Genomic DNA, 72,089 nt, shown 5'->3' on the forward strand with positions numbered 1-72,089 from the left:
CCCAATCAAATGCTGCTCACCATGTCCTTCATGCTACGTCCAGTGTGAGCAGAAGGCGCTTTTTTTGTTTTCTCTTTACAAACAAAATTATTTTTAAAGTGGAATTTTACATGGTCATTCAATATAAAGGTCCAAAATTAGTCTAATGCGATATTCGTGTCATAGATATGTATTATGAGGGATAGTAAAACACGAAGAAGAACGAGTACTCTAGCAGCGACTGAGCAGCGCTGCTACTGCATCGCAGTAGCAGTCAGCGCGGGTCAGGCAGTGCCATCGCTGCTGGAATACTCGTTAGACTAATTTGGGATCGCTCTATTGAATGGGCTCGTAATATCCCGCTTCAAAATTAATTTTGCTTTTAACGAGAAACAAAGCGACGCTTTGCGTCAACGTTGGGAGCCAAACGAAAGTCGTGATGAGAAGTATTTGTTAGGGGTAACTCCAGACACACACAGAAAAAAAGAAACTGCAAAGCGCCTGAGGACTTTTAGAAGGACACCATGTGTATACTGGGTGGTTATAATTAAACTTTCCCTATTTAACACGTCATAACACGGAAACTAATTATCATAAGAGAACCAAACTTGGCAGCATTAATGTCAAGGACGCGGATAAGAGAAATATTGCGGAATCAGTTCAACTGAAATACTTTTTATGTGCTGCTACGGTATATATCATACTGGTACCATTGCTGCTATAAAAGGGACTCAATATGGCGCCCATCAGTGTCCAGAAGTGTCTGAAAGCGCAGGACTGCATTCTGTGCAGTAAAGCGAAGCATGTCCGTAGGTATGCTCTCTACTTCTCTTGATGTCCTGCGCTTCAGGTCAACACATGTGTGAATGTTCCTCTGGTAAACCCTGTCTTTCAGGTAGCACCACAACTAGAAATCATAGGGAATGAGATCAGGTGATCGTGCCAGCCAAGCATTTGGAAACGATAGGCTGATAATCCGATCGTTTCCAAATGTGTTTCTCAGAAGCAGGTGAACTTCACGAGTGATGTGTGGTAGGGACCCTTCTTGCATGAAAACTGTTGAGGTCAATGCGTCTCTCTGCCGTAGGGCGGGTATGACATGGTGGTGAAACACATCGCAGTAAGTCTGGCCAGTCACACTGCACGTCTTTGGTCCTCGAGCGCCAGCCTGTTCAAAAAAGAATGGGTTAATAATGAACGTAGCCGTGAAGCCACACCACACGGCGCACATTCGCCATACAGAGGAACTTCATGCGCAGTGACTGGAGGTGGGGAATCCCACAAACGGCACCTCACCCGTCAGAGAACAATGAGCTTCGTTTGTCGATAAGATGGTCCAGGGACAGTTCTTGTCAACTTCAATCCTTGCGAGAAAGTGCAGAGGGAAGTCAACGCGACGTTGTGCGTCCTGTGATGCAGACTGCTGTATGATATCGATCTTATACGAATACCATTTGAGAAAGGTTCGAAGCACCTTCCGTACAGCGGTCCACGGGACGTTCAGCTGTCGTGATATAGCACGAGCACTGCCCGACGGCCGGGAATAGCGAGCAGCGTCGTCTGCCATAGAAACAGCTATTTCATCAACCACGTGTGGTACAACAGGTCGTCGACCTCTTCCCGGAGGGCTCGTCATTCTACAGTTGATTTGAACTTCTTCATCATACTCCCCACAGCAAGTGTAGAAAGAGGACCCTTCCGCAATCCTTGCATCCGGCGATATTGTCGAAGTGCAGCTGCAGCATTACTGTTGTTTTGATAATAGAGCTTCACCAATAATGCTCTGCTACTTTTGTCCAAGCTCATGTTGACACGTCAACAAGTGCACAGCGACTGGTCAGGTGTGAGAGGCTATGAATCACGATGACTGATCACGACACCTGGTGGCCATAGTTGGAACTGGACGGTGGCGCTATGACGCGTTGAAATCATGCATCCCATACTCTGGACATCAATGCTACCAACTTTGGTACTCGTGTGGTAATTGGTTTTCGTGTTATAACGTGTTAAATAGGGAAAGTTTGATTATAATTACTCGGTATATGCCTGAGGACGACGAGAATTCTTACTGAATATTCACTAAACGGTATTCGCTCTGTTCTTCTTCGATATTTTACTTACAGCCAGGTGAAAAGAATACAGACGAGCGCACGAACCTCACTCGAGACGTAAACACACAGCGGCCGTTGCGCCCCACGCGAGTTCCCTGACGCACATCCGCTCGCTGGTACGGCTGCGACGAGACTGAAAACACACTGACAGCGCGCTGCCGCGTTGGTATAGCGCTCAATATTTTTCTTTCAAACGATTCCTTGTAGTCGTCATCCACTGGATGATTTAGTAACGAAGCTCGGAAGGAAGGAATGTGTACGTCTACATCCGCATGCTCACTACGCAAACCTGCATACGGAACGTGCTAGAGGGATCTTGTGCGACTGCTAGTCATTCTGTTCCTGTTACACTCGCAAAAGGAGAGAGGCGCAAACGACAGTCTATATGCTTCCGCACATGTCCAGATTTCTCTTATCTTTTCTTCGCCATTCTTACACGAGATGTATGCTAGTGGCAGTAGGATCGTTGTGCTGTCTGCCGCAAATGTCGTTTCTCTAAACTATCTCAATAGTGCTTCACATTCTCCCCTCCAGGTATTCCAGTTTGAGTTCATAGAGCATTTCCGTAATGCTCGCATGTTGATCGAAGCTACTGGTAACAAATCTAGCAGCACGCTTCAGAATTTCTTCGTCGTGTTCCTTTAATTCGACGTGGTAGGAAATCCAAATACTCGAACAGTACTGACAAACGGGATGCGCAAGTGATTTGCATGCAGTCTTGTTGACAGATGAGCTGAACTTTCCTATAAGTCTCTCAATAAACCGAAGTTGGCCATTGATTCGTCTTCCTTACATCGCCATTCAGTCTATATCGCTTTTCATCGTTACACCTAGATATACAATGGACGTGACAGTGTGGAGTAAGAAAGTGAGATAGATATTAAAGTTTCGTCGATAGATAGATCACTAGAAAAATTACAAGTGCAGTTTGTAACCGGCCTCTTTTTCGTTAAAGCTCTGAGTGTGTATTGAATAAATATAGAAAATTTCCCTGATTAAAATACTCCTTTTTGTTATGAGTATTGACTTATGAAAGAACTGTTGTAACGAGATCTGACTTAATTCCAATAACAAGCTAATAGAGCTACCAGTCATTTCGCGATTAATTTGGAATTACAGTATGTGTAAATTCACTGCACTGATCGAGTGTCTACTAATGGGAGTATTATTTGACTTACAGAATACTTCATATTCTCACCTTATTGGCAAAAGATGTGCGGTAAACATGCTTTACTCTAATTTTAATTCAAACCCCTATGTAGAAAGAGACTGAAAATAGTGATTAACAGAAAAATTATATGTTGTTGTTGTTGTTGTGGTCTTCAGTCCTGAGACTGGTTTGATGCAGCTCTCCATGCTACTCTATCCTGTGCAAGCTTTTTCATCTCCCAGTACCTACTGCAACCTACATCCTTCTGAATCTGCTTAGTGTATTCATCTCTTGGTCTCCCTCTACGATTTTTACCCTCCACGCTGCCCTCCAATACTAAATTGGTGATCCCTTGATGCCTCAGAACATGTCCTACCAACCGATCCCTTCTTCTAGTCAAGTTGTGTCACAAACTTCTCTTCTCCCCAATCCTATTCAATACTTCCTCATTAGTTATGTGATCTACCCATCTAATCTTCAGCATTCTTCTGTAGCACCACATTTCGAAAGCTTCTATTCTCTTCTTGTCCAAACTATTTATTGTCCATGTTTCACTTCCATACATGGCTACACTCCATACGAATACTTTCAGAAATGACTTCCTGACACTTAAATCAATACTGGATGTTAACAAATTTCGCTTCTTCAGAAACGCTTTCCTTGCCATTGCCAGCCTACATTTTATATCCTCCCTACTTCGACCATCATCAGTTATTTTGCTCCCCAAATAGCAAAACTACTTTACTACTTTAAGTGCCTCATTTCCTAATCTAATTCCCTCAGCATCACCCGACTTAATTAGACTACATTCCATTATCCTTGTTTTGCTTTTGTTGATGTTCATCTTATATTCTCCTTTCAAGACACTGTCCATTCCATTCAACTGCTCTTCCAAGTCCTTTGCTGTCTCTGACAGAATTACAATGTCATCGGCGAACCTCAAAGTTTTTATTTCTTCTCCATGAATTTTAATACCTACTCCGAATTTTTCTTTTGTTTCCTTTACTGCTTGCTCAATATACAGATTGAACAACATCGGGGAGAGGCTACAACCCTGTCTTACTCCCTTCCCAACCACTGCTTCCCTTTCATCTCCCTCGACTCTTATAACTGCCATCTGGTTTCTGTACAAATGGTAAATAGCCTTTCGCTCCCTGTATTTTACCCCTGCCACCTTTAGAATTTGAAAGAGAGTATTCCAGTCAACATTGTCAAAAGCTTTCTCTAAGTCTACAAATGCTAGAAACGTAGGTTTGCCTTTCCTTAATCTTTCTTCTAAGATAAGTCGTAAGGTCAGTATTGCCTCACGTGTTCCAGTGTTTCTACGGAATCCAAACTGATCTTCCCCGAGGTTGGCTTCTACTAGTTTTTCCATTCGTCTGTAAAGAATTCGTGTTAGTATTTTGCAGCTGTGACTTATTAAGCTGATAGTTCGGTAATTTTCACATCTGTCAACACCTGCTTTCTTTGGGATTGGAATTATTATATTCTTCTTGAAGTCTGAGGGTATTTCGCCTGTTTCATACATCTTGCTCACCAGATGGTAGAGTTTTGTCAGGACTGGGTCTCCCACGGCCGTCAGTAGTTCCAATGGAATATTGTCTACTCCGGGGGCCTTGTTTCGACTCAGGTCTTTCAGTGCTCTGTCAAACTCTTCACGCAGTATCATATCTCCCATTTCATCTTCATCTACATCCTCTTTCATTTCAATAATATTGTCCTCAAGTACATCGCCCTTGTATAGACCCTCTATATACTCCTTCCACCTTTCTGCTTTCCCTTCTTTGCTTAGAACTGGGTTTCCATCTGAGCTCTTGATATTCATACAAGTCGTTCTCTTATCTCCAAAGGTCTCTCTAATTTTCCTGCAGGCGGTATCTATCTTACCCCTAGTGAGATAGGCCTCTACATCCTTACATTTGTCCTCTAGCCATCCCTGCTTAGCCATTTTGCACTTCCTGTCGATCTCATTTTTGAGACTTTTGTATTCCTTTTTGCCTGTTTCACTTACTGCATTTTTATATTTTCTGCTTTCATCAATTAAATTCAATATTTCTTCTGTTACCCAAGGATTTCTACTAGCCCTCGTCTTTTTACCTACTTGATCCTCTGCTGCCTTCACTACTTCATCCCTCAAAGCTACCCATTCTTCTTCTACTGTATTTATTTCCCCCATTCCTGTCAATTGCTCCCTTATGCTCTCCCTGAATCTCTGTACAACCTCTGGTTCTTTTAGTTTATCCAGGTCCCATCACCTTAAATTCCCACCTTTTTGCAGTTTCTTCAGTTTTAATCTACAGGTCATAACCAATAGATTGTGGTCAGAGTCCACATCTGCCCCTGGAAATGTCTTACAATTTAAAACCTGGTTCCTAAATCTCTGTCTTACCATTATATAATCTATCTGATACCTTTTAGTATCTCCAGGGTTCTTCCATGTATACAACCTTCTTTCATGATTCTTAAACCAAGTGTTAGTTATGATTATGTTGTGCTCTGTGCAAAATTCTACCAGGCGGCTTCCTCTTTCATTTCTGTCCCCCAATCCATAATCACCTACTATGTTTCCTTCTCTCCCTTTTCCTACACTCGAATTCCAGTCACCCATGACTATTAAATTTTCGTCTCCCTTCACAATCTGAATAATTTCTTTTATTTCATCATACATTTCTTCAATTTCTTCGTCATCTGCAGAGCTAGTTGGCATATAAACTTGTACTACTGTAGTAGGTGTGGGCTTCGTATCTATCTTGGCCACAATAATGCGTTCACTATGCTGTTTGTAGTAGCTTACCCGCATTCCTATTTTCCTATTCATTATTAAACCTACTCCTGCATTACCCCTATTTGATTTTGTGTTTATAACCCTGTAGTCACCTGACCAGAAGTCTTGTTCCTCCTGCCACCGAACTTCACTAATTCCCACTATATCTAACTTCAACCTATCCATTTCCCTTTTTAAATTTTCTAACCTACCTGCCCGATTAAGGGATCTGACATTCCACGCTCCGATCCGTAGAACGCCAGTTTTCTTTCTCCTGATAACGACATCCTCTTGAGTAGTCCCCGCCCGGAGATCCGAATGGGGGACTATTTTACCTCCGGAATATTTTACCCAAGAGGACGCCATCATCATGTAATCATACAGTAAAGCTGCATGCCCTTGGGAAAAATTACGGCTGTAGTTTCCCCTTGCTTTCAGCCGGAAAAATTATATATGGAACTTCATACAACATTTGTGCTCTGAAGACCTCGACAAACACTTACCTTCTGCAGCTTGGAAGAATCGTACAAAAATGCTGTTGGCACTTTTACGCTGACTATATGCGTCCAGCACATGGAAATTAATTTCTCTTACTGAAGGGAAATGATTACAGAAGGATTCCCATTACTTAATAATGTATAAGTCCATGGCCACATGACTTCTTGAAAATGCGTGTTACACACTCTAAGTTTAATGATGAGTGGTTGCGTGAATCAATATGGAATGATTTTGTATCATTGGTTTATTGTTAGACCCCAAGACATTAATGACATACCACTACAAGACAAAAACCGACGCAAATACTAGGAATTATTGGAAGGATGAAGAAGGAATTTACATAACTTGCCTATGAATCAAATGCATAGCACAAAGAAAACGAATTTTGGTACACATTAATCGAAACCAAATGTCCCACAGTATTACTTTTAGCGCCGGCCGAGGTGGCCGAGCGGTTCTAGGCGCTACAGTCTGGAACCGCGCGACAGCTACTGTCACAGGTTCGAATCCTGCCTCGGGCATAAGTGTGTATGATGTCCTTAGGTTAGTTAGGTTTAAGTAGTTCTACGTTCTAGGGGACTGATGACCTCAGAAGTTATGTCCCATAGTGCTCAGAGCATTTCAGCCATTAATTTTAGCGGCTCAGTATAAAGATGAGTTCTAAATGTATCTGGCGGTTATGTGGCATGCTAAGAAGTGCACTGCAGCATATACTACCTTCTTCCTTGTTGCCTGTCACTAGAGAATGCCGATGAAAATTCTCATTACACACTTTTGATTTCCCATAAAGAACGAAGTTGTAACCACCAACCAGTTCTCTCGATATAACGCATGGCAGCTACCCTATCACCTTGTATCGAACACATTTGAAACTGAGCAGAACAGAACCTTTTGTTTCCCATTCAAATATTGACCATGTGCTCCCGCATTAGCCGCGTTGAATTCCTATTAGCCGAGCCTACTAACCACCAAAGACCGTCGTTAAGACAAACTACCACAACTGAACTACAGCTGACTACAGCACAGATATCGACAAGTAAATACAGATTATCACAGTAAAACTGTTCGATATTTATCAGAAGCGTAAAACATGAGAAAAAGAAAGTTGGAAAATATAATAGGCAACTTTGAAGATGAACAGAGATTGAAAAGGAAACTGTGCGCCATCTATTTGAAGGATTCACCCAGCTGTTCCAAAAAGGTTTAGCGAAATCACACAAAACCTAAACAATTATTGCCGTAGGGGAATTTTAAACACATCTCTCCAGAGCGGCAGATTCGCATCTTAACGGCTCCGATCCTTTGGTTGTTTGGGTGGTGAAGGGTATCGACTGCGACAGATCGCTTCCGGCGGTGTCAAACGGTCGCTCTCCGGCGAATACCCAGTCAGTGTGAATCTGTTTGACTACTCGACAGCGAAAAATTACTTAACAGCTCATTACGAAACAGCGACAGCCGACCGGACTCCAAACAAAGCCTGACAAACGCTCGTTCGCAGAAGTTGCCGGCTCGGTAGACAGCGACGCGATGGCAGTTCTGCCCGAGCAGCCGAGGCGTGCAAAACGCACAGTGTGCCTACGGGCAAGGCTCAACGGCAGCTACTGTTGATATACGCTGCAGGGCAACGTCACATTCCTCTGAACAGCGATGAACAACCACCTCGTTCGGCTAGCATTGTGCCACAAGCTACGTAAATGCATCCGATTTGCTGCTGCCCGGCGGAGTAAAACTGTGACTCTTTTATAAACCGTCTATAACATCAGAGCACACATTCTACTCGTTTGTCTCTTCTACGAACCTCACTCACATTCAAAAACACACACAGTACGTGCTTCCACTCCGTCTACATGACCAAAAGTGCTAGTCACTGGTTCAGCGCAGGTAAGACTTCGGAGCACATGTCAAACACATAGTTGGCTGTAGTTACACAAGGAATGAAAACTGTGCAATGCACCGAGTTCATGAATTAAGTCCGAGTCCGTTGTAATAGTACGAAAAACACAGCCGAAGACGCACATCAAATACAGTCCACAAGTTCGCAGCAGCAAGCGTATGCTCTAATCTATGCAGACTGGCATGGTTTCACTGTGTGGGTAGCCTTAACCCGCTCCAGAGACCATGGGATCACTCCATGTGACTTGGCTAAGGATGGCGTGTATCTGGCCAATTCCCACTGCTGTGACCTCGCTATCTACTGCGAGTAATACATTATTCCTCATGACAATCAAAAATTTGTGTAATCCTTGTTTGGCAATTGTCATATTGTTTCATTAGCTGTTGTGAACCACGCAAAGCCTCAGGCTGGATGGTTGTAAATGGATTTAGAACACGACCCGCGGGAATGCGTGCCCGTGTATAACCAGTGCAACATCACCCTCTAAAGAACAAGAAAGAACTGTTGAATTATTGATCATATCTTCTAGCTGTTATGCAATAAATCACATGGCAATAACGACAAAGGTAATACAAAGAAGTTATCGAACAACGTAACGTCATGTAATGGATGAAGGCAGTTTCAATAACGATCTTCTATAGACACTATGCATCCTAAATGTACACTCATAGTTAGTTTAGTGTCGGCATCCAGGCTGATATTCAAGATTTTTGTCATGATGTTACTTATTACTCAAATTTCACTGTTCTCCGATTGCTCGGGCGAGAGGAACACAGATCTTCTTTTTAACAGAAGTACTATCCTCATGGCTGGACTTCCTAGGTGTAAAGGGTGGAGAGGTGATTTTCTCTTTATTTTCGTGCGAGAAGAGTATTGAGCACTAGGTCCTCTGACCAACCTGAGGTGTAGCTTACTTAGTTATATTTCATTTAATGTAGCATAGTGTTCCAGTTGTCATAACATTTCTGTCACTTTTTTTTTGTTTGTGTAAATGCATTACTTTGTTATCTCATGGGGGTGCCTCGATGATGGCACCGGGAACTGTGGCGCGATGCCACGTCTCAGGGGCGAATGACCCCATATAAACAAGATGTCTCGTAGCGGGGCTTAGCGAGATGTTTTCGTGTGAATGACACGATTATTTCCTAGATGGTCTCTACGTGCAATTCCTGAGGGACACAGGTTTGTCGACGACCACTAGTCGCTGCTTGTTGCTGCGCCTGTGTGCCAGACAACACGCCAGGCAGCTATGCCTGTTCGGCAGCCACGTAACACATACATTGGTGGGCTAATCTCTGGGAGAGCCAATGGCTTCCATCGCTAAATCTATTTCTGAACACTGTCGATGTATGTAGTATGGAAAATGATCTTTCGATTCAGAATTGTCAACTTCTATTATTTGTGGTGCCACAACTTCGAACTCAGGTGAGCTTTCCTTAACTCTTTCCGATTGATGAGACACTCATATGCTGCTGAAGTAGTACGCGGTTTTAAGCGACAGGTTGTCTATGCCCCACGCGTGACTACGATTGTCATCTGGAGCGTGTAATGGTACTTGAATTACGTAACCATTACGGCACCTCACCTGAATCTCTCGATACCAGTAATATTCTACTGTGTTTCTGCCAAGTAGTTGACATATTTCTGAGACAACATTCAGATTTGATTTCACTTTTGATACATCGATGTATTTATATTGCAATGATATTATTCTTATGTGTATTCTTTCTTTTGTCACTATGATCTTTGACGTTCTTGTAACTCTTATTTTTGGGCACGTAAGCGATAGTTAGTTAGTTGTTGAGTTGTTAGAGGGTCGGACCTTGAGAAAGTCAAGTCTTGGACGTCATGTTGGAAAGACGCGTATTGTAGTCCGCTTATAAAATGTGAACTTTAACAGTGACTGTGAAGTGATGTTTTGTGTTTACGTGATATTAAAAGTGTAACGTAAATTCGGAGTGCTGATTGTTTTTTTTTTTACATCACCATTGTCCTGCAAAAGTGTAATCTTCAAGAATTATTTGTGAAGCGCATCTACAAAACTTTTTAATATAGGAAGATAAAACCTAGGCCTCTTTGCATCCGAGCTTGGAATCATAATCACATAGATTTTCAACGATTGAGCCATGATAATACGAGACCAGCGTGGGAAATACAAAAAGGTGAGTGCCTAGTTTTTTGATTATTACATGAAATGCCTTTATTAACTGCCCTCTAATGACACCTGCCACATAATATGACTGTTGTTGCCCGAAAATGCAGTATTTAGCAGCGTGAGCAACACCACAATCATTATTAAATGCTGACCATTGTTGTGGTAGGGTTGTTAGAAGCGGAAGTTTAGGAATGTGGAGAAAAATGCTACGGACCATGGGTTGGAAAGTCGAAAGCTGTGAGCAATCAAATTTCACGAAAACCATATCACATACCTCACTTCACAGAATATCTAAATTGTGTTTCCTTATATATCATCGTCATTAATTTGAAATATTATAAAAGCGGTGACAGTGACAAAGAGATTAGAAGGGTGTTCAAGAAAAGAAAAGATACAGCAAACAGAGAAGAAGCGAAGGGGACAACAGACTCGGTTTTATTTGTTACTTGGAGCCATTCTCAGTCACAACTGCGAGGCAGCGTGGAAAATGGAATCAAAGCCGTCTTCTAACCACTACGTAAGACGAAAGGATCCACGACACACCGACACATCCAGGACTGTGAGGCACAGATTGAGCGCAGCCTTCCTCTCTCCCGCCACCTCCATCACTGCACCTCCTCGCCCGCCGTCCCCTGCCAGTTGGACGAGTTTGCTACTAGCAATAATACTGGGATATCACCAATGTCTGTACATTTCGCCCAGATGATGGTGTGTGTGACACTCATCGAATCTAAACACTACCACCCGGCTGGAAACCCGAGAGCTTTTCATCCTTATTACATATTCCTCTGTAATTCTGCTACTTTGTACATAATTTGTGGTTACTGACACGTAGGTGCCTCAGTATATTTCAGATACTGTTAAAAAATTGACATCTCTATGTGACAGGTCAAAGCAATCCCAAAATTTCATGTTGAATATCTGTATGCAATGTTCCATGTTTTTCAGTCATGAGAAAAACATGTTTCGATACTACATATTTATGTACGTGACTACTCTATAATTCACATTTAAATGTCTGGAAGAGGGTCCATTGTACCACTTTCAAGCTATTTCTCTATTGTTCCAATCTGTAACATCGCTTGGGAAAATTAACACTTAAATATTCCCGTTCGAGCTTTCACTTCTCTTATTTTACTATAATGACCAATTCTCCCTATGTAGATGGGCACCAAAAAATATTTTCTCTCTCTTGGGAGAAATCTGGTGATGGAAATTCCACGAGAAAATCATACTGCTACGATAAATGTTGGTTTGAATCATTGCCTATCCAAGTCACATATCATTTCCGTATCTCTCTCTCTCTCTCTCTCTCTCCCTCTCGCTTATTTCGCAATAATAAGAAAAGAGCTAACGTTGTTTGAACTTTTTCGATATCCTCCGCAAATCCTATCCGAAATAGGTCCCATATCTCATAACAGTACTCCAGAAGAGGGTGGACAGGGGTAGTGTAAGCCGTCTCTTTAGTAGACGTTTACATTTTTTAACTGTTCTGCCAATAAATCGTAGTCTTTGGTTTGCTTTCTCCACAACATTATCTGTGTGATCGTCCCAATTTAAGTTATTCGTAATTGTAATCAATAAGTATTTAGTTCAATTTATAACCTTTAGGTATGAATGATTTATCGTGTAACAGAAATTTAGCGGATCCTTTTATACTCATGTGTATGCCTTCACATTTTTTAATATTTATAGTCAAATGCCTCTTTTCGCACCATACGGATATCGTGTGTAAATCATTTCTCAATTGTCGTTGATCATCTGTTGACTTTACACGACGGTACACGACATAATCATCTGCAACCAATCTAAGAGGGTTGCTCAGATTGTCTCCTAAATATTTTATGTGGATCAGGAACAGCAGAACAGCAGGGCAACTATTACGAACTGTGACCCTTCTGACAGTAGATCACGAATCGAATCGCGCAACTGAGACGATACGGCACAGGAACGCAAGTTGATTAGAAGTCACTTGTGAGAAACGGTGTCAAAAGCCTTCTGGTAAAATAAAAAAGCTGAAACAATTTGACTTTCCCTGTCGATAACACTCATTACTTCGTGAGAATAAAGAGTTAGTTGTCTTTCACATGAACGGTATTTTCTGAATCCTTGTTGGTTATTTGTCATTAAACAGTTTTCTTCAAGGTAATTCATAAGATTCGAACACAATATATGTTCCAAAATTCTATTGCAAATCGTTGTTAATGAAATGCGTCTGTATTCCAACAGATTACTCCTATTTCCTTTCTTGTGTATTGGTGTGACTTGTGCAACTTTCCAGTCTATAGGTACGGAGCAGTTGTATATGATTGCTAAGTATGGAGCTACTGTATCAGTAACTTCGAAAGGAACCTTACTAAAATTTTACAAAATTGCAAATGGAAGACATGAGTTTCGATTTTTATTACTACTGTTATGATCAGTATGACAGTAGATCATATCATGCTTAGTGGCTGGATAAGTGCGATGCTTGCATGTGCAGCTAAAAGTCAGCAATAAAACTTATTAAGAGTATTTGTTACTAGCAGAAAACAATTTAATCAAACTCCAATTGGCTCTGAGCACTATGGGACTTAACATCTGTGGTCATCAGTCCCCTAGAACTTAGAACTACTTAAACCTAACTAACCTAAGGACATCACAGACATCCATGCCCGAGGCAGGATTCGAACCTGCGACCGTAGCAGTCGCGCGGTTCCGGACTGAGCGCCTAGAACCGCTAGACCACCGCGGCCGGCTCAAACTCCAAAGATGCAAGATCTAAAGCGCTTGCTCTTGAGCTGGAAATGAATACCAATCCACACATATCATCTCAGTTAACAGAAAAGGATTTAATATACTGATTAATTAATTTGAGAAAATCAGTTCGTACGTGGGACAGTACCACTACTTTGTCGTAATCTTCAATCAGAATCAGATATGAGCAACGTTCTCGCAAGTTTAGGTACTGATGATGGATAATGGTCGATAAGGATCACAAAGGCTGCGACATAATGTGCTCATAACTACATAGAACAATATTCTGACCAGCGCAACGTGCAGGCTTGGCTACCATCTGCATTTATGTTCAAACATGCATTTCTCGCGGTGTTTCTACATTTTTGTCCAATCCCTTTACACAAATGGCCCGGTGGTTCACTTCAGAAACAACATGAGGCCGGTAACAGATGATGCAATTGTAGGCCTGCATATTGTAGGCAAAAGGCTAGACAGTCATACCGAAATGCAGGAAGCCCCACACAGGATGGACGCTTGGTGCAAGGATTGCCAGCTGCTCTTCATCATGTATAAATAGACGGAAAGATCCATTATTTTCTGATTACTCGAGTGCTGAACAATCACTGACAACACCTATACCCACTAACTATTACAAATAAACCTTATGGTCCGATTTAAAGTGGAACTAGCACATAAAACTAACCGTAGAGAACGAAAATGTCAGACAGAGTCTTTGGAAGAAACATGAGGGAGCGTAGAGCTCCCACGAAGGAAGCAGCTTACAAAATCCTCGTTTGATTGATACTTGAATTTTACTTAACACTCTGGGATTCTTAGGACGGTCAAGTGATACAGCGAATAAAGAATATCCAAAGAAGGGCAGCACGTTCAGTCACAGGTTCGTATGGCAAGCGCGAACTCCAGTGGCAGACGTTGTGTATGACGCTGTATTTTGCTGTTAAAGCTCCGAGAACTTTCTTTTCGTATGAGTCAACCAAAATTTTGCTTCTTTTTACGTATACATCACGAAGTAGCCAGGAGGGTAAAATCTCAGTTGGAGGTTTAACAACGATCGTTAATGCCTCTCGTCATTTGCATCTAGGACGGGAAAAGGGGGTGGCGGGTGAGAGACAATGGCACACACGTACACTCCATCACACATACGTTAAAGTGACTTCCAGAGCTTAGCTGAAGATGTGTATGTAGACGTGAGACAACATATTCTTTTGATACTTCCGTTTATAATAGATTTATTGGTTTAAGACCTGTTTATCCAAATGTCAAGTGCCTGAATAGCTTAAAACCACCTTCACGGTTCTGAGATCGTCCATTTTATGCTCAGAACGAGTCTGTGACGGGATTTTTGAAAATTAATCTGTGGAATGTATTAAGCAGTCTCTTCTAATTAGGAAGCTTGTCATAATCTCAGATTGGAAAAAAAATTGATTAAATTTGTGGAACAAGTAGGAGAGTAAAAAGATGTAAAGGTACGCTAATAGATTTTAATTAAATTTTATGAAATCGGGGAAAAAGTATTGGAAGTAAGAAAGTAAAGTAATTGTTACTAACCGAGCAGATAACGAAATTGTTTCAGGTGGCGCTCCAGTGTTTCTAGATCTGCACCATTTGAAGGGAAACCGTTTTAACATCACATTAGATGTCGAAAAAACAGCATTCTGTTACAAAGGTTGACAACTAGTGTTCATTGTACGTAAATGTAATGTAGTGAACTTCACGTAGTTCACGCTGCTGGAAAAAAATACAACTCTCTCGAGGACAATGTCATTTTGTTGATAAGTGATGTGACAGGTAGTTCACGATCGTAGGAGTATATGATAACAAATTCAGACAACATGAAACACATACGTCAGAGTGAAGTCTGCCCACACAGTCGCGTCAGTACACAACGCAGACGTGTTTTCTCGCGTGCAAAACCATCGTAAAGGCGCCGAATGGCATTCTGCGATAGGATGTCCCAAGTATTTTGAGCCTTTTGTCGTAATTCGACAATGGTTTTTGCAAGCGCTGGAGATCGAGTAAGTTCCAGTGTCGTCTTGTCCCGTACGTGCTCAACTGGAGAGAGAAACCTGGTGTTGTTGCTGGCCGGGGTAGCTCTACACTATGGAGGGAGGGCCTGCCGCGTCGCAGCGGGCGTATGCGGATTCTCGGACTCTCATTGCCATGCTGAAAAGACGTATCACCTGCCTGTCGAAGAAATGGCAGTAGCACGAGATTGTTCAGTGTAGTGGTCACTCGTTATTTCATCCTACAGAAACACTAAATGCGATCGCGAGTTCTAACTGGAGGCACCCACACCATGAAGCCTGAGGGGCGTCGAGGGCGAATAAACTCCGAAACAGGCCGGTCACCAGGTCTACGTCGTGCCCGTGTACGCACATCGCTCGCATACGGACAGAACATACTCTCTTCACCAAAGCCAACACAACGACATTCCACTCTCAAGTCGACTCTTTGACGACGTTAGAGCAGCCGCGTCTGGCGGTGTCATGGCGTCAGTGGTAGCCCGGCCAGATGTAGACGAGACCATAGTCCTACTTCAAGCAGACTGTTCGCCGTGGTTCTTAGTGGAACCATTGTTGTTGCTGTTGTGGTCTTCAGTCCACAGACTGCTTTGATGCAGCTCTCCATGCTATTCTATCCTGTGCAAGCTTCTTCATCTCCCAGTACCTACTGCAACCTACATACTTCTGAATCTGTTTAGTGTATTCATCTCTTGGTCTCCCTCTACGATTTTTACCACCCACGCTGCCTTCCAATATTAAATAGGTGATCCCTTGATGCCTTACAATATGCTCTACCAACCGGTCCCTTCTTCTAGCCAAGTTGTGCCACAAATTTCTCTTCTCTCCAATTCTATTCAATACCTCCTCATTAGTTAGGTGATCTACCCATCTAATCTTCAGCATTCTTCTGTAGCACTACATTTCGAAAGCTTCTATTCTCTTCTTGTCTAAACTATTTATCGTCCACGTTTCACTTCCATACACGGCTACACTCCATACAAATACTTTCAGAAACGTCTTCCTGACACTTAAATCTATACTCGATGTTAACAAATTTCTCTTCTTCAGAAACGCTTTCCTTGCCATTGCCAGTCTTCATTTTATATCCTCTCTACTTCGACCATCATCAGTTATTTTTCTCCCCAAATAGCAAAACTCATTTACCACTTTAAGTGTCTCATTTCCTAATCTAATTCCTGCAGCATCACCCGATTTAACTCGGCTACATTTCATTATCCACGTTTTGCTTTTGTTGATGTTCATCTTATACCCTCCTTTCATGACACTGTCCATTCCGTTCAGCTGCTCTTCCAGGTTCTTTGCTGTCTCTGACAGAATTACAATGTCATCGGCGAACCTCAAAGTTTTTATTTCTTCTCCATGGATTTTAATTCCTACTCTGAATTTTTCTTTTGTTTCCTTTACTGCTTGCTCAATATACAGATTGAATAACATCGGGGATAGGCTACAACCCTGTATCACTCCATTCCCAACCACTGCTTCCCCTTCATGCGCCGGCCGGTGTGACCGTGCGGTTCTAGGCGCAACAGTCTGGAGCCGCGAGACCGCTACGGTCGCAGGTTCGAATCCTGCCTCGGGCATGGATGTGTGATGGCCTTAGGTTAGTTAGGTTTAATTAGTTCTAAGTTCTAGGCGACTGATGACCTCAGAAGTTAAGTCGCATAGTGCTCAGAGCCATTTGAACCAACCCTTTCATGCCCCTCGACTCTTATAACTGCAATCTGGTTTCTGTACAAATTGTAAATAGCCTTTCGCTCCCTGTATTTTACCCCTGACATCTTCAGAATTTGAAAGAGGGTATTCCAGTCAACATTACCGTATGTTCCCAGATCTCTTCCCTGGATGACGTTCGTTTGGCCACTGCTGCTCTCACAATGTGGCAATCTTGATGTATGTCCGTACTATGCAGACTTCCAAAACCTGATCTCTCAGACCATTGTTGAAGGCACCGACACATCACCGATACGTTGTGCCAAACATGTGCAGTCGATACGTCCATCCTGTTTCATGCAGGCCCACAATGCAACCCTGTTCAGATGGTTGAAGTTGTTCAGTAGGAGTCGGTAGAGGATGAATGTGCCCTAGAATGAGTGGTGTAAACACTGTTCACCTCTAAACTCAGCACAGTTATTACCTGCAGAGCCAAAATATAGGCGTCCTGAGCGCCAGCTGATCGCCGTTGAGCGTAACAAATGATTCACAAACACTAAACCCCCTCAGTATACACATACCATTTAACACAATCTTTGACGGTGTCGCAGTACAAAGGATTAATTATCGTAAAGTAAATGGCTAGCTTCAGTTCTCAGAATGATGTTTCACTCTACAGAGGATTTGAAACCTTTTGGTTTGCTCTTCTGGACTGATGAAAACTGTTTGCCGGATTCCATGAAGTGTGGAAGGTAGGAGCTGAGGTACTGGCGGAAGTCGAGTTGTGTGTAAGGGTTGTGAGTAGTGCTTGGATAGCTACGTCGTTAGAGCACTCACTCGCGAAAGGTTCAATCTCTGGTTCGGAGCAATGCTTTAATCTGCTAGCATGTTTCAGGCTTTACTTCACTGGTATATTAGTGGTAAAACCGCAAACTGTCTATCAAAATTATCGCTCACAAAAGATTGTTTGCTTCTAAATGTAATTTTGTTCAAATTATTGGGATGCATTTCAGGACGGGCTGTCGATAGATGCAGCCTGAGTGGAAACAGAACTATTTTGCCACTGGGGAGAATAACGGTTGATCTGAAAATTATAAAATTTTTGGCACACGAAGAATATTGGCTAACCCTTCACGAAACCTTCCTTAGTGAATTGCAAGAACTGCTTTTCAGCATGGAACCAAATAAAGTTCTTCGGTTCTCGTTCACTTAGTAACTATGCTTAGAAAATGTGAGAGTGTAGCCTTCCTCGTCCAATTCTGTGTATGAAATCTTCTCGGGATATCAGCCGGAAAGCAGTGTCCTCGCAAAGCAACGCTTTAGCTGGTTTCTTACTCGTCACCTACAGGCTAACGACTTCCCTACTTATGATCTTCAGGTGAAGCCGAATAAGCAACTTGTTGAACTACTACTACAGGATCGACGCTGCCACTCGGCTGATATCGGAAGAAGATTTCATCTATATATGCAAAATTAGACGAATAACAAATCGCACAGAAGTATTCCTCTCATGTTCTGAAGTGAATGGTTCAAATGGCTCTGAGCACTATGGGACTCAACATCTGAGGTCATCAGACCCCTAGAACTTAGAACTACTTAAACCTAACTATCCTAAGGACATCACACACATCCATGCCCGAGGCAGGATTTGAACCTGCGACCGTAGTGGTCGCGCGGTCTGAAGTGAGTGATACAACCAAAATTGCACGTTGTTATACATGTGAGGTCATGTATTCTCTAACTCTAAATATTTTTGTGAATGTTGTGCAATATCTGTTTTATTAAGAACTGGATTAACATGTAAAAGTTTCAGATCAATTGCGGTTCACATTTACGGAAATTTCGATTTCTTTTAGTGGGTGCTAAACACTTTATTTTGCAGGATAATTAATTATTCGTGGCGTACAGTGCAGTCTGCGAGTGGTGAACGTGATGAACTGTTTGGTATTCGAGCGAGCATTCAAAACCGTAAACGCAGTGTGGCTCCTGTTTTTATTTACTGACTGGTTATTAAATAACAAAAATGCGATCTTTCCAGTTATAGAACATGAGTTCAATTCTAAAGCTGACTATTACAGAAGAGAGAGAGAGAGAGAGAGAGAGAGAGAGAGAGAGAGAGAGAGTACTCAGTAAGTGACGAAGGATTAGTAAGACTGTACTTATTTTCGTTCCATCAATTCTAAATGGACTGGATATCAATGTCTGTGTACTCAAAGCTACGATATAGAACAGACATATTTCTTCAAGGATTTTTCTTCATTTGGTACTTACAGCCAGTCTTGAAGAAAGTACCTCAGTTTACATGTATAACACAATTAAATAAATCCATGCAATCTATTGACACGTGTACCGCAGCTAGGTTTTTACAGCGTTTCTCAGCTGAGGAACATTATACGTCACTTCATGGCAGGGTGCAGTTGTGAAGGACTCACCTAGGTAGTGTTTTCGATTTTAGCAGAAAGAATAATGAGGTCGCACCGCCGCAATGGGAGTTTGCTGTCAGTCAATATAAGTCCAGATTTCGACCAAAAAACCGTCGATTTGCTGCATGTTATACCTCACAATTCGAAGTTTTTCGGGACATTTTCAGTTTGGCATCCCAGGGAACCATTTCGGAATGCTGCCACAGTATAATTTAATGAAACACATGCTCGGCACGTACAGTACAAACTCTAAAATGTAGCGGTAGCTATCACTTTTTTTGCTATAACAAATACAAAAATTAATTAGTGGAAGCTGAACTGTGACACTTGCCGCAAACAAGTGAAATAACGTTGCATCTTTCTCTTCAAAGCCTCAAACTAAATTAATTCTAGCTATAAAATGCTAAATTATTAAACTGCTTACGAAACTCGTGTGAAAAATGAACTGTACTTCTGAATGGAATCTATTTGTACCAGCGCCGCAATAACATTCAGATCTGCAGATCGCTTGTGGGGAAACCTTATGTAGTATTATAATCATGCGAAGTTGGAAGCAATGTATGACGAGAACAAAAATTTTGTTCTGTGCTTTTGAACGCTCGCTCCATAGATATTTCTCCTCTATTATCGCTTGCAAAGATCATATACCTCCAAGGCAAAGATAATGAAATGTAGTCGCTGCTCTCAGAAACGTGAACGGAGGAAGGAATAAACCAGGGCGATGCAGCTGATTATGACACGGACTCCCATTACGGCGACGAGCATGGTGCCGACTACGCGATCGGTGACTGCGGTGCTTTACGTCTCCTTGTCTGCTGTTCTGTCAATACGGATTTTCACGGACGACGACACGTAAGTTTCTTGGCCTACAACTTAGTGCTACTGTGGTCAGCCACGTGAGTGCGTTATTCTAAAATGCAGTGAGGAGGAGGTTGTTGCGAGGACTCATTAGGTGAAAATATGAGTTACGTTTTATTCTCCAATTTACACTTGTTTCGGTTAAACTATAGAATCTGGGACTCAGTCATTCAAGTGTAGAAGTTGGAAATCCTAACAAGCTTGAATTTGGCTGTATCAAGTAGGAGGACGAGATACGGTAAACAAGGAGAGCCGGTAAAGTCATTTACTTTTTTCAGTGAGAAATTCACAACACGTATGTTTCCTTTCATGTTTAGGTGTGTGATAGATTAAGTTTCCATGGATTTCTAGGTTGGTTAGTTGCTTAGATACGTGTTTTGATTTCTTGAATGTACCGTAGCTAATAACCGAGACTCGTTGGCAAATTGTTTCGTGTTCAAAAGTAATAACTTTGGTTTGCAGGGAGACATTATCTTAATGTATATGGTGCACTGTTTTATTCCGAAAATGTCGCGATTTCCGAGGTAGCAGTTAGATTGGGATATTATAGCACACTCGAAATTGTTGCACCCTGAAACGAGCGATTCTTTGGGAATACTTCATTATTTAAAAAGTGGTGGTCAGGTAGAAAGCTGGCAGCACAGCTAAAACTGCTGCTATTGAAACAAGCAGCAATGAATGAATTTTCCAGCCGCTATTTTCATCCGCTTTCGATGGTTTTTTTCGGAACATCTGGCAATATGTGAGATGGTGGCTAGGTTCGAACCCAATGGAACATGTCGTATTGATGGAGAATCCCCTGCTACAGCTTTATCTTAACTATGCATCAGCCCTCGAAAAAACCACTACTATCGTCATCATACAGTGTGTTACTGTGTGCAACTGTTTCCACAGTCCCATCTTGGTGTCCATAAATGAAGGGTAAAGTACACATAGAATTATAAGGAAAAGTATCCACTGTTGATTTTCACGAAGTTCATCCCACATTCAGAACACATGACGAGGTGAATAGTAAATGCTTAAAAATAAGATTTATTGCTTTAGTGGCTTTTATTAACTCAAAGAAAGAAACCAACAAGAGAAACAATGAAAAACACAGATTTTCTTATAATTAACTGACCTTACAATGATAACCCAGGAGAATGAACAATACTACTCATACGTCACATAAACTGACACACAGAAACACGTTTACTGCTATGTTAAAAAGCGAAAATTCATTAAATACGAAACTTAGGCCCATTCAACTACAACAGAGTAAATGGACGTACATTTTCAAGATGTAAACAACTCATATACAGAGTGTATCATAATTAATGGTTCAAATGGCTCTGAGCACTATGGTACTTAACATCTGAGGACATCAGTCCCCTTGAACTTAGAACTGCTTAAATCTAACTAACCTAAGGACATCACAATCACACATGCCCGAGGCAGGATTTTAGCGTGCGACCGTAGCAGTCGTTCGGCTCCGGACTGAAGCGCCTAGAACCGCTCGGCTACAATTAATGGCATAAACGCATATAGTTGAAGCAAGAAAGTCTCAGTAAGCATAGGGTCGAAAATGCATACCTTAAGAGCTACGAGCAATTTTCCATCTTAAATACTGTGAAATAAATCTCTTCTGTTGCAAGTTCTTTGCTTTCCATATTTTGGGAAGTGGAATTAAGGACCAAAATAAGAAAAAAAAATATCCAGAAAACATGTGCTCTAAGACGCATACCTTAAAAGCTACGAGCACTTGATCATTAGAAGAGTTTTGTTTCAAAGTAGCAAAGATGAACAAATGCTCATAGCTCTTAAGGAATGCATTTTAGAGCACATGTTTTCCGGACTTTTTTTCTTGTTTTGGTCCATACTATCAGTTCCCAAAATATGGAAAGCAAAGAACTTGCAGCAGAAAGGATTTGTTTCACGGTATCGAAGACGAAAAATTGCTCGTAGCTCTTAAGGTATGCATTTTCGAACCTATGTGTACCGAAACCATTCTGCTTGCAGTATCGTGTACTTTCAACTGCATGAGTTTACGCCATTAATTATGTTACACCCTGTATAGAGGATGAGTGACCAAATCACTCGCGGCCACAAAGATGAAGCAAAGCAGTTTTCATAGTCACTATGACCAGTGCAATACGACAACGCAGGTATTAAACCAATTTTCGATTTGCTATGTGAGTACAGTTGCAATAAACATACCAGAAAAAGTATGTATACGTCTCAATTTGTATGACATATGAGTAGCATTGATCGAACTTCCATAGTATCACTGTATGATAAGTTAATTATATTATATCTGTGCCATTCGTTGTTTCTGTAGACACTCATATTTGTAATCTTTGCATGTATAACATATGTGATGGAATAATTTAAACTTCGCAATACCTGGAAACCCATATTACTGATTATAATCACAGTTTTATTTCGTTTGGCAATTTAAAAAAAATTAATTTCATATTAATATTCTTTTATCTAGAACTAAGATTTCCATAAAAGTAATACACTCTAATATGTTTGAAGTATCTGTCGCCGGTATCCAGATTCTTCACGTCGCCTTACAACTTTGCATTGTAGGGAGAAAAATACTGTGATACGGAAATGTGTAGTGTTATGCACTAAGGCAGCATACAGGAAATGTATTTTTTCATATTTACAGTAAAACAAGAGTTTCTACATATAGACATAAATGTATATTGCATGTTCAGTTCTATAAAATAAAGATTAAGTTCCTTCAACAATGTGAGACGACACACAGCCTTCCTGGCACACCATTGACTTTTAAATAGACAGCAAGTGTACCACAAATAAAACCTGCAGTGTGAAAACAAGTTGATCCACCTGATGACAACTTGACGACCACTAAAACTCGTAGTGATGCTTAAAATAAAAGTGACTGAAGCAGTGAATTTATGATGTTTTTGTGTGTTGCCTAATCAGTCGCTCCACTTGGGAAAAATTCCATTATAAACGAAGCATTTATGTATGAATAATAACTTGAAATGCGGCTCAAGGTGGTGTACGGTCCTTCAAAAAACGTGTCGGTTCTGATGTATCTTGCTATGAACTTAATTTCATCAAAACACATTAATAAAATACATGTGCATATTCATCAGATCTTCCCGTTACACGTATGGAAAATGATGTCCGGTAAATGACCTCTTTCACTTCGCTGGCATGTAAAAGACCTGCCCGTGGTAGTCTTACTGGACAAATTTCATTACGTCATTTATTCATAACAGACCAAATCTAAAAATTATACATTATTATAAGAGCGATCTCACCCTGGCTTATGACAACAGTTTGCTCTAAATGTACACTTTAATTCATTTGGCCGTAAGACACTAAATGTTAACAAGACAGCTCCAAGTTGAAATATGCTTCTGACATTTAACCATAAGAAAATATTTGGCCTCAGCTGGTAGCAAAATATATGTGGCTCTCATGCACATTTCATAGAAAACATTAAAAAAACGCAGACGAGCATACTATTAAGGCACATTGATTCACCAAACGTGATGACAATGTTAAATGAAAATGAGCAATATTAAAGCAAAGACTGTCATGACAAATATTTAGTTTTAAGTTACTGCAGCTTTGCAGTGGTACCTTCTGCTCGTGAATCGTGAAAGGCTTTTACAAGCCATCAACAAATTTTTTAAGAAAATATTCGCGAAAAATTTTCACATAAGAAAAATATTCATAGCTCATGTACGTCATTTAGATTAACCTTAGCGCAACTGGTACACTAAATTTTATGGAATCAAAAGCACTCCGTCTTCAGACCACAAGTGGCCCACCGGGACGGTGTCATATTTAAAAGCGTACAAGAATTTTTTAAAATAAACATGTAACACAAACTCTCCAAAAGGACATAGATGACACGTACATCATTTAGCTTACACATATCAAAGTCTTCAAATAACTTCGGTACTAGCCCTACAGAATGGAACGGTAGCAATCTGAGATCAGTAGTTTCACACATTTGAAACCTTCAAATAGACAACCTCGGCCCTTCCTGTGCAATAAATATTTGACAGTATTGGATTGGCGGGAAGCTCAACAATTTAACCTCTCAATAAAACATGGCTGTCCTTTGTAGTACGTAAAACGCATAGTTACCGACGCAGCTAAACAAATGACAAGCAAGCTAGACACTAACTTCAGCCAACGGCGGCCAACAACAAAAGAAGATTCACATTCGAAAACAAGCCACTCACTTCTACGAAAGCCCCATACACTGAAATACACAGTTTGACAAGAACAGTAGCTCACGCACGGCCGGGAACACTAACAACACTCGATAAAGGGAAAGCAAACAGAGAAAGGCACACTGCGTACGAACCGCAATGGGCTGCAAAACAACATCGCTCACACACGTGATCGAGCTCCTGTAGCCGCTGCTAAGCACCAAACTAATCTCATGCCACCACTTCAGCATCCATACAAACAGGGACGTGAAAAGCGTAACATGTACCGAGGCGCCGTACCCGAGACACAGCAGCGAGGGAGCGGCAATCCGACAGCTTAAACCTGTCGTCGGTGAGCCAGCAGAGTACATCGCGGCGTCATGTTCACCCCGCGGCACCAGAGTAATGACGGGCAGACAGCCACACGCGCGCTGTACTGCGTGCACGCCACTGAGAGGTGGTAGAAAATCAAACATACATGCCGATCAGCCAGAACATTATGACCACCGATCTACTATCGATATAAATCCGCCGAGGCGATTGCAGGGTCACCTGGCGGGGAATGACTGCTAGTCAGACAGTGAGCGTACTGTTCGTCTGTATAATAGGGAAGGCGCGCGATTTATCTGAGTTTCACCGGGGGCAAACTTTGATGGCCCGGAGGCTCCGCACGAGCATTTCGGAAACTGCACGGCTTGTCTATGTTCGAGAAGAGCTGTCGTGGGTGTCTTCAATACGAGGCGAAACCGAGGTGAAACCACGTCCAGATGTCGTGCGGTTGGGCGGTCACTCCACATTACAGATGCCGGACGTCTTAGGCGGGACAGACTGCTAAAACAGGATATGCTGTGTAGCGACCCTTTTTTCTATCCCGACTTCCGTATCTTGCATGAAAGTAGGAATGTTAATTTATCTGTTTAATGACTGGTATTGAGGGGTTTTGTTTTATCCCGGCTAGTTCTTAAATTAAACGCAGTGAGTCACTACACGTATTGTCTTCCCAGTTCTGAAGAAAAAAAAACCATAAGTAAATTAATACTAGTGTTTTCAATAGATTCTCGTTCACTTGTTTCAGTTACTAGTCTGCAGTTTATTCTTGGTGAAAACCACGTAACCTAATTATTTATGAACCTAAATTGAAGTAAAGTTCAAGACGAATAGTCAGTTTCAAATTAACACGTTATTTTATTTAACAATAATTATTAATAAGTCAATTCATTCATACGATCGCATTCAAAGGGGTTCTTTGAATAAGTATCTAATCTGGAATCCCGTAGCCGGCCGCGGTGGCCGTGCGGTTCTGGGCGCTACAGTCTGGAACCGCGAGACCGCTACGGTCGCAGGTTCGAATCTTGTCTCGGGCATGGATGTGTGTGATGTCCTTAGGTTAGTTAGGTTTAAGTAGTTCTAAGTTCTAGGGGACTGATGACCTTAAAAGTTAAGTCCCATAGTGCTCAGAGCCAGCCTGGAATCCTGTCAATATCAGAGATACTAAACAATGTTCTGTCACTTTCAATAAAAAGATTGTTCCCGTTTAATATCCATAAACTGTTACGAACTCTGATTACTAGTCGCGTGAAGTAAAGCTTTTCCACTATCACAATACAAAGTCCCAATCTGTCCAAAAATCGTTAATTCCGTAAAATATTTAAATCTTCACTCGAAGTGACGTTAAAGTCAGAGAGATTATTGATCACCTCCCCGTTCCTCTAATATGGCAAAAGTTCTAATTCTGATCTGAAATTAATGCTTCCCAAAAAACAATCTCGCCGCGATTTATTCTTGCGCCCTGGTTTAATTAAGCTCCTATTCTTGGTTCCTAAAGCTGTACGTCCTAATTGACTTCGAACAGACTAGAGGATAGAGACTGGAGTATCATAATTGCATTGTATGTCTATTTATACTTTAGTAAACGCTATCTTTGGTGTTCAAGATCTACGTTCAGTGACTATAATATTGATTTTCTCATATTATTTTTCTACTATAGATTTCCCTCTATTTGTCTCTTATTTCTATTTCGTAAATTACTACTTGTGGAGGGGCTTGGGACACTTTCTGAATTTGTATTTTGAGGGCACGGGAGCTAATTTGGGAGCTATTTTGGTTTATTAACACCGAGAGGCGTTGTAGGTGTTACAGCTGGCAACTGTGACGAAATTAACATCAGACTTTATTGTTAGACAGAGTACAAGTCTGTCAGAACTCACGGTGCACCGAACGTTCCTAACGATGGAACTCCGCAGCCGACAGCCCATGCATGTGCCAATGTAAACACCACGACATCGGCAACTGTTACTCAAATGGGCATCTGACCATCGACACTGGACGTTGGCGCAGTGGCAGAGCGCTGCATGGTCTGATCAATTGTGATACCTTCCTCGTAATGCCCATGAGAGGGCGCGAATCCGTCGTCTTCCAGGGGAATAAATCCTCGACACCTGTACTGCGGGACGGAGAAAAGCTGGTCACCCATGGGTCCAGCGGAACTCGTGCAAGGCCAAGGACTATAGTAAATCATGTTTCCCAACAGCAGTGGAACTTTTCAACAAGATGAAGCATCATCTCACAAGGCCGAGACTGTGATGGAGTGGTTCGAGGAACACAGTGGCGAGTTCTAATTGACGTGCTGGCAACTCGCCAACTTGAACGCGATCGAACACATCTGTGATTGAATGTGACGTCAGAGCTCACGGCTCTCCTTCCCGGATTTTAAAGGAATTAGGTGACTTGCGTGTGAAGAAGTGCCGCCACTTCCCTCCAGCGACCTACCAAGGCCTCATTGCTCCCTAGCCACGACGCATCGCTGCTGTTATCCGTCCCCTAAGGTGGACATAAAAGCTACTAGGTAGGTGGTCGTAATGTTCTGGCTGATCAGTGTATATGTGGTGTCCGTTCGTTCGGACATACACATACTTTTCTCCCTGTGAGTCATTTGGTCTAATGATGTTTCGTTCATTTTATATTTACAACACATTAAAATTTATTCACGACATCTGCACCTGAGCATCACTGGGGTACATATGACCAAAACTTAAATTATTTGTTTCTTTATTGAATACAACACTTATAAAAATGGAATAAGAATGTAGTGTTGAACAGCTGTTATACGAAACATCTGCAACAATGAAAATATTATTTCTCCCTTATTTTATTATCGGATGCTTTTATAGACCACCTGGGTCAGGGTCTGTAGTTGTAGAGCGCTTCAGACAGAGCTTACAGAATATCATTTGTAATTTTCCTCATCATACCGTTGTAATAGGGGGTGACTTCAACTTTCCAGGTAGAGACTGGGAGTGTTATGACATCAAAACTGGTGCCAGAGACAGAGAAAGTTCAAATGTGTGTGAAATCTTATGGGACTTGACTGCTAAGGTCATAAGTCCCTAAACTTACACACTACTTAACCTAAATTATCCTAAGGACAAACACACACACACACCCATGCACGAGGGAGGACTCGAACCTCCTCCGGGACCAGACGCACAGTTTATGACTGCAGCGCCTAAGCCCGCTCGGCTAATCCCGCGTGGCAGAGACAAGGAATCGTGTGGCATTGTTCTGGATGTCTTGTCCGAAAATTACCTCGTGAGGGTAATGTCTTAGACCTCCTGGCAACAAACAGACCTGAACTTATCGAATCAGATAACGTAGATGAAGGTATCAGTGATCATAAGGCTGTGACAGTACCTATGACGACGGGTCCTACAAATAATGTTAAGAAAAGCAGGAAGATATATTTGCTCAGCAAGGGTGACAGGATACAAATTTCAAAATAGCTCAGCAGTCAGCATCAAATATTTGACGATGAGGACGAAGATATTGAGAACAAATGGAAAAACTTCAAAGGCATTGTTCAATATTCCCTAGAGAAGTATGTTCCGAGTTTTTAAGGGATGGGAAAGATCCACCATGGTTTAATAGCCGTGTTAGAAAAGCGCTACGTAAACAAAGGGCACTTCATCCAAGATTCAAGAGACGTAAAAACCTAGCTGACAAACAAAAGCTGAACGAAGCGAAAATGAACGTAAGGAGAACAATGAGAGAGGCGTTCAATAATTTAGAAAGTAAGACTTGTTAACCAAGCTGAGTAAAAACACTAGGAGATTTTGGCCGTATATAAAAACAGTAAGTGGTTCAAAATCATCTATTCATTCTCTCAGCGAACACGCCGGCACCCCAACGGAAGATAACAGAGAGAAGGCCGAAATACTGAGTTCGGTCTTCCGAAGTTGTTTCACCGCGGAAGATCGTAACACTGTCCCTCCTTTCAATCGTCGTACGACGTCGAAAGGGCAGATATTGAGATAAACGATCGCGGAATTGAAAAGCTGCTACAATCGCTTAGTAGTGGAAACGTTTCAGGACCAGATGAGATACCTATAAGATTCCATAAAGATTATGCGAAAGGACTTGCTCCTCTTCTAGCAGTAATTTATCGTAGATCGCATGAGCAACAAAGGGTACCTGATTGGAAAAAAGCGCAGGTCCTTCCCGTTTTTAAGGAAGGCCGTAAGACGGATCCACACAATTATAGACCTATATCGTCGACGTCAATCTGTTGTAGAATTATGAAACATGTTTTATGCTCAAGAATTATGACGTTCTTGGAAAATGAAGAGCTCCTCTAAAAAATCAACATGGATTCCGCAAACAGAAAACATACGAAACTCAGCTCGCTCTGCTCGTCCATGAGATCCTCAGCGCAGTTGACAACAGCGCTCAGGCTGATGCCGTGTTCCTTGATTTTAGTAAGGCATTTTACACCGTCCTCCATTGCCGTTTAATGAAAAAAATACGAGCTTATGGAGAATCGGAGCAGACCTGCAATTGGATGCAAGACTTTCTTGCAGATAGAAGTCAACACGTCGCTTTTAATGGATCTAAATCGACAAATGTAGTGGTAATATCCGGAGTACCACAGGGAAGTGTGGTAGGACCGTTGCTGTTATCTAGTAGAAAGCGCCGGATGCCCTTTAGGGCTATTCGCAGATGATGCAGTTGTTTATATCAAAGTAGCAACGTCAGAATATCGTTAGAATTTGCAGAATGACCTGCAGAGAATTGATGAATGGTGCAGACTCTGGCAGTTGACCCTGAACGTAAATAAATGTAACATATTGCGCATACTTAGGAAAAGAAATCCACTACTATACAGCTACGCTATTCATGATAAAGAGACAGCGCCTGCCGTAAAATATCGAGGGGTAACTATCCAGAGCGATCTTAAGTGGAATGACCATATAAAACAGATAGTGGGGAAAGCAGACAGAAGACTCATCCGCGAAAGAAGTGGCTTGTAAGACGCTTGTTCGCCCGATTATTGAGTATTGTCCATCTATCTGGGATCCCTATCAGGTAGGACTGATAGGGGAGATAGAGAAGATCCAACGAACAGCGGCGCGTTTCGTCACCGGATCGTTTAGCTGGCGATTGAGCGTCACGGAGATGCTAAACAAACTCCACTGACAGACGTTACAAGAGAGACGTTGTGCATCACGGAGAGATTTACTATTGAAATTTCGGGACAGCGCTTTGCCGGAGGAGTCAGACAACATATTACTCCCCCCACATACATAAGGCGTATTGACCACGAGGAGAAAATTCGAGAAATTAGAGTCAATTCAGAGGCTTACCGACAATCATTCTTCCCACGCACTATCCGCGAGTGGAACAGGGTTGGAGGGATCAAATAGTGGTACCGAAACTACACTCTGCCACACACCATTAGGTGGCTTTCGGAGTATGTTGTAGATGTAGATGTAGATTTTTGTACCCATTGCTAGTATATCTTGCATCAGCTGTTATTGCATCTTCCTAGTACCACTGACCGTATAAGCACCTTGGAAAATCATATCTTCCTTATTTTCAAAGCTATTTTTTTTCAAAGTATATAACATTCTCTCTCTCTGAGCCAATTATATCCAGTGAAGTATTATTCAGTTCTATATTTACAACACATTAAAATTTATTTTTTGCGCTGAGTCCCACTGGGGTCAGTATGACTTTAAATTAAATTTATTTTTGTTTCTTGACCGTAATATTTATGAAAATGGAATATTAGTTTTGTATTGAACAACTTTAATCTATGTTTTTACGTTAGCTCTTCAATATACTTCCAACGGCCTTACCGCAGTGGTAACACCGGTTCCCATCAGACCAGCGAAGTTAAGCGCTGTTCGCGCTGAGCTAGAACTTGGATGAGTGACCATCCGCTCTGCCGAGCGCTGTTGCCAAGCTGGGTCCACTCAGCTCTTGTGTTGCAAACTAAGGATCTACTTGATTGAGAAGTAGCGGCTCCGGTCTCGTAAACTTACAAGTGGCCGGGATAGCCGTGTGCTGAACACAAACCCTTCCATATCTGCATCCAGCGTCGCCTGTGGGCTGAGGATGCCGGCACGGTAGCTCAGCGTGCTCGGTCAGAGGGTTAGCAGCCCTCTGTAATAAAAAAAACTGAGTTAACCCATCAACGACGAACTTTAACGGATGTATTACGACGTCCGCCCTGAGCACATACAACGCACGAAAATGAACAAAATGAGAATTAAAAAAAAAAAAAAAGAGGAGCAATGGAAGAAAGTCAGTTGGTCGAATGAGACTTGCTTGACAGTGTTCCGAATTCTGGCCTAATTTAGTCCCAAGAGTGGAATACGGCAACGTAATAATTTGGGCAGGTAATAATTTGGGCAGTCATATCGTGGTATTTTATTATCTCCTTGGTTACTCTGGAAGATCACGTGATTGATAGATCCATCCCATAATATGAAGTTTGTTCCAAGAGAATAGGGCCCCATACACAGAGCTCGCATCGTCAGGATTGGTTGTGTGGGAACGTGGATGAACTGTCGCATCATCCCTGGTGACCACAGTGACCAGATCTCAATGTTGTAGAACGTTTGAAATCTGCTTTGGAGAGTAGGGTGCGTGATCGCTACTCACCTCAATCATTATTACCTGAACCTGCCATTATTTTGCGGGAAGAATGGTATAAGATTTCCTTGAAAATCATACAGGACCTACACTACTGGCCATTAAAATTGCTACAAAAAGAAGAAATGCAGATGATAAAGGGGTATTCATTGGACAAATATATTGTACTAGAAATGACACGTGATTACATTTTCTCGCAATTTGGATGCATAGATCCTGAGAAATCAATACCCAGAACCACCACATCTGGCCATAGTAACGACCTTGATACGCCTGGGCATAGAGTCAAACAGAGCTTGGATGGCGTATACAGGTACAGCTGCCCATGCAGCTTCAACACGACACCACAGTTCATCAAGAGTAGTGACTGGCGTACTGTGACGAGCCAGTTGCTCGGCCACCATTGACCAGACGTTTCCAATTGGTGAGAGATCTGGAGAATGTGCTGGCCAGGGCAGCAATCGAACATTTTCTGTATCCAGAAAGGCCCGTCCAGGAACTGCAACATGCGGTCGTGCATTATCCTGCTGAAATGTAGGGTTTCGCAGGGATCGAATGATGGGTAGAGCCACGGGTCGTAACACATCTGAAATGTAACGTCCACTGTTCAAAGTGCCGTCAATGCGAACAAGAGGTAACCGAGACGTGTAACCAATGGCACCCCATACCATCACGCCGGGTGATACGCCAGTATGGCAATGACGAATACACGCTTCCAATGTGCGTTCACCGCGATGTCGCCAAACACGGATGCGACCATCATGATGCTGTAAACAGAACCTGGATTCATCCGAAAAAATGATGTTTCGCCATTCGTGCACCCAGGTTCGTCGTTGAGTACACCATCGCAGGCGCTCCTGTCTGTGATGCAGCGTCCAGGGTAACCGCAGCCATGATCTCCAAGTTGATACTCCATGCTGCTGCAAACGTCGTCGAACTGTTCGTGCAGGTGGTTTTTGTCTTGCAAACGTCCCCATCTGTTGATTCAGGGATCGAGACGCGGTTGCACGACCCGTTACAGCCATGCGGATAAGATGCCTATCATCTCGACTGCTAATGATATGAGGCTGTTGGGATCCAGCACGGCGTTCCGTATTACCCTCCTGAACCCACCGATTCCATATTCTGTTAACAGTCATTGGATCTCGACCAACGCGAGCAGCAATGTCGCGATACGATAAACCGCAATCGCGATAGGCTACAATCCGACCCTTATCAAAGTCGGAAACGTGATGATACGCATTTCTCCTCCTTACACGAGGCAACACAACAACGTTTCACCAGGCAACGCCGGTCAACTGCTGTTTGTGTATGAGAAATCGGTTGGAAACTTTCCTGATGTCAGCACATTGTAGGTGTCGCCACCGGCGCCAACCTTGTGTGAATGCTCGGAAATGCTAATCATTTGCATATCACAGCCTCTTCTTCGTGTCGGTTAAATTTCGCGTCTCTAACACGTCATCTTCGTGGTGTAGCAATTTTAATGGCCAGTAGTGTATGTTTATCCATTCCGAGATGACCGGAAGCCAACGCTTTTCCTACGCTGTATTAGGGTGGTTTTGGTGTATCGGTATTTTTGTCTGTCCACTGTAGCTATAATATTGTACAGAATGTTATAACGGTCGCCAGAGTCTGCGCTTTATAATATTATTTATAAACAATGGTATATAGAGGGTGGAAAAACGACAATATGGTACTAGGCGATATTCAATTTTGGGCCGTCGGTGGCCATACCGTTTTGGGTCATCGGTGTGTGAGGCACATCCGTGGTACAGCAGACATCGACTGTGTGTGTGCAGGTGGCTGGCCATGCTGGAGCCGACGGACCTGCCGTGGTGTCCAGCAGTTATCGTGTCAACGCACTGGATCCTTGCAGAGCAGCGGTGCGCCATCAGTGAAGCTTATGTAAGGTTCCATCAGCAACAGTCTTAAGTAGTACTCAAGATTTACTAGCGAAAGTAAATGATTCCTTTTTTGGCAGCTACAGCTGACTAATGTTCACATCACTAAATAAAAGTAAAAACAATATAGTCATGATCTATCCAAGAAGATATCCACCACTTTGACTCTGATATCCGAGGGACAGTCAAATGATAACCGAACTCAGGCCACAACAGAACCATAGGATGGTTCCATTCCAAAGTAATCATCTCACGCCTTAACACATTTATCCCATTGGGAGACGAGACGATCAATTCTAGTTTGGTACAATGCGTGCGGCCACTGACGGATTCTCAACGGCCCCCACTCTTGCACCTCCTCGTTCGACTGAAAGCAACGTCCACGCAGGTCCTTCTTCAGGTCGCCAAAGATATGTTGAAAGTTCTACATCAACATCTACATGATTACTCTGCAATTCACATTGAAGTGCTTGGCAGAGGGTTCATCGAACCGCAATCATACTATTTCTCTACCATTCCACTCCCGAACAGCGCGCGGGAAAAACGAACACCTAAACCTTTCTGTTCGAGCTCTGATTTCTCTTATTTTATTTTGATGTTCATCCCTACCTATGTAGGGTGGGCTCAACTAAATATTTTCGCATTCGGAAGAGAAAGTTGGTGACTGAAATTTCGTAAATAGATCTCGCCGCGACGAAAAACGTCTTTGCTTTAATGACTTTCATCCCAACTCGCGTATCATATCTGCCACACTCTCTCCCCTATTACGTGATAATACAAAACGAGCTGCCCTCTTTTGCACCCTTTCGATGTCCTCCGTCAATCCCACCTGGTAAGGATCCCACACCGCGCAGCAATATTCTAACAGAGGACGAACGACTGTAGTGTAAGCTGTCTCTTTAGTGGACTTGTTCCATCTTCTAAGTGTCCTGCCAATGAAACGCAATCTTTGGCTCGCCTTCCCCACAATATTATCTATGTGGTCTTTCGAACTGAAGTTGTTCGTAATTTTGACACCCAGGTACTTAGTTGAATTGACAGCCTTGAGAATTGTAATATTTATCGAGTAATCGAATTCCAACGGATTTCTTTTGGAACTCATGTGGATCACCTCACACTTTTCGTTATTTAGCGAAAACTGCCACCTGCCACACCATTCAGCAATCTTTTCTAAATAGCTTTGCAACTGATACTGGTCTTCGGATGACCTTACTAGACGGTAAATGACAACATGATCTGCGAACAACCTAAGAGAACTGCTCAGATTGTCACCCAGGTCATTTATATAGATCAGGAACAGCAGAGGTCCCAGGCCGCTTCCCTAGGGAACACCTGATATCACTTCAGTTTTACTCGATGATTTTCCATCTATTACTACGAACTGCGACCTTCCTCACAGGAAATCACGAATCCAGTCGCACAACTGAGACGATACCCCATAGGCCCGCAGCTTGATTAGAAGTCGCTTGTGAGGAACGGTGTCAAAAGCTTTCCGGAAATCGAGAAATACGGAATCAACTTGAGATCCCCTGTCGATAGCGGCCATTACTTCGTGCGAATAAAGAGCTAGCTGCGTTGCACAAGAACGATGTTTTCTGAAACCATGCTGATTACGTATCAATAGATCGTTCCCTTCGAGGTGATTCATAATGTCTGAATACAGTATATGCTCCAAAACTCTACTGCAAACCGACGTCAATGATGTAGGTCTGTAGTTCGATGGATTCCTCCTACTACCCTTCTTAAACATTGGTGCGACCTGTGCAATTTTCCAATCTGTAGGTACAGACCTATCGGTGAGCGAGCGGTTGTATATGAATGCTAGGTAGGGAGCTATTGTATCAGCGTAATCTGAAAGGAACCTAATCGGTATACAATCTGGACCTGAAGACTTGCCCGTGTCAAGCGATCTGAGTTGCTTCGCAACCCCTAAGGTATCTACTTTAAGAAACTCATGCTAGCAGCTGTTCGTGTTTCAAATTCTGGAATATTCCAATCGTCTTCCCTGGCGATGGAATTTCGGAAAACTGCGTTCAATAACTCCGCTCTAGCGGCACAGTTGTCGGTAACAGTACCATCGGCACTGCGCAGGGAAGGTATTGACTGCATCTTGCCGCTTGTGTACTTTACATCCTTGCTGTTCGGAGGAAGATGCAATGTTATGCTATCACATCGCTGAAGCATAGTCCTGACAGTGTGGGGACGGCCGTTGTCGTGCATTCCGGCAGGCCGAGGGCAAACGGCAGAGCCAACAAACATCTCACATCTCCCCCGCCAAAGACATCCAGAGCTGTTCACACAAGTTCCGATAAGGTCATGATGACCTACATCGTCGACTGCAGGGGCCCTCTGCTTGTCTACTTCCTCGAGTGTGGAACCACAATCAGTTCACAGCACTATAAAGACACTTTGCAGAAACCACGACGCGCCATTAAACCAAAACGCCCGGAAGTGCTGTCGGACTTAATCATCCTGCTGCACGATAACGCTTGCCCCCAGACTGCTAAATGGAGAAAATTCACACTTCAGTGATTTGGTTGGGAAACACTACAACTTCTTCCACACAGCCCATTTCTCACACGTGTGATTTTCAAGTCCTTGGCGACCGGGTAAAGAAATGAATGGTAGTGAGTTTCTTGCCTCAGCAGTAACTTGAGTTCCCATCATCTCGCCGAAGTTAAGCGCTGTCGGGCTTGACTAGCACTTGGATGGGCCACCGTCCGGTCCTGCTGAGTACTGTTGGCTAGCGTGGTGCACTCAGTGCTTGTAACACAAATTGAGGAGCTACTTGATTGAGGAGTAGTGGCGCCGCTCACGAAAACTGACAACGGTCGGGAGAGCGGTGTGCTGATCACATGTCTTTCCGTTTTCGCATTCGGTGATGCCTTAGAGCTGAGGATGATATGACGGCCGATCTTTACCGTTGGTCCTTCAAGGCCTATTCGGACGGTGTTTGTTTTGTTTATGGTTTCCGATTTCAGTCGGATGAGGAAGTGCAAGAATGGTGGGTGTTGTGAATCCGACAGCGGCCGACCGTTTTCTATGAAACGGGAATTGATCGTCTCGTCTCCCAATGGGATGAATGTCTTAACGTTTCCTGTGCAGCTTTTGAGTGGAATCAATCCATGGTCGCGTTGTGGCGGGTATTCTCTTTTCATTTGACTGTCCCTAATACTAACGTTACATTGCGTGACATACAACACTAAGGTAACGAAGGTCATGGGACAGCAATGTGTACACATAAGGATGGGGGTATTATTAAGTACATAACTTAACAAAAGAGCAGTGCGTTGGCGGAGCTGTCATTTCACTCAGGTGATTCATGTTAAAAGATTGCCGACGTGATTATGGCCGCACGAAGGGACTTAATAGACTATAAACTCGGAGCTATACGCATGGGATACGGAAAATTTTGCTTTGGAAATCGTTAGGGAGTTCTATATTCCAACATCCACAGTGTCAAGAGTGCGCCAAAAATACCAAATTTCAGGCGTCACCGGTCACCCACGGGCAACGCAGTGGCCAATGGCCTTCACTTAACGACCGAAAGCAGATGTGTTTGGGTAGAGTTGTCAGTGCTAAAGGAGTCACGAGCCTGCGTGAAATATCAGCAGAGATCAATGTGGAACGTAGACGAACATATCCGTTGGGACAGTGCGACGAAATCTGGCGTTAATGGGCTAGCTCTCGAGTGTGGCGTAGAACCCAAGAAGCCGTGGACCTAGGATGACAATAAGGCATGCGCAAGCCGATTCTGGATCCATAATGGTGTGAGCTGTGTGTACATGGAAAAAACTGGGTTCTCTGGTCCAGCTGAACCGATCAGTCACTGGAAAGGCTGTGTCGGCTACCTGGAGACCATCTGCAGCCATTCATCGACTTTATGTTCCCAGAAAACGATCCAATTTTTATGGATGACAATCTGACATGTCACTGGGTCACAACTATTTGCGATTGGTTTCAGGAACATTCTGCACAGTTTGAGTGAATGATTAGGTGGTCCAGATTGACCGACATGAATCCTATCAAACATGTATGGAACTTAATCGAGGGGTCAGTACGTGCACAAAATCCTGCAGCCTCAACACTTTCGCAGTTATGGAAGGCGATTTAGGCGGCACGGCTCAGTATTTCTGCAGGCGACTCCAACCACTTACTGCACTACGTCGGGCAAAAGACGATTCGGACACGACATTAGTAAGTATCCCATGATTTTTGTCACCTCAGTGTACCAATGTTCCACAGTTGAAGGGTCTGGGTGTAGAGCTCTGTCGCAAGTAAATTCTGATGTGGAGTAGAGCAAAGCGATGAAACATCACAATTAATTTTGTATCGTTCCTCACCTGCTCTACTGGATACAATCCTGGAGGGTTTCACAACACAGTTCATCCGTGAACTATATACTGTAGCCTCTAGATCTGGCATCACAGATCTATCATGTGGCTTCTAAAATATCACATCTAGAATAGAAACAAAAGAAAAATTCGGAGTAGGAATTAAAATCCATGGAGAAGAAATAAAAACTCTGAGGTTCGCCGATGACATTGTAATTCTGTCAGAGACAGCAAAGGACCTGGAAGAGCAGTTGGACGGAATATACAGTGTCTTGAAGGGAGGATATAAGATGAACATCAACAAAAGCAAAACGAGGATAATGGAATGTAGTCGAATTAAGTTGGATGATGGTGAGGGAATAAAATTAGGAAATGAGACACTTAAAGTAGTAGATGAGTTTTTCTATTTAGTGATCAAACTAACTGATGATGGTCGAAGTAGACAGGGTACAAAATGTAGACTGGCAATGGCAGGGAAAGCGTTTCTGAGGACGAGAAATTTGTTAACATCGAGTATAGATTTAAGTGTCAGGAAGTCGTTTCTGAAAGTATTTGTGTGGAGTGTAGCCGTGTATGGAAGTGAAACATGGACGATAACTAGTTTGGACAAGAAGAGAATAGAAGCTTTCGAAATGTAGTGCTACAGAAGAATGCTGAAGATTAGATGGGTAGATAACATAACTAATGAGAAGGTATTGAATAGAATTGGGGAGAAGAGGAGTTTGTGGCCCAACTTGACTAGAAGAAGGGATCGGTTGGCAGGACATGTTCTGAGGCATCAAGGGATCACCAATTTAGTATTGAAGGTCAGCGTGGAGGGTAAAAATCATAGAGGGAGACCAAGAGATGAATACACTAAGCAGATTCAGAAGATGTAAGTTACGTTAGGTACTGGTAGATGAAGAAGCTTGCACAGGATAGAGTAGCATGGAGAGCTGCATCAAACGAGTCTCTGGACTCACGACCACAACAACAACAACAGATAAGCTTCTTACTTTCTGATAAAATCGGTGAGTGACGTGATTAAGTCAAATTTCCAATCTTACACAGGGTCGAAGTTCTTGGAAAGTTTTTTGTATTTAATCCTTCGCGTGTGTCACTCTGTGAGAAGCGTTTATCCCTCCAGGCACCCCGAAAGCAGTCGATCTGCCTCTTCTTTACACTTCTTCTTTCTCGAGACCTCCATTTTCCTTACAATGTACTTTCGGCCTCCTGTCATATATCTGTTTTTGGAAAGTTTTTGTATTTAATCCTTCGCGTGTGTCACTCTATGAGAAGTAATTATCCCTACAGGCACCCTAAAACCAATTGATGCGCCTCTTCTTTACGCTTCTTCTTTCTCAAAAACCTTTGTGATTTTCTCCTCAATTTGGTCCTACGGAAATAGCAGTGTAAATATATAAATAAATAAACACTGTTGAAGCATGTTGTCCTTCACTAGAACGAAGATGCACACCTTAACAACTTTAAATTTCCTCACATTTTCTCATTTGAAATGCGTTTCGGTTCCACACATACACTAAGTTACATGTAGCCTCTTGCACATGTTGTAGCAGCTGCCCATACAAATGCTGCGTGTGCAAAGCTGGTCTGTCGATTGTTTCGTACGTCCTTGCTTTGCATTCGATTTTCATCTTTTGCACAGAGAGTCTTAGATATTATTTTCCAGTTCCTTCATCCAGTTTGCATCCTATGTTCAGATTTTCGTTGGTTGCTACAACTAACGTCAGGTATTTGAAGGAATCTACTCTCTTTAATCTCCCTCGGCTCGTTAGAATTGTTACAATATTCTCGCTAAAAGTGCGCTTCCATTATCGTCCGATTTTAAGAATCTGTCTCCAGTCTGCTCTCCAAGCCGTCATTAGCAGTGATTCACAAAACGATATTACTGGGAATAGTGGGTACTATAGAGGTTGATATCTAATTCCCGGTGAGAGGGCCTGAACATTGTACCACAGGTGAAGGGTCTGAGTGCAGAGCCCTGTTGCAAGTAAATTCTGAAATGGAATAGAGCAAAGCGAAGAAACCTCACGCTTAATTAATTTTGTGTCGATCCTCACCTGCTGTATTGGATTAAATTCTGTAGGGTTTCACTACACGAGTCGTCCGTGAACTACGTACTGTAAATGGCCATATGGGTGGCAGGATACATAGGGAATGTATATAGGGTCTCCCAGGAGGAATGGTCAATATTCAGGGATGTGAAAGGAATGATCATTCGAAGCAAAAGAAGTCTAGCAAACATCGTCTCCAAATCTATGAGCCTTCTTCATCTTTGCCGGCCGGTGTACCAATTATCACTATCATCCGAACGGTTCTAGGTGCTACAGTCTGGAACCGCGCGACCGCTACGGTCGCAGGTTCGAATCCTGCATCGAGCATGGATGTGTGTGATGTCCTTAGGTTAGTTAGGTTTAAGTGGTTCTAAGTTCTAAGGGAGTGATGACCTCAGTTGTTAAGTCCCATAGTGCTCAGAGCCATTTGAGCCATTTTTTCTTCATCCTCGACACTGTGAAACAAATCTCCTCCACTTTTCCATATTTTGGGAGGAGACAGTGTGGATCGAACCAAGAAAAAATTGTCTAGTAAACGTGGGCGCAAAAGTACTCTAAAGTACATACCTTAAGTTCTGTGAACACTTGATCATCCTCGCTACAAGCCTGCAAGTACTGATAAGAGCAGCGCCATACATCACATTTCCTGCAGATAATAAGCAGTAGCCAAGGCGCGACAGGAAGTTCACTAGGCGTGGCAGGAAGTAAGGCGCTCGAAATCAAACACGGTGGCGCCGGAAGCTGAGTTTTCCAGCGGATCGCGCTTAGTTAAAACTATAGCGCGATCCTGCGAGCTCTAGCGGCAGCCAGGCGAACTACGTACGCACTGGCGCTGTATGTAGCTGCAGCAGCTAAGTCAACACAGCCATGGCCACAGAAAGTCGTCAGAACGTGACGTACAAGCCTGCAAGTACTGATAAGAGCAGCGCCATACGTCACATTTCCTGCAGATAATAAGCAGTAGCCAAGGCGCGACAGGAAGTTCACTAGGCGTGGCAGGAAGTACGGCCCTCGAAATCCAACATGGCGGCGCCGGAAGCTGAGTTTTCCAGCGGATCGCGCTTAGTTAAAACTATAGCGCGATCCTGCGAGCTCTAGCGGCAGCCAGGCGAACTACGTACACACTGGCGCTGTATGTAGCTGCCGCCATGTTGGATTTCGAGCGCCGTACTTCTTGCCACGCCTAGTGAACTTCCTGTCGCGCCTTGTCTACTGCTTATTATCTGCAGGAAATGTGATGTATGGCGCTGCTCTTATCAGTACTTGCAGGCTTCTTAGTGATTTAGCTCTCTGGGGCACTCTGGGATGCTCTCTGGGTCACTCTGGCATGCTCTCTGGGGCACTCTGGGATGCTCTCTGGGAGACTTTTGGATTCATTTTGTTTCTATACAATGAGTTCGCATAGCTATAGCATCCCTCCAAAACCCAGGCGATCATTGTAGGCAAAACCACCCCTTCCTTCCGCCTCCTTGATTTCTACATCACCATCTATGGTCGTCCTATCGCCCTCACTCCCACCCTTAAGTACCTTGGCGTCACCCTCGACCATCGCCTCTCCTGGACTCCCCACCTCCGGACAATCCAAGCCAAGGCACGCTCCCGACTCAGTCTCCTCAATCTCCTCTCCGGCCGTACGTGGGGTCTGGACCCCTCCACCATCCTCCACACCTATAAATCCCTCATCCACCCTATCCTTTGTTATGCCCATCTGGCTTGGATCTCCGCCCCCCCTCCCTTTTACAAATCCCTCCAAATCCTTGAACGCCATGCTCTCCGCCTCGCCTATCGCATCCGTCTCCCCTCCCCCATGCGGATCCTCTACGATCTCATCCCCTTCCCCCACCTTCTCCTCTTCCTTGAAAGGATACGGATCCTGTACACCTCCCGCAAACTCGATCCTCCTCACCCGCTCGTCTCCCCGCTCCTCTCCCACCCCCGCCCGCTGCCGCGCCTGTATTCCCACGTCCCACCCGGTCTCCATCTCTCCACCCTCCTTACCCTCTCCCGAGGTGGCTTCCGCCAGCTCCCCCTCCCTGATGATGTCCTCCTCCCCTCCATCTTCCCCTCCTATCAACTTTGACCCTGCCCCCCCCACTTCCGGTGTCCTTTCCCTTAGGCACCCTCCCTCCCTTCTCTTCCCTTCCCTTCTCTTTCCTTTTCCCCCCTCCCCTCCCTCCACCCTCTTCCCCCGGGCTTCCCCTCCCCCTTCCTCTCTCCCCCCTCTCTCCCCTGCCTGTGGCGTCTCTGCTCTCCCCTCTCGCTTTCCCACTCCCCCTCCTCCTCCTCCTCCTCTCTTGGCAGGTCCCCGGACTCGCACACGCCTAGTGAACATTCGCGCGCCGGAGATCATCGCCCTCGGTTTAGTGTCTGTGCCGTCGTGTTTGTGCATCAGTGTTTTTCGCCGTCCACGCTCCTTCGTTCACATGTGTCGTCTAACTCGTCAGTGTTTGTGCACAGTGCCGACAGTTTTCTTGTTTGTTTCGTCGAGTGTGAACGGCTTCATGTTTCTTAATTATTGTATCTACTGTTTTTTTAAACCGCCAGACTGTTACTTTTCTGTCCCCCTTTCTCTTTTATTGTACTGCTTATGGCTGAAGAGCGGAGTAAACTTTTTCGCTGCCAGCCCACCTTGTATGGGGTGTTCAAATTACAATAAAGAAGAAAAACCATAGCTATAGCTATAGGTATCCATTTTAGAGCCCATGTTTACTAGACAATTTTTTCTTGGTTTCATCACCACTAATTTCTCCCAAAATATAGAAAAGTGGAAGAGATTTGTTTCACAGTATTGAAGACAAAGAAGCGCTCACAGCTCTTAAGTGTGAATTTCAGAGCCAATGTTTACTGGACTTTTTTGCTTCGAATGATGTTTTGTGTCAAATCCCTGAATACTGACCATTCATCGTGAACACTCTGTAGAAGAATTTCTTAGGTTAAGTGACATTCAGAGTTTTCGAAATGAACATTGTATAAAAATGAAATGTCACATTTCATTTCATACAGGAAGAACAGTAATGAGATAACAGAGATGTTAGCTGTTAACTCTCAAGTGATCGCAGTTGAAGTTCGCCCTCACTGTAGGTAAGCAGTTGTGCAATAATGATGACATGAACTGACGACTGCATGAAACTTCAAGTAGAAAAATTCAGAATTTTTAACTTGAAACGCATGTTGACAAAATATTAGTTTTATAGATTTTTTTGGAGAAGTACTATTCGTAGCAACGAACAAAAATATTGGTATTGAAGTGTCAAATCGGAGTTCGATAGTGAATTGATGTGGATTATATTAAAAGCAATGATGAGTTAAGACTTACAAACGGTTTATTTTTCGAGCTTGTGCTGAAAAGTAATGCCTCCGAATTTTTTTCTGTGAAGGCTTTTTAAATAAAACAGCCATTACGAACAGTATACATCTTTATTCTTCGTGTCTATTTACTTGTTTCTCAACATAGTCTCCTGGTCGACGAACACATTTCTCACAATGGTTCAAACGGTTCAAATGGCGCTGAGCACTATGGGACTTAACATCTGAGGTCATCAGTCCCCTAGAACTTAGAACTACTTAAACCTAATTACACTAAGGAGACCTAACTAAGCTAAGGACATCACACACATCCATGCCCGAGGCAGGATTCCAACCTGCGACCGTAGCGGTCCCGCGGTTCCAGACTGTGGCGCCTAAAACCGCTCGGCAACAACGGCCGTCTTCTCCCAATGAGAGACTAGTTTGTTGATACCGTCACTGTAGAATGTTTGACTTTATTGACAGAGCCACAACCTCATCTCTACTTGCACCAATTCACCACAAACAAAGTGAAGCCCTCGTTCGTGTTCTTCAAGATTTGGAAAGAGATGAAATTCGGATGCGGCCAAATCAGTTCTGCACGGAGGATGATCGATGGTAGTGAACTCAAGGCGTCGGATTGTTGCAGATGACGGAGCCCAGTGAAGTTCTCACTTTACACAGATTTCATTCTTCTACGGATTTCAACTTGAGGCAAGTTTTCCGCGATTAGAACTCGATTACAGCGTGCTGAGTTTCGTGCACCGACATCATTACGTCACAGACTGCCATGTCAGACGCTTCAGTTCGGAGCCCTACAGCAGCAGAGGCTTTCAATTTATGCCAGCGAAGTGGGAAATCGACCGAGTAATACCTCAACTGTTATTGAGATCACAATAAAAAATTTGGAGCTGATACTTTTCAGCACGTCGTCGTGTTTGTCATTAGATTCAACCAGAGGATTTCCATACTCCTTCAAATGCACGTCTAGTTCAGTAGTATCCGACAGGCATAACTTACCAAGAATTTTTCATTTTATCTACTGCAAAATGAATGGGAGCCTGCAAATGTCAGAAAGTGGATTCGCTCTTGTTACTGAAATGTTTGCAGGTACCTGTCATGATTTTTATTTATTTATTTCATTTTACGCTTTACGTGTTTTGCAATATATACACGTTGTCAGTTACGTCTATTATTTTCATTTCGTTTGGCGAATTAAATGTAATGATTGCTGTCTGTTAGCTGCTACTACACTCGGAAAATTCAGTTATATTGAAAATGTGTAACAATTTTATCTGTACTGTCGTTTCGTATCCCACAGACATTTTTCAATAACCCGAAATGACAGTTTAAGCATTTAAAATCGCGAAGTGTCATAGTATTTTCTACCCATGTTATCAGCAATTATATTCGGTAGTGATACATCAGAATGAAAATATCTGTATAATTTAAGTAACCCTTTTGTTCGTAGAAAAAGTGCACTGCGCATTGTTCACTGAAGAGCCAAAGAAATTAGTAAACCTGCATAATATCGTGTAGGGCCCCCTCGAGCACGCAGAAGTGCCGCAACACAACGTGACATGGACTCGATTAACGTCTGAAGTAGTGATGGAGAGAACTGACACCATGAATCCGGCAGGTCTGTCCATAAATCCGTAAGAGAACGAGGGCGTGTAGATCTCTTCTGAATAGTACGTTGCAAGGCATCCCAGAGATGCTCAATAATGTTCATGTCTGTGGAGTTTGGTGGCCAGTGGAAATATTTAAACTCAGAAGAGTGTTCCTGGAGCCACTCTGTAGCAACTCTGGACACTTGGGGTGCCACATTGTCCTGCTGGAATTGCCGAAGTTCGTCGGAATGCACAATGGACATGAATGGGTGCAGGTGATCAGACAGGATGCACACGTACGGGTCACCTGACAGAGTTGTATTTAAACGTATCAGAGGCCCTATATCACTCAACTGCATACGTCCCACACCATTGCAGAGCCCCACCACCTTGACAGTCCCCTGACGACATGCAGGGTCCATGGATTCATGAGGTTGCCTCCATACCTGTACACGTCCATCCGCTGGATACAATTTGAAAGGAGACTCGTCCGACCAGGCAACATGTTCCCAATCAATCAATAATCCAATGTCGGTGTTGACAGTTCCAGGTGAGGCGTAAAGCCTTGTTTCGTGCACTCATCGAGGGTACGCGAGTGGGCCTTCGGCTCCGAAAGCCCATATCGATGACGTTTCTTTGAATGGTTCGCACGCTGACACTTGTTGATGGCCCAGCACTGAAATCTCCAGCAATTTGGGGGAAGGGCTGCACTTCTGTCACGTTGAACAATTCTCTTCAGTCGTCGTTGGTCCCGTTCTTACAGGATCTTTTTGCGACCGCAGCGATGTTGGAGATTTGAAGTTTTACCGGATTCCTCCTATTCACGGTACACTCATGAAATGGTCGTACGGGAAAATCCCCACTTCGTCGCTACCTCGGAGATGCTGTGTCCCATCGCTCGTGCGCCGACTGTAACACCACGTCCAAACTCACTTAAATCTTGATAACCTGACATTGTAGTAGCAGTAATCGACCTAACAACTGCGCCACACACTTCTTCTCTTATACAGGCGTTGCCGACCGCAGCGCCGAGCTCTGCCTGTTTACATATGTCTGTTCAAAATGTTCAAATGGCTCTGAGCACTATGGGACTTAACATCTATGGGACTTAACATCTACTTAAACCTAACTAACCTAAGGACAGCACACAACGTCCAGCCATCACGAGGCAGAGAAAATCCCTGACCCCGCCGGGAATCGAACCCGGGAACCCGGGCGTGGGAAACGAGAACGCTACCGCACGACCACGAGATGCGGGTTACATATGTCTGTATTTGAATATACATGCCTGTAGCAGCGTTTTGGTGCTTCATTCTATAATGCTATTGATTTGGATACGAAAAAATCAGCTTGAATGTCTACGAGAGAGATCGGTAGTCCAGGAAAACATGGAAAAATCTAGAGTGCGCATCCCAACTTCGTGTCTCCTCCGTGTGGGCAAACATTTTCATCAGTGTATTCTGCATGGATTTTGAGGTAAATAGCACACAGTCTGGTGACTATGGGGCTGTGGAATTGCATCGTTGCTTTATGTGCCAGCCGAACAATAATGAAGGGACTTTCTGTTGCATATAATTCCAGTTTTGTACTGGATGGTCAGAAACAATCTGAAAAGGTTTGGAAGGATATTGCCGGGTATGTTGCGCTTGGGAAATAATTGTTAAGAAAAAGAAGTTCGATATGTAGCACCGTTTCGGGGTTAATTAGCACTGAATTTAGCCAATCAGGCCGTTGCACACGAGAATTACGACCTGCCAGATATCATGTAGTGTCCGTTGTATTCATAGCGAAAATCATAGCGCATGAGACTGCTCAAGCTTTGGCTCGAGTTCGATCCTTACTACCGCCCCATTTTCAGTTTTTGTATCACTGTCTTGTTCGGTTTCAGAAAACCAAACAAAGAACACGTTTGACGAAAACGTCTCTAGAGAGCCGCTTGAATTTTCGTGCGCGATGGCATGATTGGCTAACTTCAATGCTAATTAATTCGGCAACGGCGTAACGAATCTAATTTTTTCTTAACAATTATTTCTCAGCATAACCTACTCTGCAACACCTTTATAGACTTTTCAGTTTGTTTCTGACTACCCTGTATACTGACAAACTCTCGCAGCAACCGAAACGCTAACCGTTATATCCACATTTATCGCTGTATCCACACATCCTTGTGTTCACGTAACTGCCATCAGGGGCTTGTTTTTAACCAAGGGTAAGACCTTAACAAGAAATTCACATAACCTCTGCGACAGCAAATGTGAAGTGTGTCCCATGTGTTGACTGATTTTCTTGTCGTTGATCACTGTTTGTTTCTCCGGTGAAACCACACACAGACGCAACCATAAGGAAAGAGAAACAAAGCATGGACTTTCAACTAACCGTCCATCAATGCAGCTCCTCTTCAATGTCCTTTGCTGTCTCTGACTGAATTACGATGTCATCAACAAATTTTTATTCCTTCTAGTTGAGGTTTGATCTCCTTATCATATTTCTCCTTGTTTAACTTAACTGCTTGCTCAATATACGGATTTGACAACATCGTGGATAGGGTACAATCCTGTCTCACTAACTTCTGAATCTCCGCTTCGCCTTCATGTTCTATTCTTATAACTGCAATCTGGTTTCTGCAGAAGGTACAAACAACCTTTCGCACCTTGCATTTAATCTGTGCTACCTTGAGAGTTTAATCATCATTGAAATTTAATTTAAGCCTAGAAATGTTATAAATCTAAGTTTGTTTACCTTCTGTCTCGATTTTAAGGTAACTCGTAGCGCCGGCATAGCCTCGCCTGTTCTCACATTTCTCCGGGAGCGAAACTGTTCTCTCCAGAGACTTCTCTGTTTAGTGTCAGTGTTTTGTATGACATGTTAAACTGATAGTTCGATAATATTCCCACGGTATGCATCTGCCTTTCTTTGTTCTTCTTGAAGTCTGAGAGCTTCTCGCCTGTTTCATACACTGGCTGATATAACAGTGAAAGTCAGATATGATCAGACGTGAATGAGACTTTGCGCAGGTACACACCATCGACAGAGATGTAAACGATTAGAGCTGCAATTATCTGTGACATGTAGAAAGGCCAGTAGAGTGCATTAGTGTTGTTCGCATTACGTACAGTTTCCAGGCCTTGTATGGTGCGTAAAGGATGCGAACAGATTCAGATGTGGAGTGATCACTGTGAAGCGTACGAAAACGCCACGCACTCGAGTGAGGCAGAGTTATCAGCACCTGACAGAGTTTGAAAATTGCCTCGTTTTGGGTCTGCATTTAGCCGGCTGGACGAATATTGAATTTGAGGTTCATTCAAGTGAAACATAGTCAGTGTGTCTACCTTTGCCTTACACGTAAGGTGGCACCACGTAACTGTGGGTATGGTGGCGCCATCTATTGGTAGAGAGACTGATTCGTGCGCACCGTTTGATGTTGCATGGTGCTAGTGGGGTTTCTCGCCGAAGAGAAGGAGGTCACACAAGCTATCGTCCACATGAGGCGAGTAAGCAGGAACAACGAGGAGTGATTCGATTTTTGGAGGCGGAGGGAGTTGGAGGCCGTGAAATCTATCGACGGATGAAGGCTGTGTACGGTGAGTACAGTCTGAGTCGTTCAAGTGTTGTGGAATGGCGCTAACGATTCCTTGAGGGGCGCGAATCACTGGAAGACGATGCTCGTCCTGGACAGGCTCATCGTGTCATCACACCGGAAATGGTCGCGGAAGTGATTGCTTTAGTGTTGGATAACTGTAGAATCACCGTGGACGAGATCCATCGGTTACTGGGTATTAGCTTAGGCACCGTTCATACCATAATGCATCAACACTTGAACTTTCGAAAAATCTGTCCCTATCAAATGACCGCCGAACTGCCCAGTACTCGAATGGCGCTGTCTTTGAGCAAAAAAAAAAAAAAAAAAAAAAAAAAAAAAGGTTCAAATTGCTCTGTGCACTATGGGGGCTGTGGTCATCAATCCCCTAGACTTAGAACTACTTAAACCTAACTAACATAAGGACATCACGCACATCCATGCCCGAGGTAGGATTCGAACCTGCGACCGTAGTAGCAGCGCGGTTCCGGGCTGAAGCGCCTAGAATCGCTCGGACAGTCTTTGAGTCATCTGCAACGTTATCATGAGGAGGAACACGGCTTTCTGTGGCGTATTGTCACAGGTGACGAAACGCGTCACCATTTTGAACCGGAAAGCAAACGTCAGAGCAAGTAGTGGAAACATGGGACTTCACCATTTCCAAAGAAACCAAAGGCCATGCACATCAGTTCTGGTAAGGTCACGATGTCTTCCTTTTTTCGGCCGAAAGGGCCCACTGCTTGTCGAGTTCCTGCAAAGGGGAAGCACCATCAATACCCAGCGTAATCAAGCCACTTTACAATTGCTTAGACGAGCCATCAACTCGAAACGCCGAGGCATGTTGTCCAATGCCGTTATCCTCCTGCATGACAATGCCCGCCCACACGCAGTCAATGTGATGAAGGCGACATTGCAGCAGTTTCGGTGGGAAATGCTGGAACATCAACCTTTCACCGTGTGACTTTCATGTCTTTGGCCCTATAGAACAAGCTATTCGCGGACGCCGATTTGCAGCGGACGACGAAGTGTGTGACTGGGTCTAGGCCTGGGTCCGAAAGCAGCCTACTAGCTTCTTCAAGGATGGAATGGACCGACTAGTGTCGCAAAGGGATAAATGTGCCAACAGTTTTGGCGATTATTTTTGAGAATGTGTACTGTGTATAACTACACTTTTGAGTTAACAAAATCGTTACCACTACTTTGCACTAGTGACCGGGTTTAATTTTAATGCCCCTTAGAGATTTGTGGGGCATTTTGATGTGGCAGTGAACCACTGTGACGCTGCTTGGGAATGTGAGGGCAGTCATACTCGTCGTCATGGTTGCTGTCAACCACGTCTGATCAGCACGAGGGAAGATCGCCGTATTGGGACCAAGCACATGGCGACCACTTCACAGCTGCGCCTGCCAGACCAGGAACAAATGGCTGGCACTGTGCTGTACTCTGTGTCATCCCGCACCACAGGTCGGCTGCTAGCAGCAGCCGGGCTACGGAGTTGCCGTCCCACGAGTAGGTTACAGTTAACATCACTACACAAAGAGCTGCGTTTGGAATGCTGCCTCGATAGGGAAGCATGATTTGCTGATGAATGACATAGCAATGTGTTCAGCGTCGAATCGCAGTTGTTATAATTTAGTTTTTTTAGGGGGCCTCAGCATCTAAAACTTTTGTAAAGGAAAACATGGGCCCTCATACGCTATAATATTCTTTATTAATCTGGATAACCGTTACATGATTTATTACAACAGACGTGGCATATAAATAAAATTATAATTCCACATATGAAGCCATATTTTGTACAGTCCGTATGCAACACTGTTTGTGCATGAAAACCGTGTCAGTATATTACTTGATCACATGAAAATGCAAGTAAGCTGTAACCAGTCGCTATTCAAACTCGTAGCTTACATGTGTTGCCATGTGTGGTCGTGTAATACAATGACATGGTTTTGATCCATATGAAGTGTTGTGTGTGGACTATGCAGAAGTAACGTCACTTCTGAAACAGTAATTTGATTTATGTGTCACGTATACTGCAACAAATCATGTGGTGGTTTTCGAGTGTGCTTGAAAATGCCATAAACGGCGAAATCGTCTTATCGCACAATTAGTAAAAAACATTAAGGCCTGTTATGAAACATATTTTTCTTTCCAAAATGGCAGTTCCATACTATGAGGCAGGACCATGGTCGGCTAGTATGGCAGCGATCTGAGGACGGTCCATTCTTCCAGTGCTTTAGAACAGGCATACGGTGTTACTCTTGGTGTCTTGTGGTGGGGACACATCGGATATGTCTGCAGGTTATGGTTGCTAGTGATTGGGGGAATTATGACGGTACAGTGGTGCGTCACAGATATCTTGCGACCTAATATATTATGTCTCATGCAACAACATAATGATGGCGTGTTTTAGTAGAACAATGCTCGTCTACACAAGGCAAGTGCCTCCACGAACTACCTTCGTGTTGTTGTGGTACTCCCAAGGTCTGAAAAGTCCGCAAATCGGTCCCCAATATAACAGATGTAGGACCAGTTCGGATGTCAACTCCGTTTCAGTATGAAATACCAACTGCAATAATTCTCGACTAGCTCGCCTCAGGAAGGATACGACGGCTTTTGATGCTCATCCCAATCTAATCAGTGCATCTACACCTGTGACAGAGTCGTAACGTAAAACTGGCAAGTGAGCTCATACGGCCAAGTCCTTTGTAAATTTGACTAGGCTTGGTAATCATTGAAATAACATCACATAACCTTTGAAGCAGTGAAGTTTCATTTCGTTTACTACTCTCGTTACGGGTGCTTCACTCTTTTTGTCAGGCAGTGTAAAGGTATTTATTGCACAAAAGCGTGTAATCAGAATAATAGCTGGAGTCCACCCAAGATCATCCCGCAGACATTTATTTAAGGATCTAGGGATATTCACAGTAGCTTCTCAGTATATATACTCTCTTATGAAATTTGTTATTAACAACCAAACCCAATTCAAAAGTAATAGCAGTGTGCATAACTACAATACTAGGAGAAAGGACGATCTTCACTATTCAAGATTAAATCTAACTTTGGCACAGAAAGGGGTGAATTATACTGGCACTAAAGTCTTTGGTCACTTACCAAATAGTATCAAAAGTCTGACAGATAACCAACAAGTATTTAAGAAGAAATTAAAAGAATTTCTGAATGACAACTCCTTCTACTCCATAGAGGAATTTTTAGATATAAATTAAGAAAAAAAAAAAAACAAAACAAAAAAAATAAAAAAATAAAAATAAAAAATAAAGAAAAAACACAAAAAAATAAAGTTGTTATATTAACTTAAGTATGTTGTTAAATTAACCTAATTATGTCATGTATTGGAAAATTCGACTCGTTCCACATCATTACGAAATATCGTATTCATGATCCATGGAACTAGTATTAATCTAATCTAATCTCTAATGGTAAAAAAGCAAGGAAAAAATGTTTGTCTCGTCAACAGCTCACCTTACTTCTCCTTTGAGGGAATGCACTTGGTCCAGCGATGCTACAGCTTTTCTATCCCATCGGAAAAATAGGTTCTGTCAAATACTAGTTGACTGCATCTATCACTTCATCGTTTGGTGAAAATTTCTTTCCATCAAGCCAAAGTTTCGAGTTAGGCAACGCAAAGAAGACACTTGGGCTAAGTCTGAAGAATAGTGAATGGGGAACCAATTCAGAGCCCAATTCAAACACTTTCGCCACTATTATCACTGATGTGTGGCCTCGTGCGTTATCCTTGTGAAGGAGCACGTCCCATGTTTCAGACGATCCAACAGTGAAATATAATTCGGTCCAGTTTTGATTCTGTCATCTTCCAAGTAGTCTATGAGAATTATTCCTTAGGAATCCAAAGAAACAGGGCCATCACCTTAGCAGCTGACAAGATGGTCTTCGCCTTCTTCGGTGCACTTTCAAAAGCGTTTGTCATTGTCCTGACTGCTGTTTTGACTCTGGCGTCTAACGATGGATCCAGGTTTCATCAGAAGTTGCAAATCGGTGCAAAACGACCAGCGGATTGTTATTTAAATCGTCATACATTGTATGGAAATGTTGTGCCGGATACGTCTTTGGTCAGTGGTGAACGAGCGCGGCACCCGCCTGGACACAGCTTCTTCATAGACAACTCTCGGCGCAGAATGTTACGTACTCGCTCCCGTCATACGCCTGCAGTCTCAGTAATCTCACTGATTTCTATTCGGCGGTCTTGCATTATCATTCCATGGAATTTATCAGCGGTTTCCTTTGTGGTGATCTCAATTGGATGGTCGGAGCGCGCTTCACCTTCGGTGCTTGTCCGGCCACGTTTAAATTCAGTATTCCAAAAGTGACTAGTATTCAATGGGGTCTAGAGTCCACGTCAAGTTCATTCAGTTCTGTTTTGATTTGTGCAGCAGTCCAACAATGTAAATCTTCAACAACAGCACGAAACTCGCCTTCCTCCGTCTTCAGCCGCAGTCCACGCAGTGACCAATACAGGCAGACGTCAACAATAAACTGTACGCAGTACAAAGTCGAAATTGTGTATACGGTTCCTGGAACAATCAAGCTTACCAACGGTGAAGGCACAACAAAATTGTTCCGTCCTTTCGTGGAAATTTACTATACTTATCATACCTCCCTGGTACGTCTTTAATAAACGTCGTATGAGATTGAGTGGTCGCTGGCGGTGACGAAGATGGAGAAGGCGGCTGAGGTGACGGTGTGTTGGCGTCGGCGCCATGACGTCACAAACTTGAAGCCGACCCAAATGCAGATCCGCCATGTTAGCTACCCCAAAACATTCGCTTCTGGTGGTTTGATTCCGTGTAGTCGTGAAGTGTTTTGATAAAAAATGCCGGCTTACGTTTCTTGCGGGTGTACTAATCGTTCTGATTGTAGTCTAAAGTTTAAACAAATCACATTTCATTCGAAAGTGGACTTATTTAAGCGCTATTTTGTTATATATACTTGAAATTCTGATGCACTGTAAAGTTTTATAGTATGGTTTTATTTCTGTGATTTGACTTTAGATTTCCTATAAATCCAACGCAAAGAGGCGTGTTATTGTTTGGTTATTCCCAAGTAACTGAAAAGTCCTGGCAAGAAATATCCTGGAAATGGGGACTAATGTTTTAAAATGCAATAATTTAATATCAAAGTAATGTAACTATATGTAGTTAATTAAATCTTCAGTAAAATGTGTGGAACACATGTTACAGTGGTTGAATTATAAGTACTTAAAAGGTTACATATTTGAGTATTTTAAACATAGCTGCACAACAGCAACGGTTCCACGTAATAAAATTATAAACAGCCGACCAGTTGCAATGGATAAAGAATTCTTTACCTAGGTTTCAACAAATTTAAATTTGTCTTCTTCGGAAGGTGGCAATTTTACATTAGAATGGACTGATGTATCATCGCCGTTTTTACGAATGTCTGCATAGATCCATTTGTCAAAATTAAAATATAGCCCTAAAATAGGGTTTGTCACGTAAATACAAATTAGTACATGGATGTTGCAGAGCTCACAACCGACTGAGTGTAATCGGCCAGCGTAGTTACTCTGCGGCCAGGGCAGGTGGCGCTCATGGCGTGAACCATATGCCGATTGGCGTACAAAAGCAACGTGTAAATCATCAGTCCTTAGATAATGTAACAATAAAAAGAAGGAAAGCGTTTAACACTCCCGTTATAACAGTATGGGAGCCTTGCTACAATTAATGTAGTTATACATCAAAAAGGCCGGTGGCGCTTACGCCGAGAGAGTTACGTACAGTGACATATACAGCCAGAATATAAAAATTACATTACAATATTAGTGAAACCCACACACGGTATATATGTCAGAACTTTAAAATTGACAATAATGGCTCTTAAGACAGAATTACGAACCCTGGTCCACAATCCGGTTAATACACATTCACAGGGAACCAACGTTTTAGAGCCAGACAAAATCACATAAGGGCCGATGTAATGGCAGCCATACATCGTGAGAAAACCACATTACATAAAGAGTCGGTTGTGAGCTCTGCAACATCCATGTACTAATTTATATTTACGTGACAAACCCTATTTTAGGGCTATATTTTAATTTTGACAAATGGATCTATGCAGACATTCGTAAAAACGGCGATGATACATCAGTCCATTCTAATGTAAAATTGCCACCTTCTGAAGAAGACAAATTTAAATTTGTTGAAACCTAGGTAAAGAATTCTTTATCCATTGCAACTGGTCGGCTGTTTATAATTTTATTGGTTACATATTTGTTAAAGCAAAGTTCCCTATCTAAGTCCAGGCTACTTAGATGATTGCATTAATCACTGTGCTGTCGTGTTACCCTGTAAATTGCTGTTATTTGCCACACTGAATGTCACTTGGTAGGTACAATTTAAACACAAGGCCGATGTGTAAACTACGATGCGGATGACAATCTTAAATTCAGTTCTTTTCCTTCGTAATTTAACGAATCTTTCACGTTATTGATATGACAGCTGGAACGTTTATATCACCTCTGCTTACATCTAAGGGACATCAAAGGAAATAAGGTAAGTTTCTTGCAAATTTGAACATTTAAAATTTGCGTTTGACTTGAAAATGCATCGAATATAAATCGGTGCCTCTAAACTATCAATCATTGCTTTTGGAGTTCTGGCATTGTCAATTATCAACACAAACACAACTAAAGTGAATAGAAATTGATTACGAAAGCACGCTTTCCATAGCACATACTTCCCTTCTCGCTTATTCGAAGTGAATAAACAAAAAGGAATTACAGTACTGAGGCCAGAAGCGTCATATTTTCATGTCGTATTACTGTATCGAATACGCATTTATGACCAGAAAAAGTTTGAAGTTGCGTTCCTTATGCTCTGTTGTTCACTAAAACAGTGTAACATTTACTATGTAAAACAGTTATCGCGTGAACACAAAAGAAATAACGAACAAGAAGCAATTGTAAGCACTCGTCTGCTAATGTTTTGGGGGATCCAAGATGGCGGCAGACCCCGCGCACTGGCTTCAAAACAACGTGCAGCGTTAAGTCTGCAGCGCCATCTCCCCTTATTCTACCTCCACGGTCGGCGCAGGGCCTGGTGGCGGTGGCGGGCGTGCGCGACATGGCGGACCGCGAGCAGGGCCAGCAGCGCAAGGCCGACGCCGTCCTGAGGACGCCGTTCGGCTGGCTGCGGGGGGTGCGCCTCATCATGGGCTTCGACTTCAACGAGAACGTGAGTGCCGCCGCTTTATACGCCCCGCGCCCTGCGGCGAAACGAGCGGCCTCCCCCCAGATGGAGATGAGGCAGCAGCCGTCACGGGGCCCCTAAGCCGTAGCACTTCTCAGTACAACTACATCTACATGATTACTCTGCAATTCACATTTAAGTGCTTGGCAGAGGGTTCATCGAACCACAATCATACTATCTCTCTACCATTCCACTCCCGAACAGCGCGCAGGAAAAACGAACACCTAAACCTTTCTGTTCGAGCTCTGATTTCTCTTATTTTATTTTGATGATCATTCCTACCTATGTAGGTTGGGCTCAACAAAATATCTTCTCATTCGGAAGAGAAATTTGGTGACTGAAATTTCGTAAATAGATCTCGCCGCGACGAAAAACGTCTTTGCTTTAATGACTTCCATCCCAACTCGCGTATCATATCCGCCACACTCTCTCCCCTATTACGTGATAATACAGAACGAGCTGCCCTTTTTTGCACCCTTTCGATGTCCTCCGTCAATCCCACCTGGGAAGGATCCCACACCGCGCAGCAATATTCTAACAGAGGGCGAACGAGTGTAGTGTAAGCTGCCTCTTTAGTGGACTTGTTGCATCTTCTAAGTGTCCTGCCAATGAAACGCAACCTTTGGCTCGCCTTTCCCACAATATCTTCTATGTGGTTTTCCAACTGAAGTTGTTCGTAATTTTGACACCCAGGTACTTAGTTGATTGACAGCCTTGAGAATTGTAACATTTATCGAGTAATCGAATTACAACGGATTTCTTTTGGAACTCATGTGGATCACCTCACACTTTTCGTTATTTAGCGTCAACTACCACCTGCCACACCATACAGCAACCTTTTCTAAATCGCTTTGCAACTGATACTGGTCTTCGGATGACCTTACTAGACGGTAAATGACAGCATGATCTGCGAACAACCTAAGAGAACTGCTCAGATTGTCACCCAGGTCATTTATGTAGATCAGGAACAGCAGAGGTCCCAGGACGCTTCCCTAGGGAACACCTGATATCACTTCAGTTTTACTCGATGATTTTCCATCTATTACTACGAACTGCGACCTTCCTGACAGGAAATTACGAATCCAGTCGCACAACTGAGACGATACCCCATAGGCCCGCAGCTTGATTAGAAGTCGCTTGTGAGGAACGGTGTCAAAAGCTTTCCGGAAATCTACCAGGTGGCGTTCATCCGCTTCTCTAATCCGCTCCGCTCCTCTCGTATCGAAGACTGGCTTAAAGCCAGCTGCTTCGCTCGCGTTTGTGTGGTAATTAATCAAAAATAATTTTATAAACATTCATCGGGCATACTGAGAAAGTAATGTATAAATGAGCCGTTTCCTTTTATACGCAATTCTCACAAAGTCAGTTTGGGGTACTTTTCTTTGATTTAGATCACGAACTGCAACACCTTCTAAACTTTTCACGATAATTAAGACTTCTAAGGCGTGACCTTCTCTAAATGTGCATCTGACCGAAAAGCCATTCCGATAGTTGGAGTCCAAGATTTTTGTTAATCACACCTTTCGCGTTCTTGTGGTGATGTTTCCATAGAAACCTTCACCCCCTACCACGTATTTCTTTATGTCTAACCAAGAAGACAGATACTAGTTTTCATGGATTTAGCATTTTTCTTAACATACCGAAATATTTTCTTAAAAATTTTCGTCCCCTATTTCACTCCATTGGAGGAGCTAAATTTCCAAAAACAGTGAAACACGTATTTTCTTATTTATAACATAGACGCCAAATATTTTCGCGGATTGAGCTTTTCATACCACTTTGCCATCCCCTATTCCACTCGTTTAGGGGCTGAATTTCCAGAAACACTGAAACACTTGCTTTTTCACTTCCAGCTTAAAATCCAAATATCAGTTCTCGAAGATTTAACTTTAAAAACACTCTCATAATGAAATATTTTCATAAAACATTTCACCCCCTATTTCACGTCCTTAGGGATTGAATTCTTCAAAAACAACGACAGGCGTACTTTTTCTTTGTGACACAGATGCCAAATTAAAATTTGGTAGATTTAATTTTAGAAATTCTTTCACAAAGAAATATTTTCATGAAACATTTAATCAATTATTTCATCCTCTTAGGCGTCGATATCCAAAAAGAATGAACCACTTCTTTTTTTTCAAACGAGAAGTCAAATACCAATTTCCTTAGATGTAGCTTTAAAAATACTTTAGAGGTTCTATAATAACCATTTAACTTTTTTAAAACTTTAATACATTATTAAATTTACAAAAATGTTGGTTCAAGTATTTCTCTATTTCTGATCGAGAAACTGTATACTAACATCCGTAAGTTCAGCTTCAATGTTGTCTTAAGAACGCAGAACTCCAGCACGCTACATTAATTATTTTTTGGTGCTGCGATTTTTTTCCGTCAGTGTATTTAGTTCTATCTAAATATTACAAATAAAAATTACAAGCTGAATGATAAGGGTAATTATACTTGGTAGAAATACGTAGCTCTCCAGATAAAGAAATTGAGTAATGACGAAAACTTTGAGAAGAGGGAATGGTAATATCTAATGAACACGCGAGCGTTCTGTTTCATATACCTTTTCTGACAAACTATGGTAGTTATCTTGAAATTGTTTCCGTGTCTGTAGTGGATTAGGCAGCTGTCATAAAACCTAAACGTTTATTTTTTAAGAAAATGGACATTGTAACTACAAATTGTATCATTTCTTGTTAAACCCTAATGAAACATTTCACAAGCATTTTTAAGATTTCTTAAAAAAACTACACAACTCCTGCCGAACTCATAACTGACTACTTTCTTCTACTCCTGTCGACCCGGTGAAGTAAATGATTTCCAATGCAAATGCAGGAGTTCACTGAACGGCTGTTATTCTGTTGCCCGTAAAACGAATGAATGGACAATACAATGTTTCAAACTGCATGTTGCCGTTCCCCTTGCCTAATTCTAAGAATGATCACCACACATTATTATTGAAAATAACGGAGAAATTAGGCTACCTATAATATTAAATATGTAATACTAATACGAATGTCGTCCAATAGTTAAAACCAATGTTTCATTCGAGCTATCAATGAGGAAATGTGTAACTGTCTCCTCGACTTCACATAGAGTATAATGACAGGAAGTCGGCCTCTTGCCCTCAGGCACCTCACTTAAGAGTTGGTTTCCAACATTAACACGGCAGAAATAGGAACTGTTCGATCTTGGGTTTGACGTCGGGGGAAGCTTTCTTAAATCCTACATTATATCTTTGAAGCAACTCTTCAGCATATTCGGTTGTTACAGTAGCTACTGCTGCAAGATGCGACTGATTTATTCTTATTCCGTATTTCAGGTTCCCACGATCGGGCCGGCTGGCAGGGGGATAAAACCGCTCGTCAACGAAACGTTATAAATATCAAATGAAGTTTTAAAATATATAAACAGTTCAGAAATGACAATAAACGACTTTTGATGCATACTGGTGGATAATTTTCTATGAATTTACTTCGACGTTAAAATACGATCGCTGGTGATAGTGTTACGATGCTCTGGTGTGATGGCGATGCTGGTGATGCATGACAATTATATTGATCGTGATGGTAGTGGAATGATGTGTGTGATTAGGTGCACCTGTAGAATCGCAGATAGCCACTAAAAGTCATTGAACAGAAGCAGGGAGGAGGTAGAAAAAAATAGAAGGATAACGTGAGGTGGAGGTTTGTGACGAAGAATGAGAAGTAGGATGTATCTCCGGACGGATTTCATGGTTGAGTAGTGGAAGCTGGTTGAAGCTCCGGCAGAAGAAGATCTATGTAGATGGGATGCGGACGAATTGACGCAGCAGGATACGTGGGTTAGTAATTTTTGGGCAGGCTATTGAGTGCCAGGACGGTATTTTCTATTGATGTCTGAAGGTACTCCTTAAAGAGGAAGTATGGAATGTAGATGAGCTACTACAGGATGTTGGTTGGGTAATGAAGACGGCTGCAGAATGCGAGGCGGAGTACATGTCTTTCCAGTGTTTGAGGGGACTTGTAGAATTTAGGGGAGACGGAAATCCGGCCAGTGTTGGCACAAACTGGATGAGAGAGCTAGCTGTAAGTGAGGATAACGATGGAGGGATGTACTGCAGGTACGCTCGGATAGTATTTGTACGAGTTTTAGTCAACTAGAGGTTTTATTTTGGCTGACAAGGAGGTGTTAGTGTCCTGTCAAAAGTTTGTTCAAATGGTTTATTTCGTTATTCAGAAGGATGAGATGATTGCAAATGGAGAGACGGAATTCCGGACGACGTTAAAGCGGAGTGGTGCGACCAAAGGTAGTGGGTTGACTCTTCTATGTATTTACCTCAAGTTCCCGTGTATTACACCATTCAACCTGGAGACTCTACTGGCGTTGGAGGGAGCCATAGGATATTTGTAGGATGTGATGCGTAGCTAGGTAGGTGGTGTCACTCATATACTGCAGGAAGCGGGCTGATGCCATGGGCGAGTGTGATTTGTTTTCGTGAACAAGTCAGACAGTGAAAAGGTGAATGTGTGATATGTGCTGAAGAACGACAGCACACTCGTACCATTGTTTTTCATCGAGCCAAGCCGGCCGCTGTGGCCGAGCGGTTCTAGGAGCTTCAGTTCGGAATCGCGCTGTTGCTACGGTCGCAGGTTCGAATCCTGCCTTGGGCATGGATGTGTGTGACGTCCTTAGGTTAGTTAGGTTTAAGTAGTTCTATGTCTATGGGACTGATGACCTCAGATGTTAAGTCCCATAGTGCTCAGAGACATTTGAACCATCATCGAGCCTATAGCAACAGGAACCGTTTTTATGGAGATGCTTAAGAAATTTTCTGTTCCTTAGCTGCACCCCTTCATCCAAATATTATCTTCCAGCGCTAGGATGCACCACCACACCGGGGTTTACATGTTCGCGTCTTCCTGGACCAAACATTTGAACAAGATAGATACGGCATGATGGATCAATCACTGGATCACTGGACATAAACCATCTCGATTTCATCATGCATTTCTACGTGAGGGACTTTGTATATGCCTCACCCGTCCGTGACTATGGCGATATACGCACAAGAGTTGTTGTTGCAATAGCCTCCGTCACCCCAGTCATTCTTGTGCCTACAGGGGTTGAGATAGACTATCGTCTAGACGTTTTACTGTTTGCGAAAGAAGCCCATGGTGAAGTTTTGTAAGAAAGCTTTTTGGATTACTTTATATTATACCACAAACAGCTATGTTCTCACAGCTTTTTTTAAACAGCATCTGAAAATCGGGAAGATTTCATGTGGAAATGCTGTACATTGAACCACTTTTATAAAGGCTTTATTTTGTTCTGTTGGAGCTTCTTTCTTCAGACTGATGAAGCACGTAGCCTGGGTTTCAATTTTTTGGGCCGAACATAGGTCTGTCCCTCTTTTTTAATGGGTTACAATCTGTACATGCACATTTTAATGTTCCGATATGGATACTGTTGTTGTAGCCACACATTCCTGTTATTAATGTATACGTGGTAAATAATTATATTTTTGAGAATGACAATAATCTACCACACTGGTTGTCGCAACTTGGATTAGAATATCTTTATTGTTTATATTATTCGCAGCTCTACAATTTCGGCTGTTTCACTACTTTATACACTTATTGTGTCCTTCACACGTGTTATGTAAAAGTAGAAACACTAAAAGTAGCTCCTCAGATTGATCACTTATAATGAGGTGAATACATGGTCCACGGTAGTAAAGCACAAAGGCCACTAATAGCACCATACGGAAGGCCAAACTAACTATAAATGTACCTGTTTCAAGCCGTTTCCGCTTCCTATGTAACGTGAGAAACATCTACAGCCATTATACTTCGTTTTTGAAATCCACTCAGTAGTCTCGTCTCCCAGAACATTGTAAATCAAGGAGATTTCAGGTTGAAACCCTGTGTCATTGTGGGAGCCCGTCATTAACAGTTTTATAAACAACAGTGCTTGACACTCCTTATCAGTATTCACAAATTTAAGTGATGTTGACTCACCATTTGTACTGGATCTTTCAATCAATGTTTCTATTTCAACGGAAAAATCGCTCAACTGTCATCAAATACATGACACAATTGTGAACGATTTGCAAATGTAGTACTTCCATCGTGAACAGAAATGAGCTCCCAATAATTTTTACTTTTTTCCGTTTCGTTTTCAGACAGTGTTTACGCCGGAGGTTACACATTGTAAAATTCAGGATTAAATTATCAAGCGAACACAGTTTTGCAACATATCTCTGTGGCAGCTCAGGCTTCCTGGGTGATAATACATCTTATAGAGTAAACAATAATGCTGTCAGATGTGTTGGAACTACTTTTCAATTTGCGTTAGGTGTTGATTTTTACTTGATGGTCACGTATACCTTTACAGTAACACATTGATATCTTTTTTCTTTATTTATCATTTAGTTCATGCTGACTCGACACCGTTCCCCCACTGTGAATATCTGCCAGACTCGTAGTCCGCCTATAGTCCGTATTTTTAATAACACGCTCTAAATTTATATTATTACACACAAACCTGCTGGGATGATAAATATCCAGCATATTTTCACGCGCACTAATTCCAGAGAGCTAAAAATTATTGCTGCTTTGAAAGCACAATTACGATAACTTTGGCTATGGCGCGAAGCGGCGTCCAGATGCCAAGCATTCATGAACGGCCTGTATATTTCGGAGCGCTGTAAATTAGCGCTATGAACAGAAAAAAATTCCATAAATCGCAGTAGCTACAGCTGCGTGGTCGTTCATTTTTGTATTGATTGGGGCGTCCGTATCGTGCTACACTGACGTTCTGAAAAATGAATGTCCCTCACCTGCCTTTTCGTTTTCAAGTACAGCAAAAACTTTCTCATCTCTTCATCTAAAACATAATTTTAAGTATTTGAAATGTCTATCGCGTCCTATAATATTCAACTGCAATTTAAATAGGTAGGCAGTTGTGAATCACGTGAATATATTACTTGTTACTTACTGAATGTATTAAGTCAGCGGTACGTGGCTGCCGTCATACAGGTTTTAGCGTGTTTTTTTTTCTCTTTTGTATTTTTATGTTCTTAATTTATTAATGGCCTTTGGTATTACTCACACATCGAGCCTCAGAACCATGAAATCACTAATTATTTGTTACATTCATTTTAAGTAAACTTAAATCAATGATATAAGGAGATTAAAATATGTACTATATTGTAATGTAAAGCAAATTTTAAAAAATTCGATTTTCCTATATTATTATTTGACCCTCTGCTGGAAAATCGTATATGAGTTTATACACTTGCACCTCTTCTGATGTTAAAGGAGTTCTAATTTGTCTTGGTAACGCATTTCCAGAGGACATCAGGTGCTGTATTACTTTCGTAGTTTCTTGGTACCTTCCGTCGAGCCGAAGAAAATGTGATTACTATCTTTCTCAATGACTACTTTCACAGGAAGAAGATGTGATCATGTTGAGGCGGCAGAGACGTCTTCAGAATCAGTCTTGATTTGATCAAGGGCGTGTCGTTGTCACTATAAAGTTTCTACTGTATCTGCAATTTTGGTACCAAGACGTGGTGGGAGATTAGGCTCCACTGCAGCATAGTATCTGCCTTTAGTTTCGTAAGACTGTTGAGGTTTCCGTTCCATCGGGCCGCGATTGTAGTCCTGTAGTACGAAGAAGATCGCTGGGCGCACTTTTATCATATTTCACTGAACGAGGGTACGCAGTTTCCTTGGCCAGAGTGTCTAAATCTCAATTTCCTTTATACCACTGACCACCTTCACACTAAAACAGGATGATCGTCTTATGTAGAAGGGAAATCTCCTGAATTATTTCCATAAGACGATATACTAGATACTTTTCGGTAAAGCTGACATTTTAACAGCATCAATACTGAGCGTGAACCTGATAAAATTGTGGTCGTTTCTTCTTCCACTTATTTTGTGTATTTAAAATATACAAAATCGCTGCAAGTTATGCAGTTAGTGTGGACCAGTTTCAAAGAGCTTTAATTTGCTCCTCCATTAGTCTTGCTTTCTACGAATGCACTTCCTGTCTCCTGTATTTGTGTAGACCCATCTGTGTAATCTGTCTTGAGGACGGGCATGCTGCTAAAACTTTCCCATTCAGTGTATCTTGGTTGAATGGAAGGTGGGTCTTGATATTCAGTTTCACTAAGTTGGTTGCGTAGGGTTTGCTGATGCAGCTTACATTTTGGGGAGTGGCGACGTATTCACGGAAAGACGAGGCTAAGGATGGTAGTTTGTTCTGAATCCAATACCTGCTTGCATAACACCTAGTAGCGAGATCTCTATCCTTTGTTAATAAATTATCGTTTAGGATAGAGAAACTTTTCAACCGAAATTTTGGCGGTGTATCTCCTGTGTAGTTTTAGCGGCATTTCATTTTCTTACACCAGCAAGGGGTTAGTTGCAGTCGATCTGAATGCTCCAATACAGACTCTAATAGTTTCATACTGGCACCCAACTAGTTTCTTTGGGCTATTTTGCGTTGCTAAACCGTAACAGATGCATTCGTAGTGCATATAACGTTCAATTAAAGTGCGATGTATGTAAACGCATATTTTCGGATCTGTACCCCAAAACCGCACGTTTTAGGATTTAACGTAACACAAATTTTCTGTACGACTTACCTTAACGCTACGAAACTAGACCTCACCTTCAATATTTACATGACATTGTAAATCTTCCAGCTCACCAGTGTTAACAAATCTACAACGCGTGACTAGAACGCAGGCAATAGCAGCGGCGATGTCAAGATTATTAGAGACGGAGCACTAGTTAACTTTTCGTATAAATAGCAAAGAAAGATAGTGATGTTATAGTTTAATAAACATTATGTCCATTTGCCTTCAGTGGTTTAAGTCAACAACGAAAAGTTATTTCTGTATACCATGTGAGTGATCACAGCAGTGCTCCTCCCCAACTCGAGTTCAGAATGTCTGTCACCACGTTTCAAGTGGCTGTCTGGAACTTTTATATTTTCTCTCTGTAGTGCTTCAGCTAAACACTTGCTAAGCTCACTGCAACATGCAGAGTGCTCTCCGACTACTGTCTCCTGCATTCACTCTGCAACGACGTCTTGAAAACACAAAAAATCTCGAATTACAAATCGAAACATTCCTGATTCTTTAACAGCTCCCTTCTAGGTAGAAGAGCCGCGTGGAGTGGCCGCGTGGTTAGAGGCGCAATGTCACGTATTGCGCGGCCCATCCAGCCGGAGGTTCGAGTCCTCCCTCGGGCATGGGTGTGTGTGTTGTTCTTAGCATAGGTTAGTTTAAAGTTAGTTTAAGTAGTGTGTAAGTCTAGGGACCGATGATCTCAGCAGTTTGGTCCCTTAGGAATTAATATGCATTTGAACATTTTTTATATGTATAATAGTTCGGAAGTAAATTGCGTGCAAGGAAGTCGAAGGAGAAATGACAATTCCCGTCAACCGATTACCAACATATTTTGTGAAAAGGTTGATAAAAACAATAAAGAATTTCACGCATGAGAAGATTTCTATAAATCTCAGTTTGAAGTGCAGCTCGACTACTTGAAGTGAACACTGAAATATGTAATATTCACTAAACTACTTTACGTATAATGGTAAGTACGCTGCTTGGTATTGATTTTACTATAATAATAATAGTTTAATGTGGTTCAATGGCCTGCCGCAAATATTTCTACTGGGCGCCACTTCGGCTACTTGCTTGCCCTGAAGTACTCCAATTACGCAGCCGGGGGAAAGGAGGCATACTGTTAAATATGGAATTCGTGTCGTTTCTAGCGACTTCTCACATCGTTAAGGGGAAAAGGATAGGTTAAAATGAAAACTGAAAAATCCTTGGTGCGGCGTTCAAATGGCTCTGAGCACTATGCGACTCAACTTCTGAGGTCATCAGTCGCCTAGAACTTAGAACTAATTAAACCTAACTAACCTAAGGACATCACACACATCCATGCCCGAGGCAGGATTCGAACCTGCGACCGTAGCGGTCACGCGGTTCTAGACTGAAGCGCCTTTAACCGCACGGCCACACCGGCCGGCTTGGTGCGGCGTGTGAGTAAATTTAACAGTTACCGATGTGCCGCCGTACGAAATGGAAACGAGAAAGCAAATACCAGAATCGTTAGTGAAGGCTAAACGGGCAATATCAGCTTGTGAGTGAGCGTAAGCCGAGCTGAGTGATCCGTTACCAGGAACCAATACGTTCTCACTGTTTCGGTGACATGCACGTTTGCTTTATAAGCCGCCCATCTACACTGAAGGGGCAAAGAAACTGGTACACCTGCCTAATATCGTGTACGGCCCCGCGAGCATTCAGAAGTGCCGCAACACTACGTGGCATAGACCCGACTAATGTCTGAAGTAGTGCTAAAGGGAACTGACACCATCAATCCTGCAGGTCTGTCCATAAATCCGTAAAAGTACGAGAGTGTGTAGATCTCTTCTGAATAGTACGTTGCAAAGCATCCCACATATGCTCAATAATGTTTATGTCTGTGGAGTTTGGTGGCCGGTGGAAGTGTTTAAACTCAGCCGAGTGTTCCTGGAGCCACTCTGTAGCAACTCTGGACTTGTGGGGTGTTGCAATGTCCTGCTGGAATTGCCGAAGTCCGTCGGAATGCACATTGGACGTGAATGGATGCAGGTGATCAGACAGGATGCTTGGCCCAGCACTGAAATCTGCAACAATATGCGGAAGGGCTGCACTTCTGTCACGATGAACGATTTTCTTCAGTCGTTGTTGGTCCCATTCTTGCTGGATTTTTTTCCGCCCGCAGCGATGTTGGAGAGCTGATGTTTTACCGGATTCCTGATATTCCCGGTACACTCGTGAAATGGTAATACGGGAAAATCCCCACTTCATCACTACCTCGGAGATGCTGTGTCCCATCGCTCGTGCGCCGACTATAACACCAAGTTCAGAATAACTTAAATCTTGATAACCTGGCATTATAGCGGCAGTAACCGACCTAAAACGGCGCCAGACACTTCTTTTCTTATATGCGTTCCGGACCGCAGCGCCGTATTCGGCGTGTTTACATATCTCTGTGTTTGAATACGCATACCTATGTCACCTTTTCTGGCGCTTCGGTGTATAATGTCTGGGATATGACTGGACGGTAATTTTCTGAAACGATCGTTTCTTGACCTTCATACACACTTGTAAACTGATGATACCGGGATAACTTCTCTCAGTCTGCCATGCGGTTGTCATCAGTGTCCAGAAGGGCCTGCATTGTTCTACCAATCGACCAATACATACATTTTTGTTTTATTCCGATAGTTGAAGCCATATATGAAGGATAATCAAATTTCATAACAGTCTTTACCAAAAAAATCGCTCAGCTTCTCAAACGAATACCTGAGTTAGGTTTCGGGCGTAAAGTGCGTTCTCCGGCAGAGACATTTGGGTAACTATGGTCTGTTGGTCCACTGACCGTGACTGAGCAATCTAGACCAGTGGTCGTCAAACTGCGGTCCGCTGTTCGCACGCGGCCCGAGTGAAATATTCGTGCGGTTCGCGGTTCTGAGTCATTCATCTATAAAGTTGCAACAAAAGACAACTACCGTTAAGAGCTTTTAAAAGCGTAGTTTCTCTGCTCAGTAATAAATAAAAGTACTTACAGAGACAGTAATATTTTAAGGTATGCTTAATTTTAAGTGACGCTGGTTATTTCGCCGTTAGATAAGTAAATATGACTGCTTGCGTTAGGGTCAGAGGAGTAAGTAGCTCGGCCACTGCGGGAGTAGAGGATGTGAGAGGGGTAATGTTTTGTTGTTTGTCTACCAGTATAGCTCACGCAGGATACGGTTGCCGACGTGCAGTGACCAGTTTTCGTCCAAAGATTTGGGCGTGTCCATTCGTTTGTTCGGAAGCGGAGGCCAATAAGTGTTTTCCTCCTTTCGGTCGGTCAGCAACGACAGAACCGAGGAGCGCACCATGCAGTATTCCTCAAACGATTTTACAGAAACTATTCGGTAAAAAATTAAATTTTTGCTTTACTTAAACCTTTATATGTCAGGTTCATGATGATGAGCCCATCATTTCGTTAATGGTCATAGTTATCGCGATATTTACATGAAAGTGAGACAGTGCACAATATTCGAAAAAGTGTGTAATTGAAAACAGAGGTCGAGATGGTTTTGAGTTTCGTGCATAATACATAATATGCTGTTGCGTATGAAATTTAGCTACCACCTTGAATTTTTCTTTAGACTTGGGTAGAGGTATCCTTCTGCCACCAGTCTCGAGAAAACTCATCTGATGTAGCACAGTTACTAGTGATCGCGCCGCAATAGCGGTAAGGCCAGACTGAAATATCCACAACAGTTGCAATATTTCATAAGCGATTTCAGATATCGAAATGAGATTTTGGCAATTGATAGCACGCAAAGAAGAGAGTATTTTACCATGTAGTTATTATGTAAAACTTCATTATCTACCATATTATTACAATAACTGCAGACAATTTTCGGTGAAAGAATGTAATTTTTAAGGGCCGTCGATAGCTGGTGAAACGGGAAATACAATGGGTTTTGGAACAACGTAGGTGAAGACATTACACATTTTCTTGTACCGATGATGTGCTTTTTCATAAGCTACTGACTCTTTACTTTTCCTCAGTTCCTCACTTAATAAACTTAAGAAACCACTGTTTTAGAGTTCTCTCGCAAGTGTGTCTACACAACATGTTAGTGAGGTGACACAATGTAAATCCCTCTGGGTTTTGGCAAAAGGAGCAAATTTTGAGATGGCAACCAGAGAAATGTGTTTTACTCAAAATTCGCTAATCATGACTCTTCTCTGAAAGTTACAAATGATTAACAAGCCAGGCTAAAATAAATCACTGCATTTTCGGCGGATTTTTTTTTCGGTACTAACCAAACTGGAGGTGACAGATCTTTTTGAATGGTCACCATATAAGTGTCGGCGTGGAGGGGCCCCACTTTATATTTACAAAAAATATGAGCGCAGGGCTCAGTTTAGAACGGCACTGCGCCTCAAGCGGTCAGCATTCCCCTACAGCGCAATGAGCTACACCCCCCTTCCTCCCCCCCCTCCCCCACCAATGCCGCTCTCAGCATATTGTGTGCACACCTCAACGGCGTGTGTGGCTCATACCGATCAGCTGCTGCTGTATATTATTATTATTCCTGTGAATGTTTTGTAACGTCTTTGACAGGTGTTGTTCATGGTCAAATGTAAGAAAGGGACTTACGGATCTAATCTAGTTAGGCTAAGTAAACAATAAATGAGTAAATATAAATTTTGACATAGAAATAACATGGACTCTGAATTCTGATTAGAAGGTTGCTCATCTTCTAATGTGGCACTTATTTGTAGAAAGGAACACAGAAGCAAGACTGTTGTCATATAGTGGAGTCAGTAGAAGGAAACTGGAGCTTACATAATTCATCAAACTTTTGTCACGGCGTCAACTCAAGCTCAGTAGCGCTTTTAAATATAAATACAAATACTTTTAGTAACCAAAGTTATTCATACACACTAAAGCCAACGGTAGTTCAGGACGCAACTATAGCTCGTTGAGCTTGGCAGCCGTCTGAAACACACCACAGTTTATACAAATTGTTCCGAATGGTGCCACTTTTAACGATCAGTCCTTGGGGAATAGCGACCATTTTATCACGCCCTTGCTACAGCTAGTGCATTCGAGGCTCATAACATAGTAATGTATTGAAGGTTACCAATTAATAGTAAGACCGGTACATATGTGGCCCTAAGTGCCACCCGACAATGTCAATATTGGCTTCGAGCAAAAACGTTTGATGACTACTAGACACTACTGTGGTAGTAAAAGGTATTTTCAAATGCGAATGGTGCCTGCTCCGAAGCCTGTTGAAGGCTTCAGTGTGGAGTTCCAAAATTATTGCAAGGCAGATAAGGATGGCATTATCACTTACAATATAGCTATACATAAGTTCAGCATGAGGATGAGATCGCTCAGCAGCCCTTCTGAGACATGGACTTGGTTAAACAGGATGTTGTCTAAAGGAATGAAATGCAGTTTAATCTTTCTAGTACAGTTCCTCTGATAAGGTACTGTTAAAACTATGCAACAACATGTGCTAACACAACTGGCAAAAATTAGTCACCCGCAGTATACACTCAGCTGATATAATGGTGGGATTGCGGTATACACATATACAGATGCCGGTAGTATCGTGTACACAAGGTACCAAACGGCGGCGCATTGGCGGAACAATCATTTGTATTCAGGTGATTCATTTGAAATGGTTTCCGACGTGATTATAGCCTTATGTCGGAATTTAACGGACTTTGATCACGGAATAGTAGTTCGAGCTAGAGACATGAGACAAATATATTTTGGAAATTGTTAAGGAATTCAGTATTCCGAGGTCCACGTGTCAAGAGTGTGCCGAGAATACCACATTACAGGCATTACCTCTCACTGTAAACAAGGCAGCGGCGTTTGTGTTGTGTTGTCAGTGGTAACAGGCAAGCAATAAAAAAGAAGAACGATTAAAAATAGACCAGATATGGCGGTCGACTTTGTACCACCGAAATGACAATCGATTACCTGTAATCGAGAGATATGGCACTAACCAGAGATAGTTTTAAAGTCGAAAGCACGTGATGAGTGGTGGCGCCATCTAAGCGGTCTATATAAGCTGGACCTCCAGCGTCTAGCAGCCAGTCGCCGACTCACCTCAGAAGATGTTGCCCGCAGTAGGCACCGAAACGTCAGGAAGGAGAAGTTTTATATATGGACCACGCCAATTCAGCCCGGAAGTTTTAATTAATGAAGTCGCCGGCCGTGAAGGATTACATGTTATGATTACTGTGGGTTGTGTTTACATGGAATAAACAGGGTCTTCCGGTCCCACTGAACCGACAATTAACTGGAAATGGTTACCTTCGGATACTTGGAGGCCATCTGCAGTTATTCATGAACTTCACGTTTTCAAGCAACATAGGAATTTTTGTGGATGACACTGCGTCTTTTCACCGGATCACAACTGATCACGAATGGTTTGATGACATTCTGAAAAATTTGGGCGAATGATTTGGCCACCCAGATCGCCGACATGAATCCCATCGAATGTGAGTGGCACATAATTAACAGGTCAGTTCGTGCAAAAAAGTCTTTACAAGCAACAATTTCGCAGTTATGGACGGCTGTAGACCCATCTTGGCTCCACATTTCTCCAGGAGACTTCCAACTGCTTGTTGAGTCGATGTCACATCGAGTTGCTGCACTGACGCAAACAAATGAGTTCCGACACGATATTAGGAGGTAAACCATGGCCTTAGTGTTCATCGTGCCTGTATTATGTAACCGCGACGGTAGACTTGATTATGATCTCCGTTCGACGAGTAAGAGAGTCCCAAAGTTTCTTTATGTATCACATATACAGCAGGAGCCACGCATCGATGTTATCTCCTGTAGAGCTACCAAACTGTGGGATGTTGGTAGCTACATTTTAAATAGCACCATGCATTTTCTGTGGGATTAAGGTCGTGTGATTTAGCGGAAGGGTCGAGATCAAGAGTGGAGATAAACATCACGCTTCGTGATCACGGTAACCTGAATACTGCAGCAAACTCAAGATACGAGAAGTACCGATAAACATCACATAACTGCCTATGACCTGAATTACACACTGCACACACTAGCGATTAAACGACTTATTGGCCGTTGGTGCACTCGATGTCTTGCATGCTTTGAAAAGAGCTCAAACTGAGACTCGTCGAACCACATCACACATCCGTAATCAGCTTCGCACCAATTTATGTGTTTGGCCTATTGAAGACATCCAGCTTAATGTACCGCTCCGAGGAAGGGCTGTCTGAGAAGTACTCGACCCGAGATACACAATCCAATCACATTAATGTTACCACAGCGTATATTCGATGTCAACATGCAATAATCACTCATAGACTGCTGGTGGCAGCACTAGCAGTGGAATGTATATAAAGCGTGTTGTGGAGGAGGGAGGGGGGCGGGGGAGAGCGAAAAAGAGTGCAGTCGTTGTCGTAATGCAGAAACGGAATGATTTGTCTGACGTCCAAAAGGGCATGAGCATTTTATTTCAGGCCAAAGGTGGAAGCGTTTCCGAAATGGAAAGTTTGTAAGCGGATCGAGTGCCGCCCTGGTTAAAATTCACCGTGCGTGGCAAAATGGCGCTCTTCGCAACCGGAGTGTTAGGCGAACGTACAGTAGCTGCATATGGGCATCCGCTCATGGTTCATCGATCTATGCTGACTGCTGTTCATCGGCAACGAAGGCTGGAATTCACACGCCAATACCGCAACTGGCTGTTGCCGTGTACAGCTGAAACAACCGATCAGTACGTTTTTGCAACGACTGTTCTTACGCCGTCTTACACCACTGCGAGTGTTACACACTTTGAACAGTCTGTACTGATACACTACGCAACAGGGCAACTTCGTTCACGGTGTGACCAGGAGCACGTCCAGACACGATAGCTCGTTTATGCAGTTCTGTTACGTCCCCACACTGGCCCACTGTTACTGTGCTGATTTCATACAACTGGCGCTACAGTCTGGAACCGCGCGATCACTACGGTCACAGGTTCGAATCCTGCCTCGGGCGTGGATGTGTGTGATGTCCTTAGGTTAGTTAGGTTTAAGTAGTTCTAAGTTCTAGGGGACTGATGACCTCAGAGCCATTTGAACCACACAACTGGCTGGCGCATACACACTACTTCACTGCCATG

Source organism: Schistocerca piceifrons, chromosome 1, assembly GCF_021461385.2.
Source record: "Schistocerca piceifrons isolate TAMUIC-IGC-003096 chromosome 1, iqSchPice1.1, whole genome shotgun sequence".
NCBI lineage: Eukaryota > Metazoa > Arthropoda > Insecta > Orthoptera > Acrididae > Schistocerca > Schistocerca piceifrons.